At 45.8% G+C, this 65942-nt stretch overlaps 2 protein-coding genes and 1 long non-coding RNA gene across 6 annotated transcripts in view; 1 reads left to right on the forward strand and 2 right to left on the reverse strand.

Annotated features, from left to right (window-relative positions):
• Positions 1–6799, forward strand: part of LOC147621077 (uncharacterized) — an 80143-nt gene extending 73344 nt beyond the window's left edge. For 2 of the 3 annotated variants that reach the window (XR_015269762.1, XM_086823775.1), the window contains one exon: positions 6081–6799. Coding sequence is in view for 2 of the 3 variants with exons in the window: in XM_086823775.1 (XP_086679901.1) it covers positions 6081–6179 (99 nt within the window). In the remaining variant the exon portion in view is untranslated. The remainder of the gene's footprint in view (positions 1–6080) is intronic. The other variant, XM_086823778.1, reaches the window with a different exon arrangement.
• Positions 6800–11319: 4520 nt separating this feature from the next.
• Positions 11320–13038, reverse strand: LOC147621078 (uncharacterized). 2 transcript variants are annotated; one of them, XR_015269876.1, is made up of 3 exons: positions 12718–13038; positions 12455–12671; positions 11320–12230 (listed from the first exon to the last, which is right to left on the reverse strand). It is a non-coding gene; the product is annotated as an uncharacterized LOC147621078 (long non-coding RNA). The 2 variants fall into 2 exon arrangements; XR_015269875.1 differs by having other exon boundaries at positions 12455–13038.
• A 2658-nt stretch (positions 13039–15696) lies between these two features.
• LOC147621079 (BTB/POZ domain-containing protein At1g21780-like) lies at positions 15697–60662 on the reverse strand. The gene is made up of 5 exons (XM_086823779.1): positions 60526–60662; positions 60306–60449; positions 43172–43317; positions 27674–27792; positions 15697–16402 (listed from the first exon to the last, which is right to left on the reverse strand). The coding sequence occupies exons 2-5, from the start codon at positions 60422–60424 to the stop codon at positions 15797–15799; spliced, it is 990 nt and encodes a 329-aa protein (XP_086679905.1). The 5' UTR covers positions 60425–60449; positions 60526–60662; the 3' UTR covers positions 15697–15796.
• Positions 60663–65942: the final 5280 nt, after the last annotated feature.

Consider the following 65942-nt stretch of genomic DNA (forward strand, 5'->3'; position numbering starts at 1 on the left):
GTGAGCAAACCATAGCCCTCATCCGCACCATGGAGTGCCAAGAGAATATCATGCCTAGTAAACACGCCTAGCCCTTGTGGGGGGGTCGGGTCTAGGATGGGTGTTAGCCACTCCTGGGAAGAGCAGAGTCAATGTCAAGCTTGACTCTATCTCTACCCTTGATCCCTACCAGGCCTCTCACTTGAGCCTTCGGGGGTAGCTGCCTGTGTGCAAGTCAATCTCCAAGGGACCTGGTAGGCTATGCTCAATGCTTCCTGTAACTATTTGGCCCTCCTAGCTCTATTTCACATAATGAAATCCATGCTCAGACACCAGATAGGTGGAAGAAGGCATTGGGACGGGGTCCATAAGGATTGATTAAGAAAAAGCATCATTCTCGGTCAAAAAGCAAGAAAAAGCAAAAAGTCAAACATGGTTGACCACGAGCCAAGGGCACCATTGGAAAGAGAAGACTAAATTGGACCAAAAAGCTAAAACCCGCTTTCTCAAAAGTAGCTCTAGGGCCAAAAAGCAAGGCCTTGAAGTTGTAAAAGTACAAATCAAGAACTTTGGCTATTATTAATAATATTTAATAAAAAGACAAAAGCAAAGCAAAAGCATTACTTTTTGGCAAAGAGCAAGGCTTGCCCAAGTATAAAAGAAGCATGAACCTCTCTTGAGCATCAAGTTGAAGAAGAATCTTTTCATCACGTTGCCATCTTCATTCAAGCGTGGAGATTATCTTCTTCATTATCATCTATGAACCAAATCATGGAGTTTTTTCATCGCTACCCGCTGATTTCAGAGCGCCTCTTGCAACTGTAGTGCCACGTCACCATCTTTCCGTGCAACTGTACGGATCCATACAGCTGATGGACAGAAAATTCCAGAAACCCTAAAATAGTAAAACTGCTCAGAAAACCCTAAAAATTGTTTTTTGGAGATTTTTATTGTCCGAAAACCATTAAAGCAGGTTTAATATCAATTTTCTTGCCAGAAAGAGCTTCTCTAGGGGCAGGAATTCTCCACATGCCATCATCCGCGATCGATGTGAGGAATGCCATGACATGAGCTTTGCTATGGATTTGCACTTGAACATGATGAAGCTTGGACATGAACATGGAACACAGAGCTTAGACATGGAGCCTGGATTTTCGACTGGGATTTGGACTTGGACTTGAATTTGGATTCATTGGACTTGGTATCCATTGGATTTGGTATTGGCCCGGTGAGAGATACTTGTGGGTCATCCCCGTGGTGTGCTCGACATCAGAGATCTTGTGCGTCAACATCGACATCGACATGGATATCCTACATCGGCATATTTGTTTGTTTTGTATTCATTGATTGTATTGATCCTGGCCAGCTCTGAAGAGCTTCTCTAGGGTTTTCATCATCGACAAGGCTATAGGAATTGTAGAGATTATTCATGGGATGAGCGAGTGGATTTAGAGCTTGGACATGGAAGCTTGAACTTAAGCATAGACATGAAGAACTTGGACATAAAGCTTGGGCATGAAGCTTGGACATGAACATGGAACACAGAGCTTAGACATGGAGCTTGGATTTTGGACTGGGATTTGGACTTGGACTTAGATTTGGACTTGAATTTGGATTCATTGGACTTGGGATCCATTGGATTTGGATATTGGATCTGGTATTGGCCCGGTGAGAGATACTTGTGGGTCATCCCCGTGGTGTGCTCAACATCAGAGATCTTGTGCGTCGACATCGACTTGGATATCCTACATCGGCATATTTGTTTGTTTTGTATTCATCGATTGTATTGATCCTGGCCAGCGTGACGGTGGATTGTTCCTGAATAAATTCCTGAAAGGGGGCGAGGCTTGTTCCCGGCTCAATGTGGTGTACTATGTAAGATCCCCATTCCCTTTTCTCTCTCCCCTCTCTCTCTTTATATTTTTATCTCTTGGACACATGGTTGAGTCTGTCACTGCACGCCTCGCTAGGCTTACACTTCCCATGATACATGAGGTTGGGCCCCCAATATATGGCCACTGGGCAAATGGATTAGGGGCTGTCGAAGACGCTCCTCTGAGGCTACCAGAGCTAACTGGGCTAAGGGCCGGCTTGAGGTGATCCCAAGCTCAGAGTAGGATGACTACAAATATGTCCTCAAAAGCTGGGCTATATCCGTGGACCCACATCACAGTGAAATCCATCAAGTGCTCTGTGGCTAGAAGCCACCCAAGCTTGGGGTACGGGCTGAAATCCGGACCAAATTGGCACTGAGGGCAAGCTCTAGCAAGGTGGCCCATCTGCCTGCAAATGATGCATTGGCCTGGAAGGCGTGAGTACTCCACTCCGCTGAATGATGGGGTCCCCTCGAAGGCATGGGATAGATATGACATGAGGCACTAACTCTGGCGAGGCAATACAAATGCAAAGGGTGGAATCCCGGCGTCCCGTGTGAAGACAAGGTAGGAGTTTTGGGGGGGGGATTCCATCACTCTCCCAATGGCTCCATCGATCATTGGGAGAAGAGGAAGGTATTCCTTCCTGAGGGCTGGGAAGGAAACTATTACACTAGGAAGTTCGACATGCTAGCCAAAGGGTGGAAGCGGTGCTGCCACCGTGCAAAGGTGGTCTAGGCCGTATGCAGTGCAACGAGGCTCAAGTGCATGACTCGATCTGATGCCGCTGGGGGCGACTCAAAATCAACTTGGTAGTAGCCACGTCCCAGAGGATGAATGTCTTTGATCTTTGCAAACCCACCGATGAGGCTTTCCTGTAAAAGATCTCTGAGTTGTCCACGCACAGGACAGCTACCGACAATCTTGCATACCAGGGTGGAGGCCTCTAGTGCTGCAACAATTGTAGCAAAGATCTGAAGGTCTTCTCCAAAAAAAGATAAGCAAGTAATAGCGGCCTCGGTCGGGGTTGACGGAGGCCATGGAGTCCTCCCGAGGGTGAAGACCAGAAAAAGCCAAGACTTGCCAAAAGGAGAATGCCCTAACAATGGGGAAAACTACGTGCAAGAGATTGAGGGGAAAAGAAAACGGGGGAGAGGAGGGAAGGAAGAGACTCGGGAGGGGGGGTGAAGGCGGGAGAAGAAGAGAGAGAAAAAAGAGGGGGAGGAGGCAGAGTTAGGAAACCAGGCGAAGAGAGGGAGCAAGCTGAAGGGCGAGAGGGGGGGCGCAGGTTGAAAGGGGGAGAGGGGCGGCACAAGCAGGAAGGGGCGGAAGGCAACCCAAAGGGGGAGGGAGGGCAATGCCGGGGGGGGTGAGGTGCATAGGGAGGGAAGGAAAGCGACGAAGGCGGAAAGGGGCATGGGGTAGCGGCGCAAAGGGGGAAAAAAGGGCAAGCCGGGGGGCAAGAGGACGAAGCAAGAGGGGATGCACACAGGTGGCAAAGGAAAAGAAAGAGAGGGGGGGCAAGCAAACGCGAAGGGGAGGCGCAGGCAGCTGGAATGCAGGTGGGGGGAAGAGCTCTCAGATTCTCAATCACTATTCAAAATAGTGGAATCAGAGTTTGGCAAGGTTTTCCGTGAAATGGTTGCCAGGAAGGAAGGATGACAAGTTTGGGAGTCCACAAGGAGACAAAGGGATGATGACAGTCATCCAAGATCAAAGGTTGGAATCCCATCATCAAGTTTATCGGGAGGGGATATCACGTGCACAACCGTGGATATGGCTAACCAAAGGCTAGTCCCTAATTGGTAGTAGATAAACATAGGTGTAGGGCACTAGCGGGGCCTAGTTGATACCCAGGTTGTCGCTAGCTTGGACATTTCCCAATATGAAAGGGGTCTGGTGGAATCCAAGACGTCTAAATGGGGGATTATCCTAGAATACAAAGGACCACACTCCTAAAATCTGGGAAGGTTACTATTTTTTGCCCAACTTCGATGGAAATTCTGTTCGCGTCATTACATCTGGAATTGAGCAAATGGGAGGATATGCCAAAGCACATTTGGTAGACAGTCTACCAGTTGGGATATTTTTAAAGGTAAAGGTTATGGCTCACTCTTCAAACAAGATTGGTTCAGGGTTTCCCCACATAGATAGAGTGAGAGAGTGTACCGCGTATGGCTGCAGATGGACATGTGAGAGGCGGGAGACTTGCTCCAGACTTGCTCCTGTTGATGGGAAGCCCCGTCGACGGGTACAGCACAAGGCTGGACTGTCGGTGATTGTGCAGACGGCATAGTGCTGCACGGCGGAAGTTGCAGGCGGCATAGACAGCAGCGAGCAGATAGCGCAGCATAGATAGACGATGCCAGAGAGCGTGAAGCTGATGGTCGGGTGCAGGATGGCGACAGGCTGAAAGTTGACGACAAGCGACGACGCTGGGTTGGAACCTGTCAGACGGATTTGGGACGTCAAAATCACCGGACGGAATGGCTCCCAAGTTTGGGTGATTTCCGTCGTGTCCCACATAAGCCCAAAGCGGGGTTGAGCTCCGCCTGTGGCCACCTCTAGGGTGAGTGCCGCTCAGGGGTGGGGCAGTGGTGGAGCCCTCCTCGCTAGTGCCGCCCGAGTCAGTGGTGCAAACGGGCGGGAAGTGGCCAAAGTGGGTGGCTGAGTGACGGAGCTCGCAGTGGATGGAAATGACAGGCGCTGGACAGAATGCACATGCAAGCGAAATTGTGTGGCAGTTGACAGAAATCTCCGGCGGACAGAACTGCGCGTGAAGAAGGGGGGGCAGCCCAGCTCTGATACCACTGTTGGATTAGGGTTGCACAGAAAACAAAGACACAAGAGATGCACATAGCAGGCTCTCTCAATAGAGTGAGAGAGATGTTGATTGATGCTCAAAGAAAGATAGGATACAATGTGTGGAGCAAAGAGGGTTGACTCCACAATATCAAAAGACAATACATGTGGTGTCTTTTCACACCTAATATCCAAGGGAAAAAACCCTAAGGGAGAAAAGTGCCCTTGGTTAGCCCATGTTCACATGTGGCACTACTCATAGCATAAATGCCAATAAAACCGGCATCTCCCATGGGGAGAGTAAGGCCCTCAAAGCTTGTACATGTTATATTTGTACATGGGTAATCAAATACTCCAGGGGGGGGGGGGGGGGGGGGGGGGGGGCGTGGGCCCATTTTGGCCTGTATGCGGTGTCGGATGTGCACCTCTCTCTTTTACGGTTCTATGGATTAAGTGGCGTATGTGTTAAGGCTGTGGCCGATTTCAGTGTTCTGCGAAACCCCGGGCCTTCGGGAAGCTACACAGGGGACATCCACAAAGGCAAGGACCAGGTCGGCCAGCATTCTGTGAGCATACAGGTGTGGTCAGCCAGAATATTTATTTGGATTTGTCCTAGAAGCTGGCCACAGCAGGTTGGCCATTTGAAATTTTGATGGGCTGGTTTAGGGCCTATATAAGGTAGGCCAACGCATTGTTTTATTCATCTCCCCCGACATGGAGTAGGGCAAATGTCATAGATAGATAGGATCTTTTATGTTTCCTCTTTTGCAAGGCCAAAGGCCACAGACTTGCACAATCTTTACGTAGCATATAATATACTGAAAATACAGTCTCAGTTGGTGACTTGCATCAAGGTTCCCATCTTAGATACCTAGAGATGAAAGGAGACACACAGTTTCGGTGCCTGTGACACTGGCCTTGTTAGTACCTCTCTCTACTTTTTATAACTTCGTAGTGCTGGAAGTTGGGATGGTTTCCAAAACACATCCTAAATCCAATTCTAATTTTGCTCTTTTTCTCTATCACTCTGTTCCTGCTTCACCTTTATCTACTTTGATGCACTCTGTCGATGAAGTTTCCATTGCTCTGTTGGTAGAACTCTTTCCACTCTGGTGTACTACATTCTGTATGGTGGGCTGTATCACATGTCTGCTAGCCCTTTTCTCTGATATAATTTATGATCATGATTCCTGCAGTTAGTGTTGACCCAAACTAAATCTTGTCTATGCATGAAGAAATTTTAGATCTTTCATCCCTCCAGCCATTCCTACTTGTCCTCTGAGAAGTTTTTGGGAGTGCATGCAAAAGGGGCTTTAAAAATCCATGTTGAGACATAGGTTGTAAATGTCAGTGGAGAAGTTCGTTTACAGTTCTTCAAATTTGCAGCTTGATTCATAAACTGATGAGGCTGGTCAACATGTGCAGATTCATTCATATGCAAAGCTTATCATTAACGGAAAAAACGTGAGGCTTGCAGACAAGGGTACTGAAATGTACCATTTCAAACATGGTTGTCATCATTGATGAATGCAAGCTGCAATGCTGAAGCCATTGCTTGTTTTTTTTAAAGGCGGTTTCGTAAAACAATGGGTCTGATTCTTGGTTCAGCTCCCTCTTCTTCCTTGTTTCTGATGCAAGGTCAGACAGATACATGAAAGTGAGTTCAGTGAATTTTTCCCAAATCAAACAATGAAGTTCAATACTGGGATTTATGAGGGATTTCTTTGCTGCGTACTAGGACATTTGAAGCACTTGGATTACCATAAGAACTATCAGGTTAAGTAGGCTGGCTTGAGCCTGTTGAGTTAGAGGAATGCTGCCTCTGCTTTACTGGAGGTAGTAGTTGAGTTCGATTTAACATTGCCAAAAGGCCAACTGCTGAAAAGCACAGGGGATATAGCTCAGTTGGTAGAGCCTTGGGTTCGGTCAAGCTTTGGGCTACCCTAGCCCATTGAGTGCTCTACCTCAAGCCATGAACACTATACGCTCTACTTCAATAGATTTTGAAAATGTGAAAGGAAAGGCTGTATTTGGTCAGCAGTTGGTGAGACGGTCATTTGAATTAGTTCGCACTCCAAAAGGATGTGGTGTGCACTATTTAATATTGTAAGACTCTTAATCGTTTATATTTTCATTCCTTCCTTGCCCTTTCTTAAATTAAGAAATAATGGTGGGGTGTCCGGTGTTTTTAAAGGGCGTCTCATTTGTGATTTCTGTTAGTAGGCTTTCGAAACTGGTTTGTAATCTTCTTGTATCGTTTATGTGAGAAAAATTGCGATCAGAACCTACCTGCTTGAACTAAAGTGAAATTTGATTAAAAAGAAGTATCGGTACATCCAATATTACAGTGTCAGAGCAGGGAGCAGTGCTGTAGACAATAGAGTTCCTTAACTGCTCATGTAAGGGCCTACATTGTTTATACCACAAAAGCTCAAAGATCAAAACAAAAGTACCTTGGCGGAAAGCCATTTTTGGCTAGAAGGTTCATTAAAATAGGGTATGCCAAAGAATGTGCCTAGCCTTATTTCCTAAATTAGGAGCTTAGAGAAGCTAGAGACTGGACTAGAGAACAAGGGAGTTGTTATGAGCGTTGGACAAGTGTGAACATGCCCATAACATAGTCTGTATAGAAGCGAAAATCTCCAACTCAATGCACTTTTACATGTTCATTTAACTTTGGGAGCTCTCTTGCCCTCTTTCCCTCTTGTGGGTGCTTATCCATACTCTCAATGTGGTGCTCTCTTCAAGTTTCCATCTCTATGTGGTGCTTTCTTATGGGTGCTTGCTTCTATATCCTCTATGCACGGTGCTCTCTTTCCCTCTTGTGGTGCTTCTCTATACTGTCCATGTGCTGCTGTCTTGGAATTTCTATATTCCATGAACCTTGTGAGTGTTCTAGCTCTCATGTGAGCTTTTATCTTCTTGTGTTTTTGCTTAAGTATGTGGATTTAGGTAAGATTTGAGGTGAGTGAGTAGGAGAATCTTGCATTTACTTCTCTGCAATGGAGGAGCTAACCTTGGGTTTAAATCTTAAGATTGGAGTGAAGCACGACAAAGCAGTGGAGCTAGGGACATGAAAGGGAGATGTGCATAGAAGAAGAGAGAATATCAAAAGGAGGTGTGGGGTTAGAGGGTGGGTTTGTGGAAGGGTTTGTAAGAGTTCAATGGTAGAGAAATGTCGATTATTTTTTCCCTTGTGTTGCTTGGGGAAGGAGTGGGCACAAGGATGCATATAGCCTTAGAAGGAGAAGGACGAGAATGGAGTAGAGATTCTTAAGCTTGGATGAGCAAACACAACATTCACTACATCCACCATTTCAGCACGCACTAGCATTGGCTTTGGCACTCTTAGTGGCACTTGCGCTTTACACTCACGCTACTTGCATGCATGCTTGTGTTGCTTGTAGTTCCCATTGCACTTGTGCTTGCAAGCGCATTCACACTACTCATGCTTGTGCTACTTGCGTTGCTCTTGTTGATTTCTTAGTTTATAAAGTATAGGTAAGTTAGTCTCTACGGAGCTTGGACTTGAGGAGTGAACACATGAAAGACTTCAAGTGGACAGATTAGCTCTCAGTAGGACATATCCATGGATGAAGTCATTGTAGCATGGGCTATGCTCAATTGAGTGGCAACAATGACAACAGATGATGGTGGAGAATGAAATAATGAAATAATCTCCAATGCCAATTCTTGGCAAGGACATAAAAGCTATGGGCATAGCATGAGTGAGACATGGGTATAAAGGTTATCTTCTCTTTGTTTTACATATTTTTCTAAAAATGTATACTTATGTGGGTACCTTAGATTTCATTGTGATGATTTTGTAGAAATAACTAGTCATAGTTGAGTGTCCTCAGTGCCTACGAGTGGTATCAGAGCAAGGTCGTGGGAGAGTTGGTGGTGTTGGTGTGAAAGAGCAAGCTGAAGAGGAGAGGAAGCCATCAGCAGTCCGTTATTGCCTCCTCCATTCCTGAAGTGCACCGCACTTTTGCTCCCACATACCCATTGCCCAAGAGCCCACTACCCCAAAATTCACTCTCGTCAGTGCTTTGCCACCAACTAGGTGGCGCTACTATTGCGAGCGCCACCAAGGCCCCGCTCGGTGGCAGCGTAGCAAGCCCGAGTGGCGGTTCCACCTCTACTCTGGGTAGTGTGAGTGTGAGTGCTCGTCTCCCTCATCAATTTTAGAGCTTTTTTTATTTTGCCAAGAAAAAAGTTTTTCTTTTGTAAAAATTTGGGACTTTATGGTTTGGGCACATCATTGGAACATTCAAGAGCTTTTAAGCTCATCTCTAGGCACTCTTAGTGCATTCGGTGTGCATATCATCCAAGTACTCCTATTCCTTTGCAACATTTTCAAAGTCTTGTGTTAGCTCACTTAAGTATACGCCCTATTTTTGGTACTTTGGTGATCACACTTTTCATTCCATCATATCCCGATGCCTTGTGTGCACACTCCCATACCTCTCTCCTTCTCTTACTTTCTTGAGAGCTCACAACCAGGGGGGGTTTTCTTGTTGCTTGTACCCTATCCAGCTTTAGGAAATCTCTTACTATGAGAATACCACAACAAAGAGCTGTTGCCACGATTGATCTTTTTGAGTTTGGTGAGTTCATGAGAAGTGAAGATTGGCTTGATGGTCCCAACTACTCAAAACTATGGCACAAGTGGTGTCAGGCATTTCAGCATTGTCGTCGTTGGACCCTTGAAGATCAAAGACGGTGGGATGCTCATGATTGTCAAGCAATAGATATGATTAATCAACGATCTTGCAACTCTACAAGGGCTACCTCGGTAGTCCTCAAGACCATGTTTTAGTCCCATAATGAAGAACCAAACGATCCATTGTTCCCACATCCAATCGTGTAACTCTTCAAGGACTACCTGGGTGGTCCTCGAGACCATGTTTTAGTCCCGTCATGTACTTGATGCAAGAGCTAGACAATTTGACCGTGAGCGTGGGTGATTCCATTGTAGATCACCTTACCAAGGTAACAGACCTAGAAGAATAGCTTCTGAATACATCTGAGGCAATTGAGTCACCGCCCTTCTTAATTCTTGACTTGCGTCCCATTAGGGTTCCAATAATTCTATGACTTTCTCTATGAGATAAGGAGCCAATCTTACATCCTTTGAATGGCAATGTTACACTTGAGGACATGTTTCATAGTAGTGAAAGTGACTTGGATTACATTGTTATAATAATTTTGAAGGTGCTTGGTGATTTGATGTTGAGGTTGCTATAGGAAAATATACCATAGCTTGTGCTAAAGGTGTACTAGTGAGTCCACTTACGAAAGAATTTGTAAAGCTTGAGTTTGATTTTAAGATTATGGGTTGACCAAAAGATTTTCAAAAAATAAGTTTTACATAGAAAAAAGAGTGATATACATCCTTGAGGGACCACCGTAGAAGATCAAACTCGAAGAAGTCTTTGATTGTTTACTTCCATTTTCAAAGTTTGAAGTAGTTTGCCTAGCATTTTCAAGGGTTGAACTTTCTTTTTTAATACACACAACAGAAACGAGAAATCAATACAGGGGATGGAGATATACTAACCATTTGTGCTTTCACCAGTCGAAGGAAGAAAATTTGATGCAAGGTATCTTGTGGCCAACCCTATTGGCAACAATATGAGATAGCATATACAACTTTTCCAAATTTACTCCGAAAATTTTCTTGTGTGGGCGTATATGTGAGAAAAACATTGTCCTTACTTCATTAAAACTAGTGAGATAAACTAAACTTAATGGGTAGAGAGATCTATTAATGGAAGCACATTAATCATGGCAACACAAAGAGCAACTTATGCCACTATCTAATATTGCATTCCTAGAATAAGAGAATCATAGCCATCCATTGGTTGTTACAAAGTTGGTAGATAACATTGAGAAGATACCAAAAAAGTTGTAGGATGATTTCCAGTTTCAATATATTCATGTAGAATCTCAATCTTTGGGAGACAAGTTCTAGTTTTATGGCCTGTCACATAAGATTGGATGATGGGTGGAAAAGGATCAAGAAATGCATAGTTTTAATGACTAATTTAAGATTGCAAAATTGAAAAACAAGGATCTTTTGAATATATGTAAATCCATATTTTCAAGGATTCTTAACAATAGCAATTTGTGACTTTAAGCAAGAATATATAAACACTCAAGTTTTATTTTGAAACATGTAGAATATCATGATGGAGAAACATGGGTTGGGAAGGCCAAGTTTCAAAGGCTTCATGGTGGATGAAACATCTTTAAACCCATGAAGATGTATGGGTTTTAAAGAACAAACTTCAATGGGATCATTACGGATGAGGCATTTTTAAATTGGAATGCAAGAAGAATTGTTCAATTTCTAGAGCTACCCAAGATATGCATTTTCATTGGGAACAAAGTATGCTCTACCATACATGCAACTGTATCAAGATGTCATTTCTAGAAGAACACGAAACAAAATGCAGACTGTGGAAAAATGCATTGTCAAAAGAAATAGCTATGATACAATACCAAGTTATTCAAAAAAGGCCAAGAAATAGCTATGATATAGTACGAAGTTTTTCAAAAATGGCCAAGAGGATCATGGCTCAAAAAGAGGAGGAAGATGATGAGCCGAATGTAACACTAATTCTGGACCATATCAAGTCATACACGGTTGATGAAAGAGTTGTAGTTCATCTTTTGAGCACAATGCTCCAAAGAGGGACATGCAAGCATATCATAGGATAGGCTTGATAAGGAGATCGATATAGCAGAACATGGTGAGGATCCCAAATTGGGTTATAAAAGAATGTGCCTTCATGCACACCAATGACAAGTCTTTGCACACCTGCTTGATTGTTCAAGTCAGTTCTTATGCTGGAATTACTTGTGGCTGGCTTATGCGAGATCTCTCTTGATCTTTGTCAGGTGCCCCTAGCGGTCTCTCGTAAGACGGTCCCCTAGGGACTGTGATTAGTAAAGCGTCCGCAACCGCTTGGCGAGTGAGGATCGGCCCCTAGAGGGAGCGAAGCCTATCAATATTAGGGCCACTGACCATCACATACGAGATTGGGCGACAGAGGCCTGGTGATCTTGTAGAAGCGATCGATGCCAGACGTTCCATTTGTATGAATTGTGAACACACCATGATTGGACGTAATGTGTTTCCATGCAATGGTTGCTCCAATTTGACCTGGCCGACAAGCAATCGCAGCCGACAGAAAACAAGTCAACGTACTAAAGGAGGACTCTTTTTCCCACCTGTAGGTTCTTTCAATCCAATTTTTGGCCCATAATTATCAAAAAAATAACATTCAATACGATTCGTGGTGCTCTGTGGTTTGACCGGTCCTAGTTCATGCTCGTGATACCGCTAGGAGTCACCGCAGTAGCTGGGGTATCGGTTCTTTCTTCCTTTTCTTTTCCCGGTCGGTGCTCCCACCCCCGAAGAAACATCGATCGGACGATCGCAACATGATCGCTTTTACGTGACAAAGGGGACCACCCTTGCGGCCTTCCCTGCCATCTTTGTAGCCGTCACCTATAATCCGTGCAGGTGTGTCCTCAAACATACCTCTCCACTTCTTGATGGTTATCCTTCACAAGTCAATACATTAAGTTAAAATAATGTCTTTGTTTGCAAAAAGGCACTGTTGGTTTTACAAAGTTGTTGTTTGCATTTTGGGGAATTTTGTTCCCACAATAGAAAACATGGACTTCGAGAGTATTTTTGTTTAAAGAGATCACTACCATGCTATGGTGTAACCAAACCCCACCTCTAAGCAACCAGAAAAGAGAGAGAGAGAGAGAGAGAGATTCACCATTGTCCTGTCGTCGTAAAAGCCATCATGAGGACCGCTTCGCCACACCCGCAATGCATCACCCCAAAACACTCTGACACGGCGTCCCTGTTTAGTGATCACTTGAGCCTCAGTACCTACTAATTTGAGTCTACTACACGCCATGGCCGGTAGCTGCTGCCAACTCACGCGTGCCCCGTACAAGCCCTTGCAGCTGCGGCAGCCAATCCACTCCAGCCTCGATGCCATGGCTTCAAGTGGCAAAATGTTTTATCCACTCCAGCCTCGATGCCATGGCTTCAAGTGACAAACCAAAACATTTTGCATGGGTACTACGACCTCAAATGTACCCAGGCCCTCCAATATTTACCATCCACCTGCCATCGTCACAAGCTTGCACTTTTGCATGTGTAGCTCTCCTATCCTTGTAAATGCCAATTTCCATCATCTTCCCCTACAGTTCTTGTTGTTGTATGCACCATCCATGCTTCCACACCACATTCATTGCCTTGGCCAATCATGTAGACACAAGCATATGTGGCACCTGTGTCAATGGCTGCTCAATTCGAAGCAATGATTAGTTCTTACGTTGACCAACAGCAGAGGTTAGTATAATGCTTGCAAGCGGAACATAATGCAAGCAAATATGCATGGGAATCTCAGCACCAAATCCATTCAAAAGCCCTTGACAAGCTTTGCGTACATGTGGAATACTTGGAGACCATAACTATCCAAGGGAGGTATGCCAAAAGCAGATGGTTGCCACGGTCGTAGATGCACCCACCACACCGGAGGCATACTTGAAAAGCCCTCTCTTCTCTCAAACACTTGACCATCTTCATGCACATGAGTTAGTCATGGAGCCAACAGAGCTTGGCAAGTTATTTTCGGAGGATTCCTTTCAAGTAACAAATGTGGTGCAGGCATACAAAAAGCGTCAGCATAAGTGCAAATATTTCAAGTTGGCCCAAGCTATTTTCTTATGGCCGAATACCAATTTTTTTGGGGACACTAAATTCTTTCACAGACTTCAAGTTTGCTCGATGATGTTCTGATCTCACGAAGTGAAAGATAGATTTAACTAACTAATTGTCGAAACCTTGTTCTCCTTCATCATTCACCATCACATCCGCTTTCTTCTTTATGTTGATCTCTTCATATGTCTCCAACAACATTATTTTCTCTGCTTTCTTTAACCTTGCTTTTTTTCTTTTTTAATGTGCTTTTGTTTTTTGTTTAAGCACTCCCTGATATACAACCGTTTTACACTTGGGTTTTGAATACTATGGTAAATATGTATACTTGAAGGTGATTAGTACATAGGAGTCACCAAGTTACTATGGTAAATATGTATACTTGAAGGTGATTAGTACATAGGAGTCACCAAGTTAGCTTTAAAGAACGTGGTTGAAGACACGTTGTGGAGATCTCTGCAACTACATTAGAGCATGTTGAGTTGGGGACGCCTTGGTCATCCAGCTGGCAAGTTGGCGTTTTGGCATTGCACTGCTACTCTTTCCAGAGATGGGATATTTTGTCATATAGTCCCACCCTTGCAAGGTGAAGAGTCTAGTTATGGTGCTTTTGGGACTTTGTACAGTGGCTCCTTGTAGAGGAAGTCTAATGGTTTACCGTTTGAGAACAGGGAATTTTGCATGTTTGAGATTTCTTCATTCACCAAGGATACGGTATCAACCCTCGTGGAAATCTCTGAAGTGGTTATTATTTTCTTCCAACAACTGATAGAACAATCAGTGGCCACAATCCATCCCTTCCAAGTAGAATGTGTTCTTTCATTGTACTTGCAAGGGTTACATGAAATCTATAAACCTCGAGTTTAGGTCCAACATAGAATTCTACTTCAAAACTTTCCACGATCATGGTTTGATGGTTGTTGACTGCACTAATGCAAGCAATCGTAAGCTTAAGAGCGGGGTGACCAAGGGTGGTCTATCTTCCCAAGTGGTTATTGACTGCACTGATGCAAGCAATCGTAAGCGTGAGAGTGGGGTGAGCAAGGGTGGTCTACCTTCCCAAGACATGACTCGTACTAATGTCAACTGCAGATGAGCTTTGTTGAGATCTTTGTACTTTGGCATTTGACATTCTCCCACTCCTCAAAGTCTTTGATCTGTGTTACAATTGGCTTACCTTTAACCATATCTGTTTAGTTTGTTCAGATTAATGAGTAGAAGTGATGGTAGTCATATCATCGTGTGAACCGTGGCAATAAATCTACTTACATCTACTCCTACTGTCTCCTTCTCACTTGATATCCTACATATACTAAATAACGGCTAGTCCATCAGCTTAGAGTCTTTCAAAGCAAAAACTCACACTACCCAAGACGAATCAAGCATTCAATCTCCTTAGACCTACTTTTCATTACTTACAACTTAGGTAAATAAGTGTGTGGGTGCGAGTGCGAGTGCGACTACCTACACCTACTCTCTCCTCACTAGAAATTTTACATACACTAAATAATGGCCAATCAATCAGCAAGGAGTCTTTCAAAGAAACTGCAACTACCTACACCTACTACAATCCATCAGCTTGGAGTCTCTCAAAGCAAGTGCGACTACCTACACCTACTCTCTTCACTTTAAATTCTACATACACCTACACCTACTCCTAATGGCTGATCCATCAACTCGGAGACTTTCAAAGCAAATGCTTACTACCCAAGGATAAATCTAGGATCTGATCTTCATAGGCCTGCTTGACATTGCTTTTTGCAAGTTAGGTGGATAAGTGTGCGAGCATAAATGCAAGTTCGAGGTGGTTGCAAGTGCAAGTGCAAGTGCGAGGTGATAGCAAGTATTGAAATGAGATGTTTGTTCATCCAAGCTTGGGAGCTAAACCTGAGGCTACTCTGCTCTCCTCTCAAGGGCTAAAACCCATATTTGAAAAACAGTTCTGGAAAGGGGATTCACATTCAAAAAGTCTAGAAGCAGAAAACAAGGGAGTTGATCTTATAACTCACCCTTACAAAGGATTGAGTGAGTCTTCTAAACCTACCTAGGCTTATTGTATGATCATCAACATATTCAAGAAAACAGATTGTGTGGATAAAAATCTAGTAATTATTGAAAGGCAAAAGACAACTGGAGTTTTCTAAAGATTTGGGCGCATGCGGCAAGGTAACCTTTCAAGGTAAGGAGTAATATTGTATCACGTGTAGTCGGCCCTTGCCCAAGTTACCCAGAAAGGGGCACAGTTAAAACCCAGACACCTAATATATAACTTATTACAGAAAAAGGAACTGATGTAGATTAGACAAAGATGATCCGACATACCTCATTAGACACAATGCTTTGATATCAAAGAGATACAAACTGTTTTGAGTATAGAGAAACAACATCATCATCCCCCTCGCCAGAGATTGAGGAGCTCCTGAAACATCTCCATTATAAGATCTCTGTCTGCATTTTGTAAAAACTGATTCAAATCTTCACGTACATCAAAAACTTTGCCAAAGTCCAAGAGGTACTTTAAGCATCCCCTTTTCAAACAAGGTAGGTGATAGATCCATGCATCTTGAAGCCTTTCAAGAACATTCTTGGTGTCTATATCCTCTAAAAGGCTTTCCTCACAAGCCTCCTTCAGATCACAGATGTCATATTTGTCCGAAGCTCGAAGAAGGGCTGCCCTGTGTTTCTGGAATTCGTCATAATCAATCCGTCCATAAATGTAGCTCAAAAGAGCTTTGCAAGCCTCAAGAGACATGTCATCAATGTTCACCACTGATGACTCCTTCTCTCTCAGATCGTGACTGAACATACTCTCAAAAACTGGGGATCTAGCTGAGAGAATAGCTCTGTGAGCCCCTATGCTACCATTGCTAGTGTTTATTGTGACGTCACAGTGTAACCTATCATCAAACATGCGGTTGAGACATTTCAACACCCCTTGATAAGCTTGATTCTTGATACCCCCTTCACTTGACCAGATAGAACAGGGTTCACCCCCCTGCAATAGACACACTTTTGTAAGTAGACGGCCTTTCGTAACCCCAAAGTTTCCAAACCACACACACGCATGCACACACAAAAAAACATCTCTCTGTTCATTTAGTGCACAAAGAAAATTGTTGTTTAACTGCTTATTATGTAAAGCAGCCTGGGATGTTTACCTTCCTGAATAACAGTAAAAGCATGTGCAGGTTCATAATACACATTGACATCATTTTCTAAGAACTGCCTTTCTTAATGTAAGACTTTAAGTATATACCATTCAAACCAGAAGCTTGATGTTGTTCTAAAATATCATGATGTAACCCATCATGTAAATTTCAAATATCTTCAGACATAGGCCACATAATAGGAAGTAACAAGTGTGTGCCTAAGACTCGAGACAGGAGCAATCAAAAAGACTCACAGCTCTCAGAGAATTTTATGTGCTTTGTTGATGAGAGCTTTCGCAACCAACAATCAACTTTGGCCGTAAGGCATTTGGTTCTGATTTTCAAATTTGAAATGATTTCCATAGTTACGTTCCAACGGCACCCACAGGTGTTAGGGTTTCTTCTACAGCAGTATCAATGGAAGCACAGCCATTCAAACAGAATTGGAGTCCTGTCCCTGTGCCTTCATCAATCCATCCAATGCACAACAGGGTGCAGCAGGTCCATGCAAGCTCACAAATCTGTGCACTGATTTTCACTCAGTAAATGGATGAGGGGAATATGCACAAATAAGCTGGGTGGGTCATTACAAGGCAAGCAGAATATGGAATGTAAAAGGGAAAATAAGAAGTTGAGGGTGTGGTCAGCTCTTCTATCTGGCAAGAATAGCCCTGAGTACCCTAATATAGGATGGCCATTGTCACCAGACACTGCTTTCTGTTTGATTTAACCAGTAGGAGACACTACTGTGATGCATGATAGTGGGTCATGTATAAGAATGTGAATTGATTTCTATGCATGGACATTTGGTGAATTTAAGTACAAATGCATTATTTATGAGCCAGAACATAAGGACTCGCCATCTCAGGTGCCCGGGAATATAAACAACATGCTAAAAAGCTAATAATCTTCAGGACAAGGTAAGTATCATTTATTATTAAAGCTGGGCTTGGGATTGCATGAGGAGGTTCTTGATTCACATACCCCCCAAGAGGCTAAGAAACAGCCCATTATGTGGAATGACTTGATCTTGGATGAGTATGGTAGACCTCTTGGGGCAGCTATGCATACTCAGTGGGCTGGATTCAGAGAGTCCCTACTCTTAGACCTCATTGGGAGGCTTATGGTATCACACCTCACATTCAAAGGACTCTTTTTGGAGGAGGAGGTGGCACTCTTACAGAAGGACACAGATATGTTGCTTTATTTGGCTTTCCCTACTTGGTGGTCTCACCACCAACCTCAGTATGTGTGTGATTTCTATGGGTCAAAAGATAAGCCTTCAAGCCTAAAAAAACATGTACTTGGTGAAGGTACAACACATCTATCAAACCATCATTGAGTTGTGCAATCTAGCTCTCACTATAGCTTTTCCATCATTGGGCTGTCTATAGAGATGGCAGAGTCATTATCATTGAGCATCCTCTGAAATAGGGATGCGGGGACTATGAGACCAAACACCTGAGGTTAGCAGTATGGAGCTGCAATGGCACCCTTTCATTGATTCCAGGAGGTTTGAGCGAGATTCTCACAGGCAGCGATATATAAAGACTCATCAAAGCCCTGAGAGGGGTTTAGCATAAATAGCCGGGTATGAGTGGGAGTCACCTTCCGGGGCAAAACCCGCACATCAGGAGGAGTATGTGGCTCGGGAGGGGTAGATGTCCTTGTTAGACCCCACCACCGACAGATTCTTAGCATCATCTGGAGGGACGAGAAAGCATGGTATCTTTGGGTGCGGCTACAGCTTACCAAGAACAAAGCCATCCACATTGCTGTGTGTTATTTGCACCGAGCCACTCCCTTTTCGCCGCACAGCATGGCCAATCACACCATACTTACCATTATATGGGGATATTATGGAGCTCTCACAACTGGGAGAAGTCCTACTCGAGGTCAACAGGTCCCATTACTTGGCTGGACATCTCACCGACACGGGGTAACAAAGATCATCGACCGTGAGGAGGTCACGGTGTATGGGAGACATTTTTTATAACTGGGAGCTGCACATGCTCTTGTTATCTATAACGGGATGTCCCAATGGCCCTCCTCCGAGGCCCTCACCTCCTTCCTTCCCTTACTCAAGAGGTACCAACACCGTGGACTACTTGATGGGATCTCCAGCTTTGGCACACCTTCTCCCCGACTTCTCCATCCCGCCACCCCCCTTTGAAGCTGACCATGCCTACCTCTCTTTCAGTCTTACTTGCACACCACCCGTCCCCCCACCACCACCCCCCATCTCACATTACATCCAGGTCCATTTTAATCACGACCTTGACCCTATTTATTCCAATCACGATTCACATCTACATCTATTGCCAACTCCAAGATGTGGATCCTATTGTTCCCCTACCCGCCCTCACATCACAGCTCACCACCATATTCTACGTATCTTCTGCCACCACTTCTTTCATCTGCACACAGCAATCTACCGCCAAGCCACCTTGCGGCTCCATGCCCTAGAACTCTTGGTATGATGACAAATGCCAATCCACACACTCCCATCTTAAGCATGAGATACGGATTGGCAAATCACGAAGCGCCAAATGCAACGGATTTATCTATGCCTCACCCAACGCAAGAAATGGGGGTTCTACACTCGGAAAGAGTTTGAGCTATGCCAACTCTTCATAGGGCCGAGTTGCAAAGAGGCGGAGGAAACTCCGAGAACATTGCCCCCTCACTCCCATCACCTACATGGACACATGGCACTCCTATGCACGCTTTCTCTATCATATCCCCATTAGCCACCTCTACCCCCACCACCAAATCCCCGCTCCACCACCTCCATCTTCTTCACAAAGGACATGGTCCTCAAGCCCATCTGTAAACTACATAATGGGCGGGCCCAGGATCACTAGGGACTCACTACTGAGTACATCTCACATGCCAATGATACCTTGGAGCCACTACTAGCCTGAATGTTCAAGATAGCCCTTTGTGAAGGATTTCCACCCTCTTGGTCTGCTAATACCATCACCCCCATCCTCAAAGACGAAGATTTGGACGATCATGATTGGCCACACATTGGCCAAACTCTATGGATCGGTGCTAGGGGTGGAGCTCAGTTCATTTGCAAAGAGACACAGATGCACAACCTCAGGACAGACAAGCTTTCGGAGGAGAAGCTATTCTACACTTGACCACATCTTCACCCTCTGTGCCATCATCAAGGAGGGTAGAGCACGACATCAGAGGGTTTACTGCTACTTTGTGGATTTCCGCAAAGCTTTTGATATTGTGCCTTGAGCCCACCTCCTATAGTGTCTACAAGAGATAGGAGTCCCATCTGTTATGGTTTGGAGCATCATCGCCCTCTATGAGTAAGTCACCGCACATGTGAGGGCCCCAAGAGGTACATCGTAGGAGATCTCCGGCACTATCAAGGTGAAACACAGCTGCCCTCTATCACCCACTCTTTTTGGCCTCTACATTGATGAGATATGGAGCTTCATTGACATATTAGGTGGGGCTGGTCCCACACTCGCAGGCATATTGATCCCCTTACTAGATGACATTGTCCTCCTTTCAGCTTCAGCCGACGGGCTTCAGAGACATTTGGATGCCTTACACACCTTTTGCACTCTGCGGGACCTCACTGTTAACCTTGGTAAAACCAAGGTAATGGTCTTCAATGCCTCCTGCCCCTTCACATCCAAATTGAGCTTCACATACAAAGGGGATACTATGGAGATTGCCGCATCCTATGTTTACCTTGCCATGCTTCCCACATCACATGTCAGAGTGACACGGGGATATGCAACCTTGAGCTTACTTGAGCTTACTTGAGTCGTAGTGCTTCCATGCACATTTCCAAAAGCCCACGATGAAGGGTTGGCTTTTTGACACCCTCATCACACGATGTATGGAGCAGCCTTCTGGGGGCTAGATTTATCCGATGAGGATTGGCAGCAAGTTGAGAGGCCCAAGGTCATGATGTTCTCCCGTAAGATCTGCAACGAACCATCAGTCCCATACCAAATTATCTAGGCAGAGCAAAGTTTGCTGCAACTTCGATGGTAGTGGATGCACTCTTCCAAACAATCGCATACCTCCATCACATCAATCACATGGATCCCCAAAAGGTACCCGAGGCTTGCCCTGGAGTCCTTGAGACAGCTAGCACTCGAGGGCCACCCTAGAGTATGGTATGCCCAAGTTTCCACTTGGTTCTCAAGACATGGGCTCCGCATGGACCGCCTCCCACCCCTTCAATACAGTTTGGACTCCCCTTTTCTCCAGCTCTCTCATGAGGACACCAACCGGATTATCAAGTTAGATCTTCTCAGCGTCTACACCCACTACACATGGATCACACCTTCGAAGCTCCCACCGAAGATGCACTTCTACAAAGATCACTTGCTCACATTGACTGAGGATGGATTCATCCAGCAACCGAGTTACCTCAGTGTTCATTGTCCCATACCATGTGGATTGCGATTGGCCACATATGGGTTTCATCCAACAGCCTCAAAGGAGAAGAAGAGCTGAGCACGTCTTTAGAGCTGGGGAGTTCATATGGAGACCCAAGGAGAAGAAGATCTGCTGATTATGCCCCACAGAGATTGAGATAGAGGAGCATTACATATGTCACTGCCCAGTATACTATGAGATCCGCGGGAGGTTACACTATTTGTTCCATGAGGAATTTGGCGCAGTCTCTAGGATCATTGACTTCCCGGACCAGTGTTGCCTAGGGCTCTTCCTGCTCAAGCTCCGCAAAGACAGGGACACTTTCTTGAGAGAGCTTCGGCCCCAGCCACCAGAACCCCTCCCTCACCAGCCAACCATCACCAACTTCTTCTAGACCCAAGAGGAGGACACCCATACAATGGATCCTATGGACCCACCTTGGGCTGCTCCAGACCCACCTCGCCCAAGAGGAGTTACCTTGGACCGGGCCTCCGCACTCTAGCGTACTCGGCCCCCCCGGCCCCCCAACGTCAGCCATGATCCCCTCATCAGCTCCAGATCCAAGACATGCTCCATCACCATCAAGCTACCTTTCCATGTGATGTAGCTGAGGGAGACCTCTCTGCCATACTCAATAGCCCCATGCTTGATATTTTGGAGAGTGGTATACAATTATTGGGGGCTGATGCTGCTCTCATGTTTCATGTTCTTGGTATTCTATAATGAGATTTCCATGGACAGCTTTGTATCACTCTAGTGAGAGAGTTTTGTTTTGTTTCTATTTTATTTTCTATTCCGTTGATGAGATATGCCATGGACATTGTTGTATCACTTTGGTCTGATAGGCCCATTGGGTTTTTAGTAGACGTTTGATCTCTCTCTTGCGCACAGGTGATTCTCCACTTTGGATCACATCTTCACCCTCCGAGCCATCATAGAGGAGGCCAAAGCACCACACCGACACGTTTACTGCTGCTTTGTGGATTTCTACAAAGCCTTTGATACGATGCCTCAAGCCAGACTACTGCAAAGACTCCAGGATTTGGGGGTACCATCAAATCTGATTTGGGAGATCATTGCATTATATGAGTCGGTCATAGGATGGACGAGATGCTCACGAGGATTTTTAGAGGAGATCTCTAGTACCATCCGAGTGTGTGATGCAAGGATGACCACTGTCTCCCACACTCTTTGGCCTCTACATCGACGAGAATTCCGCCATCGTTGATAGAGGAGGGGGAGGAGGCATATCACTAGCAGGCATCCTTGTTTCCAGACTACTTTATGCTAATGACATTGTGCTTATTGCACATTCTCTAGAGGCTCTCCAGAGGCATCTTGACACCTTACAAGACTTTCGTGCACAGCAGGATCTCACCGTAAACCTTGACAAAACCAAGGTTATGGTCTTCAACACATCCCCTCTTTTCACATCTCAACTGAGTTTCACCTACATGGTCAGCCCAGTAGAGATTGCACACTCATATGTGTACTTGGGAGTCACTTTTATCGGACCATTCTTCTCGATGAGCCATGCTGCAGTCTCACTATCATGGAGAGAATGCTTCCAAGCCCATTTCCAAGAGCGCACCCTTTCGGGCACCTAATCTTACAACGGCCAAGTGGCCAAAGATAGAGAGGCCTCAAGTCATGATACTCTCCCGTATGATATGCAGCAAACCATCGATCCCACATGATATTATCCTGGTAGAGTTTGCTCCAACACCCATGGTAGTAGAGGCACTCTTCCAAACAATCACATACATTCACAAGATCAGTGCCATGGCCCGTAGAGACTCCCAAGGCATGCCCTATAGTCCTCCCAGCAGCTAGGAGCAGATGGGCACGAGTCATGGTATAGCCGAGTATGCACCTGGTTAACAAGGCAAGGTCTCAAGATGGATCGCCTCCTACCACTCCAATACGACCCGGACTCCCCATTTATCAGGCTGTCTCATCATATGCAGGTGCACCGTATACTTTGAGATTCGAGGGAGGTTCCACTATCTCTTCAGAGAGGGCTTTGGACCCTTATCCAGGATCATGGATTACTCAAATCAACGGTGCCTAGGCCTCTTCCTACTAGAGCTTCATCGCCACTGAGACTCATTGAATAGGGAGTTGAGATCCCATGGGAGACATCCACCCTGGCCTCCCAAGCTACCATCACTCAGTTCTTACGACCACGAGAGGACACCACACCAGAGCCATGGATGACATACCCACAGCCTCATCGAGCCACACATTCTCGAGTGTCCGACCTCCCGCTAGACCCCACTCTAGTGTGACTCTAGATCGGGCCACAACACTACAACGAGCCCGACGTCCTGGACTCCCTGAACCTCGCCAACAACACAGACATCAGCCCCATCTTGAGGAGACCTTGGAGAGGTACAGAGCCACCTTCCCACGCCCAGCGGATCTGTAAAGCCTTCTATAGGCTACCCTCATGCTTGATATCCTTGAAGGCCCCCTCCTCCTACCGGGGGATCAGCTCCATAGGTTGTATGATGATGGTCCCATTTTGTATCATATGGCTCGGATTTGACATTCCCAGCTCATAGCTCTCGTCTTTGTTTTCTTTCGAACCATGATGAGATTACATTATCACTATTGTAACACTTTTGGTCTCATAGACCCATTGGGCCTTTTGAAGACGTTTAATCTCTCTCTCTCTCTCTCTCTCTCTCTCTCTCTCTCTCTCTCCCTTCACTGATGTATACCATTTTATACCCCCAGTATGGTACAGGATGGAGCTAGCTAGGTTGCATATCATGATTGTATACTCCATGCATATAGCTTTGCATTCTCCTAGTAATAGAGCTCCATCCCCTGCACACCCAGATTCAGCTTTTTTATTCAGTACTTTTTCATTTTGTTGGGATGACAGAGGCAGGTACTCCGATTTGTCTCATAGGCCGAGTTCGGTCTTTTGGAAGACGTTAATAAAATCTATCTTTCTTTCTTTCTTTCTTTCTTTCTCTCTCTCTCACGTTTGGCACTAGTGGCCCTTGCTGCGCTGTTGTGCTGCACCCTTGCTGTGCTTGTGCGCACCTACCCACCCGTGCTGCTGCGCCCCCGCCCTTGCTGCGCTGCACCCACCCACCCACGCTCATGTGCTGCGACTGTACACCCCCACCGCCTTGCTTTTCCCACCCATCCTTGCTCAGGCCTCCAAAGCAACAACTAGGGAGAGCTGGGGCATACGTGGGGGACAACACCAAGAAGGCACTGGGCGAACAGAAGAAGGTGCTGAACAGGGTCCTGAACCAACATGAAAAACAGTTGGGAGGCCTCCGCAATGAGATACAAGGCAAGAATAACAAGATTGAAAATTGGTAGCAAAGGTGAACCACCGAAGGAGATTCGGATGTTGAAAGAGACCCAGATGCAACAGCAGGAAATGCCAGAGGCTGCCCCAGTGATAGGGAAACTCCAGGCAGAAATGGAAGCCCTAAAGGCTATGGTCAAGGACCATATAATAAGGGAAGGGGAACTGAATCTTCAGGCAGGTCTAAGGTTGGACTCATCACATCCCTGAGAGGGGCTTACTATACATAGCCAGGTATGAGTGGGAGTCAGCTTTCCGAGGCGAGACCTGCACATCAGGAGGAGTATGTGGCTCTGGAGGGGTAGCTGTCCTTTTTAGATCCCATCTCTGACAGATTCTCAGCATCGTCCGGAAGGACGAGGATGCCCGGTATCTTTGGGTGCAGCTACAACTTTAGCAGTGGCAGAGTCATCCACATTGCTGTGTGTTATTTTGCACCTTGCCACTCCCCTTATGCTGCACAGCATGGCCAGTCACCATACTTACCATTATATGGGGATATTATGGAGTTCTCACAGCTGGGGGAAGTCCTCCTGCTTGGGGACTTCAACGCCAGGACGCGGAGTCATCAGGCTCCACTACTCGATCTCGACAACCCTATCAGACTACAGAAGCTGGACATCACTGACACGGGGCTGCAGAGATCATCACAAGACCGTGAGGAGGTCACGGTGTATGGGAGATATTTCTTAGAGCTGGGAGCTACACATGGTCTCATTATCTATAACGGGATGTCCCGATGGCCCTCCAACGCCCTCACCTCCTTCCCTCACTCAGGAGGTACTAGCACCTTGGACTACCTTAAGGGATCTCTGGCTTTGGCACACCTTCTCCCCTACTTCTCCATCCTCCCACCCCCCTTTGAAGCTCACCGTGCCTACCTCTCTTTCACTCTTACCTGCACACCACCGGTCCCTCCGCCACCACACCCCATCTCAAATTACACCCTAGGTCCAGTTTGATCACGAGCTTGACCTTGTTTACTCCAACCACATCTACCGCCAACTCCAGGATGTGGAACCTACTGTCCCCCTACCCGCCCTCATGTCACAGCTCACCACCATACTCCACACATCCGCCACCACTCCTTTCATCTGCATGCGGTGGTCTACCGCCGAGCCACCTTGCGGTTCCATGCCCCAAAACTATTGGTATGATGATGAATGCCAAGCCACACGCTCCCGTCTTAGGCATGAGGTATGGATTGGGCAAATCACGAAGCGCCAAGTGCAACAAATTTCTTAACGGCTCACCCAACACAAGAAACGGGAGTTCTACGCTCAGAAAGAGGATGAGTTATACCAACCTTTCTTAGGGCCGAACTACAAAGAGGCCTAGAGGAAACTCCGAGAACATCGCCCCCCCTACACCTATCACCTACCCGGACACATGGCACTCCTATGCACGCTCCCTCTATACCCCCACCACCTCCACCTTCTTCACAAAGGACATGGTCCTCAAGGCCATTCGTAGGCTACATAATGGGCGAGCCTAGGACCATGAGGGACTCACTGCCAAGTACATCTCAAATGCCAATAATACCCTGACGCCCCTACTAGCCTACATGTTCAATAGAGCCCTTTGTGAAGGATTTCCACCCTCTTGGTCCACCAACACCATCACCCCCATCCTCAAAGCTGGAGATCCACTTGATCCTAATAATTACAGGATGATAGTGATTGGCCACACATTGGCCAAGCTCTACTGATCGATGCTAGAGGTGGAGCTCAGTTCATTTGCAGAGAGACAAGGATGCAGAGCCTCAGGACAGCCAGGCTTTCGGAGGAGCTACTCTACCCTTAACCACATCTTCACCCTCCGTGCCATCATCGAGGAGGGTAGAGCACGACATCAAAGGATTTACTACTGCTTTCTGGATTTCCGCAAAGCTTTTGATACTGTACCTCGAGCCTTCCTCCTACACCATCTACAGGAGATAGGAGTCCCATCTGACATGGCTTGGAGCATCATCGCCCTCTATGAGTCTGTCATTGGATGAGTGAGAGCCCCAAGAGGTACATCGTAGGAGATTTCCAACACTATTGCTATCACCCACTCTTTTTGGCCTCTACATTCATGAGATCTCGAGCTTCATTGACGGATTAGGCGGGGCTGGTCCCACACTGGCAAGCATATTGATCCCCATACTACTTTATGTAGATGACATCGTCCTCCACTCCGATTCAGCCAAGGAGCTTCAAAGATAATTGGGTGCCTTACAAGACTTCTGCACTCGGTGGGACCTCTCTGTTAACCTTGGTAAAACCAAGGTAATGGTCTTCAAGACTTCCCGCCCTTCACATACAGACGGGATCCTATGGAGATTGTCTCATCCTATGTCTACCTTGGTGTCACTTTCTGGCCCACGCTTCACCATGCTTCCCACAGCACATGCCAGAGTGACACGGGGATGGGGATATGCAGCCTTGAGCTTACTTGAGCGGCGATGCTTCTAGGCACATTTCCAAGAGCCCAAGACAAAGGGTTGGCTTCCTATCTCACACCCAACGCACATGCTAAATCTGATATAAACATCTCTGCTGCTTCTTCCAGCCTTTAACCTTTTACAGGTTTGCAAATTGAGAGAAACAAAAGAAAATGGAAAAGTGAAGAAGAAGAAGAATGAGGAAAAAGCTAGTGATGTCATAAGTGATTGAACACATTGCAGTCCCCAGACAGCTTAAATTTATAAAAAAACAATTGTCATTAGTGAACACTTTTGGATGCAAGTGAAAACCAATGCAAGACCATCGAAGGCTATTTGCGAGGCCTCAACTTTATCAGCGAAAAGATTGCACATGTTTCTGTTGATTTTGGGAACACCATGGATGCCCTAGGTTTAGCAATGATGTGTGCAAAAATAACATGATGGCATGTTCTGCTTTAAGCAAGGAATGTTTGGCAGGTCAACTAAACATCATGTCCTTGGGCTGCTCCTGCCAATTTCAGTTTGAAAAATGTAAGCTTTTTGTTTTAAAAGCAGAATGTTTTGGTGGGTGGACCATTCATCATGTTATTCCAATGCTCTTCCCAAGCAATCAGTCCAAAAGATGTAAGCTTTTTATTTGAGAGAGAAACAAAAAACAGGAGATATAGCTGAACATGGCAGGTGAAACCAATCCCTGCATTTCAAATTGAAGCGTGCCTATCAGAAACAATTGCCCTGGTCTACTTGTTGAGGCTAGTAAACACCATTTGAAGGCAATAAAATAGATAAGAAATTCCAAGCACCTTCTTCACTCACACTATTTAGATGAATATCAACTAGAGATGAAGAAGATCAAACGATACCGTACAAACAAAACTCTATGCACATACTGGTGGAAAGTAAAATCATTTTGTGAGGGATTTTTAGGTGAAACAAACTCACATTTGCCAACACGGTTTTTAAGTCAAGAAACTCCACGTCTATGATAAACTTTGAGTAAAACTGCATCTCTACTGGCCACACAAAATCATCGCTTGTGCGTAGGACTTTGTCAGTAACTTCTGCAAAAAAAGAGCATTGGTTTGCATTAAAGCAAGTTAAGAACGAAATCATATGGTTCATATTCAAAAAAGTCCCACTTGTCTTTTTGACACAAGCTTGCCACCCACTTAGACCAAGTAGCAGATTCTTAATAAACCAAATCAACCATTTTCTCGCTCTCAACTTTTACAAAAGAAAAAGGGAGATTTTCACTTCATGAAAGTCTACTCAAAAAACTTCCAACTCCATCATGTAAATAGCATAGACTAGGTGCTATGACATCTTCACTCACATCATTAGCACCTAGGAGAAGGTGCAGGTTTTCGGTATAATGAGACGTTCACCTTAGTGAACAATTCTTCATAGTTGAACCACCTTACTTATAATCTATTACTTTTGAAGAAAGTGCAGGGCACACATACACCCCAAAAAAAAAAAAAGAGGGTAGCTAGTTGGGCAAAAGCACCACTCTAGATAGAAGAATCAGCATCAACCAACTTGGACATAAAAGTATCCAACTTCAACGTTTTAGTTTAGTGAAAGTTGAAACTAGATTCTCTCAGTACAAAACATCTTTCTGTCCATACACTTCCAAAAACCCAAGCAATCAGGCTGATTCTAACACAAATCCTTTTTGATTTAAAGCTATCGACTAAGAAATTCAAATTATTCTTGTCAACTGTAGAAAATAGGAGTGCCCAGCTCTATGGAGGTTGGAACAGATTCATGTTGAAGATGTGTGCGAGTAAAAGATGAGGCTTGAGGGGAAGAGGAGATGGACCTCAAGCCGGGGTAATGAAATACAAGGGTTAGAGGTGTTGAGATTTTAGTGATCTAGCATCCATTTTCATTAGTGCTTAGTGGATAAATGCTATGTGCACCTTAGGGATAGAAGTTCTAAGGTCATAAGGTCTCCAATTACCATGGTTAACTATAGTAGGCATGGTAGGTAGCACCCTTGATTGTGGAGTCACTTTATGGTGAATCTGGTGAGACAATCAAGGAAAGGTGGAGGAATCCTAGGAAGCTTAAGCGCTTACCTCTAGGAAATCTATATAAAGAGGTCTCTACGCTTATTGTGTGTGATGAGAGGAGTCTTTGTATTTGATTAGTGCAACTTACCATTTGTTGGCAATATACTTGGTGGATCCTTTGTGGGCAAAAGGCCTTCTTCTCTTGCATTAAAGTAATCATGGTATTCATTGGTTATCACTTCTATTCATGATGTTTATTGTTTAGTCTCTCATATGCTTGGTGCATCTATTCACTTATCACAATAGCATTGTGTATGCTTGTGGGTGAGTTTGTTTATGCTTCTCAATCTAAGTGATTAACCATCATTAGCATTGCAATCTCATCTCCTATTTTCTAACAAGAGAGAGAGAGAGAGAGAGAGAGAGAGAGAGAGAGAGAGAGAAAATATATTAACGTCTACGGAAGGCCAGATTGGCCTATGAGACAAATCTGTATACAACAAGTCCATGTCCTGAGTATCATGGAAAAAAAAACTGAAATGAAAAGCTAATCCTAGTCATATGCAGCTCACTATGCAATCACTGTCTAGCATGCTATAGATGTACAATCATGATAAGTGGCATACTACTAATTCCACCCAGTGGAGATGGTGGGGTGTAGTACATCATACATGGGGCATGGGGCGAGGAGGACTCTCACATCTGCTGTGCCTTGGTGTAGCCGCTCGACTCTCTCCTCCATAGCTCTACGGTATCGTGCCTGGATATGGGCAGACTGGACCCGATGGAGTAGTGGTGGTCTGCGTCCGGGTAGTCGCGATCTCTTGGAAGCTCTGATCTTCGAGGCTCTCTATAGTGTGAGTCCTCGTCAGGAGATAGATGATATAGGGGGAAGGGGATGTGGCTCGTTGATAGGCCTGAAGAAGCTGGTGATCTGTGGTTGGGATCTTTGACTCTGCACCTATAGAAGCCTCTCTCTATGTCGGTGTAGCTCAAGGAGGCCTAGGCATCTCTGATCAAGATACTCCATCACCTAGCTAAGTGGGCCAAAACCCCCTTTGAACAAGCAGTGGTATCTCCCTTTGATCTCATAATATACATGGCATCTGCATATGTAATGCTCCTCTGACTCTACCTCTCTGTGGCATAATTTGCATACTTTGTCCTCTCTAGGGGTCCGTGTTGCTCTCCCTGCCTCAATCTCCAGAGTGTGAGAGGAAACTCTAATCTCGCCAATAGTCACCCTCATAGCATGAGACATGTGTACATCCATGTAGCTTGATCGTCTGACAAATCCATCCTCTGTGAATCTAAGGAAATGATCTCTGTAGTACTACATCTTGGTGGGAAGGGGACCCGACCAAGTCTCCCTGGTGTGCATCTAGATCAAATCCTTTCTTAGAACTCTATTCCTCTCCTCTCGAGGAACAGTGTAAAGTATGGGGAGTCATCATCATACTGGAAGGGCGGTAATCTATCCATGTCAAGCCCATGTGCTGAGAACCACTCATCTACTGCAACATACCATGATGGGTGATGGCCCTCTATGGCAATACTCTGTGAGGACTAAATGGCTAAGCGGGGTAGTCTCTTTGGACCCATGGCTCTGATGCATCTGATATAGGCTACGGTCTGAAATAGAGCCTCTACCATCATGGGGGGAACTGGGGCACTGCAAGCTCTACTCTGACGATCTCATGTGGTACTGATGGTTTGTTGCGAATCATCCTTGAGATCATGAAGATCTACGGTCTCTCCATCTAACGCCAATCATATGTGGAGAGGTTAGGGGCCCATACCGGTGCTGCATACATCATCGCTGGGATAACTAAGGTGTGAAATAGCCATCCTTTGGTGCAAGGCTCCTGGAAGTGAGCTTGATGACACTGTCGCTCCAACCTCGGTGAGCCTGTCCTGTGGTGCCTGTCTCATGGAGAAATGGCTCCCATTACTAGTGAAGGTAATACCCAAGTATACATACGATTCTATCACCTCCGTATGTGATCATTGTATCTTTCATAACCCGTCTAGAAGTGTGAAAGATCATGACCTTGGATTTCTCAAGGTTCACTAAAAGGCCTCTCATGTCCAAAAATCATCTAAGGCGTCCATGTGGCGCTGCAGTCCCTCCTGTGAGTCGGATATCAGAATGATGTCATTTGCATAGAGTAGTAGAGTGACCAAAACCCCTGAGAGTGATGCACCACTCCCTCCTCCTTTGTCTATGAAGTCCGTGACCTCATCTATGTACAGCCCAAAGAGTGTCGGGGAGAGTGGGCAGCCCTGCTTCACCCCCATAGTACTATGTATCTCCTCTAACAGACAACCTGGGCATCTGGTTCGTCCCGTCACCCTCTCATATAAAGCAATGATCCCCCAGATCATATCTGAAAGCACCCCAAGAGTCTGCAACCTCTGAACAAGCCGGTCCCGTGGCACTGTGTCGAATGCTTTGCAGGAATCCACAAAGCAACAATAGTCTCTGCTCCCGTGACTTGGCCTGCTCAATCAATCTCCTCAAGGTGAAGATATGATCCACTCTGCAGAAGTTACTACGGAACCCAACCTGTCCCAAAGCACGAAGACCCTCCCTCTTGGCTAGAGAGCTGAGCTCTGTCTCAAGTACTAATCCATATATCTTGGCCATAATATGGCCAACCATGAGAGTCATGTCGTTCCCGGGGTCCATCGGGTCACCTGATATGTGAATGGGGGTAATGATATTCATGCTCCATGTGTGTGGGAAGCCCTCTACAAGTGCCCTATTGAAGAGTTGTGCAAGGAAAGGAGCTATGCTATAGGAGAAGTGCTCACATCGTATCCTTGTATGATCTACGGACCTCCCATGATGTAGCCTCTTAAGAGCTTTCTCTACCATACCCGAAGTGAAAAAAGTAGAGGTGGTGGGTTGAGGATCGGGTGGAGAGGGTAACGGAGGCTGATCTAGTACATGGTAAGAGGGACTTTGTATAATTATGCCACGTGGTCGGATCGGTGATGGGTGTGGGTGGTCGTGGCTCACAAAACCGCCTCCAAGCCTCTTTGGAGTTAATGCTCAAGAATAGTTGGTACAACTCCCAGTATTGTTCGATTTCATGTTTCCTCCTCTTCCAACGAGTCAGAGCTCGGTTTAATCTTTGAGCTTCATGCTCACAGATCTCCCCTAGTTCTTTCTATCGTTTGAGGCAAGCACAAGTCTCACGACACTCGTCGTCGTCCCAACCATTCTGGGGCATCATCCCTACTTTAGCTTTAGAGGGAGTATGGGCGGTATGAGGGAAGCTGGCAATGGCAGAGGAGTGGAGTAGATCGGTCAACTGTGATGTGAGTATCTCTAGAGGTGCCATGGGATCCATGTCAAGTAGACCATGGTAAAGGGTATCCTGATACATGTGATCAGTCATGAGTGAAGTGGACAGTGGTGTGATGGGTGGAGGTGGGTGCTGAGGCAAAGGGAGGGGGGTGGCTATCATGGTGAAAGATAAATATGCGTGATCAGCTCCAATGGGTATGGGGGGTACTGAGAAATCATGTATGAGCTGAGCTGTCTCCCGGGAACCTAGGATGTAATCCACTGTGCTACTTCCAGAAAGCATGTAAGTCCTCCTGACTATGGCCATCTATCCATCCCGTTATAGATGAGGAGACGGTGGCGTGATCCTAGCTCCAGAAGCTCCCGCTCATAGTATTTGACTGGCTTAGTATCTACAGACACCCTCCATGATCCAGAGTCCTCATCCTCTAGAGTAGGTAGTTGTATGGGATCTCCCTCAAAATCATATGCAGTGCAATCCTGAAGCTCTGTTCTGAATAGAATGGCCACTCCTCTCGATCCTCTAGCTCTACCTGCTCTTCATGTACTCTCTCTGAAAGCTGATTCCCACTGGAATCCTGTTACACGTGGCAGACCTCCATGAGGGCTCTGGTGTGTCTCTGTAAAGAAAATAATGTCCCTTTTCCTGATCACATCATCCATCCGGCCGTAGTGCTCCATTACAGTTCCAGACTGCAAGCTATATCTGTGTCTCACAGGCCGCGTATCCCTATGCGATCACCTTGCTATCAATGATAACATGGCCATCTCTGTCGACTGCTTTCTTCCCTTCCGCTCGAGCTGCCCGTATTTTTGGCATGAGCTATTTCCGGTGCTCCACCTGAGCCTGTGTGAGGTCCTCATCTAGGTAGATGGAGATGCCCTCCAAACCTCAGAGAATGACCCTCTTCTTGAAGAAATCAATCCTCTTCACTTCGTTCTCAAACTGGAGGATAAGCACCCGTGGGCGTGAAAGGTCCTTCCTGCCCTCCATGCTTTGAGGAAGGGAGTTGGATCTTCATCTTATATCCCAATTTGTGGCATAGTTGTTTCCCGTCCTCTTGGGGTGTGGTACCCTCTTTCTCCACTATGCCAATCACTATCACATTAAGTCTTCTTGCCTGTCTCATCTTCTCTTCTTGGATGGTTGCATTTACAATCTCCATCCCGTAGTAGAGCTCAAGTATAAGAGAAAGATTGCACAACTTGGGCACGAGACTTATCTTTTGACCCTAAATAAGAGGGTGTTCACACCTAGTGTAACATGTCGAAGCTCTAGGTAGTCTTCTTCTAGCCCTAAGTAGTGCATAGGAGCTCTTGATGCAAGAACAATCAACATAGACAGAGAAGAGAGAGAGAGAGAGAGAGAGAGAGAGAGAGAGAGAGATGGTTGTGTAATCAGTATATTCATATAGTAGTACAAAAGGTACCTGTTCTGTGGCCTTTGGCCTACCCAAAAAGGATAACAAAAAGCCCAATCTATGACCCTACTCCATAAGGGAGTGAGATAACTAACAATGAACAATGCAGTGCCTTTTATAGGCCTTGGAAGGAGTAAAACAACTGGCCGACGTGCTGTCAGCCAGTTCCATGGCCATGAATAAATATATAGACTGCCGACCACCTCAGATACATGCTAAACTGCTGGCCGACAGGGTCTTGGTCCACACAACATGCCTCCTCATGCCTCAGACAGCTACAACTCCGCAAATCCTGGTGTTTTTATCTGTTGTAAATCAGCGATTTTCCTGGGATTAAGCATGTCCATGTGCATGCACATGACACCTAGTGTGTTCACACCACTAAGGACACTTGACTAGACTCCAGACTAACTCCGAAATACCTAACAAACCCCCCTTCGGAGCAAGGGTGGAGTTGCATGCACAACCTTCAATAATCTCGTATACCAACACAAGCAAAGACAAGACATGGACCCCGCAACTGGCTCAATGGCTCATGAACATGGCTCACAGGTTCATAAAGCATGGCCTGTGCAAAGGACTCAGAGGTCAAGTCCTGCCCAGGAGACAAACACTACTTACATCGGCATACCAAAACAACACCCACCCACCCCCGCACACGCGGCCGCCTAAAGCACGCAGCAAAAAGGGAATGATAGAGAGGAGCCTTTTATAGAAACAAGGTGTTACAAAATCCAAAAGGATCCGCCAATGAAGTGACAGCTCAAGTGGTGAAGGTGTTTGCCTAGGACAAAGAGGTCTTGGGTTCAAAACCCCCCTTGGTGCTTGCTTGGCGGCATCGCCTACGAGTGGATAAATAAGCCCCTACGGGTGGCCGTCTACAAACAGTGAAAAAAATGGTAACTATGGGAGGATCTTGGGCCAAAGGCCAATTGAAAAAAAAAAAATCCAAAAGGATCCAAAATATATAACTCAGATTTGGGGGACAACCTGGGCGGAGAACCCTAGACTCAAACATAAAACACTAAAGATTGAGGAAAAATCCTCCCTCCATGCCGATGAAGATTCTTTTTCGATGTCGTTTCCAAGATTATGGGCAAGCGTGGCATGAGTGCAAAGAGTACAAGCTTCATGATGATGCTTGCAGTACAGATGGTTGAAAACCTTTTTGGCATGATGGCGGCAGAACAGAGGACCCGAGGAAAAGGATAATGTAACTCACGGCGGGTGCCCGGGGGACTAGGGCCTTTGACACACTTGTTGATACCATCAATGCATATTAAAACATTTAAACATGGCCACAACCTTAACACATATCATCCATCATCACTTTGCATAAGACATAAAAGCTAGACAAAACATCCACAAATGCTGAAAATGGAGTTTGCACACGTGACACCACATAGAGGCCGGAATGGACCGACCCCTCCCCTTGGAGTATTTTATTACCCAAGGAGAATAATATCATGTACAAGCTTTGAGGGCCTTACTCTCCCCACGGGAGATGCCGGATTATCCATATACAAACGCCATAACACAGCCCAACACGAGGCTACCAAGCCGGAACACAGGCTGTAGAAATGCCGAGCCAACAATATAATCCATATACCTCCGTGTGGGTACTGATTCTTCCCCAAAAAACCACGGGTCTTCATGCAATAGAGCTGGTACAGCAAGTACAATGGCTAGAAATCATAATAAATGATTAAATACCCTTGCCTTCAGTATTTCTTCGCAATGGAAGCCTCCAAAACAGTCCCCAACAGCCGGTATTCTTCATGGGCAGCCTTCGAGAGAGAGAGAGAAAGAGAGTAGCCATCATTAGGGAAGCCTGTAACGGTGGTAGAGGCTAGTGTGTAGCAAGAGAGCCTCCATTAATGAAGAGAGAGGACTCCAATTTATAGATTTGGGCCTCCCACGAGCTAAAATGGCAAGAGAAGGCTACAATGACAAGTGGAGAGCCACACAATAGCTGAAGTGACAAGTGTGAGGCTACTTGTCTCACTTTGATCCACTTTCTAATAAGTGTGAGGCTACTTGTCTCACTTTGATCCACTTTCTAATAAGTGTCAGGCCACTTGTCTCACTTTGGTCCACTTTCTTGCCACATGTCCCAATCTAAGAGATGGGTCCTTCCATAAACTTTGTCTCTAAAAATATCCCAAACATTCTGTCATAGGCACTTTGCCAACTCTTGGTATCTGCTCAATTCCAGATGTAATGACGTGAACAGAATTTCCATCGGAGTCGGGCCAAAAATAGCAACTCTCCTAAATTTTAGGAGTGTGGTCCTTTGTTGTGGAGAACTCCCTTGGGAAAAGCAAGAACATCATCACTTCGCAATCAGGCGGTCATTGCAACTAGATCGCCCAGATAACTGTATTGGACTTCGCAGTCAGACGATCATTGCAACCAGATGGCCCAGATGACTGTATTGGACTTCGCAATCGAGCGGTCATTGGGACCAGATGGCCCAGATGACTGTAGTAGATTTCATAGTCGGGCGGTCAATGTGACCAGATGGCCCAAATGACTATTGATGAACTCTCGGGCGGTCATAGTGACCAGATGGCCTTGAGGGAAGACTGAGCGGTCCTAGTGACCAGATGGCTCAGCACGGTTTCGATGAAACCAAACAAGACAATCCATGAACAGGAGGATCGTTACTTGTGCACTGCATCCTGATGTATGTTTGAATTTCTTTGACTTTGTGTTGTTTTTGATACGTGGACTATGCTTGGATTTATGGCATGTGATAGTTCACTGGGCTCCAAACTACCTGGCCAATACCTGGAATACCCAGTAGGACGCAAATGATGCATACTTGTTTGATGACTAGCTTGTGTCTAGTTTTTGCAGAAGGTGAGTATGCATTTATTATCTAATCCCTGCTACAGGCTATGAAGAACATGTACTATCAAGAACAAGCACATCGATCAAAGAAAGGCATAAAGATGTTGCCAGAGAAGCACAAGGTACCACATATATGAGGAAAGACCAGATTCACAAGAGCACCAGATGGGGCTAGTACCACGATCATATGCATGCCACAGTTGATGCCACAATTGAGGACAATTGTGATGGAAGAGGGAGGGAATGTAACTATTTGGTCCTCCATGCTCTTTTCACATGGAATTGGTCATTATTATGCTTATAATGGTTATTTGGACATGCTCTAGTTTGGGTGGCAACGATGCCAGAAAGCCTAAGGAGCAAGATTTGTGTATGGACGGCAACAATGCCAGATATATTGGACTTCGCAATCACGCGGTCATTGCAACCAGATCACCCAGATGACTGTATTGGACTTCGCAGTCGGACGATCATTGCAACCAGATGGCCCAGATGACTAAATTGGACTTCGCAATCGAGCGGTCATTGGGACCAGATGGCCCATATGACTGTATTAGATTTCATAGTCGGGCTGTCAATGTGACCAGATGGCCCAAATGACTATTGATGAACTCTCGGGCGGTCATAGTGACCAGATGGCCTTGAGGGAAGACTGAGCGGTCCTAGTGACCAAATGGCTTAGCACGGTTTCGATGAAACCAGACAAGACAATCCATGAACACGAGGATCATTACTTGTGCCTACATCCTGATGTATGTTTGAATTTCTTTGACTTTGTGTGTTGTTTTTGATACGTGGACTATGCTTGGATTTATGACATGTGATAGTTCACTGGGCTCCAGACTACCTGGCCAATACCTGGAATACCCAGTAGACGCGAATGATGCATACTTGTTTGTTGACTAGCTTGTGTCTAGTTTTACAGAACGTGAGTATGCATTTATTATCTAATCCCTGCAACAACAGGCTATGAAGAACATGTACTATCAAGAACAAGCACATCGATCAAAAAAAGGCATAAAGATGTTGCCAGAGAAGCACAAGGCACCACATATATGAGGAAAGACCAGATCCACAAGAGCACCGGATGGGGCTAGTACCACGATCATATGCATGCCACAGTTGAGGACAACTGTGATGTAAGAGGGAGGGAATGTAGCTATTTGGTCCTCCATGCTCTTTTCACATGATAAAACTCATGCCCGGACACATGGACAAGATGATGGACACATGGAAACAGGGTTCCTAAAGTTGGAATTGGAAAAAGCACTCGTCTGGGTCAAAAAGTAAGAAAAAGTAAAAAGTCAAACTTTGTTGACCAAAAAGCTGAGGGCACCGTTGGAAAGAGCATGTCAAACTGAGTCAAAAAGCTATAAGCCGCTTTTTCAAAAAGCAGCTCCAAGGCCAAAAAGTAAGGCCCTGAAGTTGTGAAAGCATAAATCAAGAACTTTGACTATTATTAAAGCAAAAGCAAGGAGGCAAAGCAAAAGGACGGGAATAAAACAGGAGCTAGGAAAATAAAGCATGGATAAAAGCAGGCATCCCCTCAAGTATTTAAAGACCATGTACCCTCTTGGTGGACCATAGAAGAACTCTTGGAGGTTCATAAAGGAAGTACATGTGGAGAACTCCCTTGGGAAAAGCAAGAACATCATCAACCTCCTTGTGCACCACTCCTACAGCCATACATCGCCACCACCTTGGGAAACTACCACCGGCGCTTCGCCCAACAGCATCCTCCTCAGCCGGCTGCGCCTCTTCACCTGTGTACTCTGCTGTAGCCGCCTTCCTCAGCTCTGTGCGCTACCAGCAAGCAAAAGCCAGCGCCTCTGTCTTCACCTGCTCAGCGCGCCGCCAGCGCTTTTGTCTGATTGCGCCGCCATTGCTCTGTGCGCAGCCAGCGGCTTATCTGCCTATGCCACCTCCACTCTCTGTGCTGCCACTGTCCAGGAAGCTACCTGAGCTGTCCTTGCTTTGTAACCAGCGCCTGCACCTACAGCACTTTACCTTGTATACGGTCTGCAGCCACCCCTCACATTTGTGTGCTGCCTGTGCTCTACTCTCTGCCCTAAAAAGCATCACAGCTGCTGCCTCTATCTACAGCATCTATCCCTCGTAGTATTCCGTTTGAGCAACATCAACTACTCTGAGCCCCCAAGAAGGAGGAAAGTTACCTTGTGAAGATACTATCTAGTTGTGGACATTTCTGAGATTGTCCTTGTCCGGATTGGATTGAGAACAAAGAGCTTTTGTGGATACTTGGATACAGTTGGATTCATTGGATTTTGGTACTAGCCTGGTGTAAACCTCTTGTGGGTCATCCTCGTGGTGAGCTCGGCATTAGCTATCTTGTGCCTTGACATCGACCTCGGCCAAATCTCGACATCGACACTTTGTTTGATATTGTATTCATTTGTTGTATTGGTCCTGGCTTGGAAAAGCCCGTGGATTGTTCCTGAAATAAATTCCTAAAGAGGGGGCGGGGCCTGTTCCCCGCTCAGCGTGCTATACTATGTGAAACCTCCCCTATTCCCATCTCTCTCCCCCTTCTCTCTCTCTCTCTCTATCTTTATCTCTCGTACACGTGGTTGCATCAATCTGTCACTGCACGCTCCATTGGGCTTACACACTTCCCCTCCGGCTGGCCGCTCTATGAGGAGAAGGCTATCTCATATAGGGGGAGGGGGGGGGCGGGGGGGAATAACCACACACGTGGTCTGTAATGCCAAGTGGGATCACCACCTCTATCGGTGAGAAAAGGGCTAGGCTGCCAGAGCCTCGAGAAAGCTTCCCGCTACTTCCGCATGCGGTCAGAGCCACCCTGTAACTTCCCCCCCTGACTGCAGAGGGTATGGATGATGCCAAGCCAAATGCTCTTGATGGACTCCACAGGCGGAGTGTGGGTACCCTCGATGGCTTTGCTGCATCTAGCTCGCCATATGTGCCACGCTGCAATGCTACTGCAAATCTCCCATCTCTAGCATGAGCTCGGTCTCCAATGGTCAGTAGATGGAGATGTGATTAGTATTGCTAAAATGCGGAGGTGAGAAACCTGAAGGGTTAGCCCCCCACCATCCTCCTCATAAGCCCTGATAACCTTAACCTCTGTGGCCCAAGCGACGGTGCCCCATGTAATGATCCGGGTCGAGGCCCTGTCCAATGTGAAGATGCGCCAAACCTGTTGAGCCTTCATGCAATCCCAAAGACAATGTCGCTGAGACTCCTAAGGGTGGCCACACCTCATGCAAGCTACTGGTCCACCTCCAATGGCCAACCACATGCCAACCGCCAAGCTCCTGTGTGCCATCGGCCAAAGAAAGAGGGTGATCTTTCGAGGCCAAAAACTATCCCAAAGCCTCTTCCAAAAATCTGAGAGGAAACGCTGGGAGAGCCCCTGTGACTACCTATGTACTACTGCTGCCGAGGTGCCATCAAACTCTGGCATATGAATCATGCGACCTAGCCGCGCTGTATATGCAAAAAAGGGGACATCCAGAGTCTCCTCCCAATCAACAGTATCAAGCCAAGTCCACTCTCCCGGGTCCCACTGGAGGCACATGAGAGGTCGGCTCTCCCATATCCATAGTTGCCAGAATCTCTCCATGGCCACCTTGGCCAGCGGGGGGTCTATGTGCCACTCACGTGACTGAAATCCAATCACCCTCACCCACTGTAAGGTACAGCCACCACTGAAATCCTCCAAGGGGGGCTCAAACCTCTCTAATTTGCCATGGGGACCAATAAAAAAAGTGAGCAAACCATTGCCCTCATCCGCTCCGTTAGGTCTGGGACAAGTGTCACCCACTCCTGAGGAATAGCAGAGTCGATGTTGATGCTAAGCCTGTCTCTACCCCAGATCCCTACCAGGCCTCTCTCTTGAACCTCTGGGGGTAATCAAGCCCCTCTCCAAGGGACCTGACACGTCTGATGCTCAACGCACCCCATGATACATGAGGTCAGGACCCCAACATATGGCCACTGGGTAAAGGGATCAAGGGGTTCCAGCTCAATGGCTGCCAAAGACGCTCCTTTGAGGCAACCAGAGCTAGCTGCCTAAGGGCCCACCTGAGGTGATCCCAAGCTCGGAGTAAACTAGCTGCAAATCTATCATCAAAAGCTGGGCTAAATCCGCGGGCCCGCATCTCTGTGAAGATCCATCTTGTACTCTGCCGCCAAGGGCACCCTAGACTCAGGGTGCAGGCTGAAATCCGAGCCAAGAGGAAGTCCTTCCAAAGCTCACCACCAGGAAGGAGTCCTCTAGCAATCAGCTTGCCCAGCAGGGCACAGCTCTGAATAGCAAGGTCAATGATGCCTAGGCCCCCTCTACGTGGTGGTTGAATGATCACTCTCCATGCCACCTTGGCCCTGGCAAGCCTCTCGTCACTGCCGGCCCATAAGAAGTTCCGGACCAACCATTGTACCTAACCAATACATGCTCGGGAGAAGGCCCAGCAAGAAGTAATGTACCACATGGTGGCGAAGGACCTGGTTCGCCACCACCACTCTACCAGCTAGGGAAAGCCTCATAGAACTCCAGTACAAAAGCTTCTTCTGAATGCTCAGAAGAAGAGGGGCGAGCTGCTGCTCCGCAGAGATATCGATGCACACCTGACATCCAAGATAGCAAACTAGAATGCCCCTCAAGGTTCACTGGAAAGCCTCAACTAGGCACCAAATCGGGGCAAGTGCAAAGCCTACCCAGAAACCACACGACTTGTGCCAGTTGATCTACGCTCTTGATGCGCGACAAAAGATCCCGATCGCCTCAGCGAATCTCTGGAGATTCCCCACATCTCCTGATAGGTAAGGAGCTGTGTCATCTGCAAACTCTGAGTCCAGCAGCTCCTCCTGAGTACGGAGGGGGAGATGCAATCCCTGGAAACCCGTCTCCTTAGCTGAGAGAAAACTGCTCATGGCCTCGGCGACGAATTGGGAAAGGTAAGGCGCCAGGGGACAGCCCTACTGGACCAAATGGCAGAGGGGGAATCTGTCGCCACAGGCTCCTGAATGAGAACCTGACTCTGAGAGGCTGAGTAAAGTCCTGAAACACCATGGATCCACTCTATGGGGAACCCCATCCGGCTCATCGTGCCCTCGATGGAAAGCCCAAGATTGTTCAACCCCAGGCACCCAAGGCATTGAAAGCGGGTGCAATGTGTGAAACCCACACCTAATCCCAGACAAGGCATCCCTAGACCAAGCTTCCGAAGCCTTGGGCTCCAAGCCAGCCATAAACACTCCAAAGCTCACCCTTGACTAGAAACCCCAAGGACACAACGGGTGGACAATTGGACCAGACCGAAAAGGCCCAATATCAGCGCGAGGGTTGTTTTTGGTGCCACACAGTGGGGCATACCTTACGGACTTGCCCCAAGGTAACCCAAGTAGTGGCTGTGGAACCCGAACCAATACAGCCTCCCCCACCCAACCTAATGGTTAGTACCATTATGGTGGGGAGGATATGGTCAGACCAGTAGGAGGAAACCCCTCAAGATCTAGAAGATCAGCAAGAAGGAACCCCTCGAGTGATCGAAACCCCACAAGAGAAAACCTCCAAGAACCATAATGGTCAGTAGGAGGGGACTCCATGTATCGAAGGACAGCTCATAAAGTGTCGTGGCACTTCGAGCGGCCTCCCAATGGTGGTCTTGTTTGACTGCAACAACACCGAGGACCATTTCTGAGTGGCCTGCTCAACAAGCTCACTTGGATTTGACACCAGAAGACAAGACAGCCACCAGATTTAGTGACGGAATGAGTCTACAGGTCAAGTTTGTTGCCCAAAGTGCAACATGGGTATTCCCACGGGTGGAGTTTACATGAGATTTCATAGTCACACCCTTGGTTGGTGCCGACATGATTTTGAGTGTAAGGTGGTTTCAACTTTTGACAACCCATATAGAATGGAATGATGACTATTTGTGCATCACAAAGATGCTTCCTAAATCATCCAAGGCAAACCTGACAATGCTCTGAAATCTATTGTCTCTAGTGTGCAGGTTTTTAATCCAAACATTGAGGATTTCAGAGGTTTTCACTACTGTGGATGACATTGTTGGGACCAACCATGTGAATGAGCCCTTAAGAAGCTGACGCAAAATTCTATCATGAAGAACCTGCATTGTTAAAAGATTCTCCAACAACATTGCCGAGCATGTCGTCAAGCTTAGCAAGAGGGGATGTCACGTGCATCGCTGCACTTGGATGCCTGTAGCTGTCCACTTGGTCCCCTGTGAGCCCTTGTCCGAGGACGGATCAACCAGTGGGCCACCACAGGAAGGTCAAGGTCACCTCTGGCAAACCGCAAATCCACTCTCGAAAGCTATGAGTTGGTGTCTCACATAAATCCATGTCACCACAAAGCAAAGCAAGATGAGATGAGCAGTGGACCATGCAAGGGGATTGAGCTACATCGTAGTAACACTTTGGGCAGTCTCAAAGAAGTCAGATTCCATGGAAGGGGAGGTGACAGTCTCAAAGTCAGATCCCAAGGGGAGGTGACAGGTCATCAAGGTGTCACCTCTTGTCGAGTTCTTTTTTCAAAATAGAAGAATGCTGTCAAGTGCCAATGTTAAAAAGCGCACTTAGCTCTTGTCCTTCACGGTCTCTGATTCCTTGATATAAAGTCCAGCACTTGGAAAAATTTCCAAAAGTCGACTGAACCCCATTTCCACACAATAAACTCGCCACAGAGGGGGGAAAAGATCATAGATAGTAGTTCTTGGCCTAACAGAATTCTAGGCTTACAAAGAGTGCAAGTGGGTGCTTCACTTGAAATGTGGAACAGCAATGTGTGCATGCGCGTGCAAAATTTTATGAAAGAGATTTGTTCTAGAACCTGGATGGGCTATGGGTCGACGATTTCCATTCATATTTAGTACCCGCATGACAAATGTAGCAACTGGTGGCTGCTCTCGGGAGATACGTGTGGCCTCTGGAAAAAGACGTATGTGAAGATGCCTGTTCTTTTCAATTGATAAATGCCTGAAACACAATTCACAGTGAGAAAACTCACTCTTGCCTTGACAAGGTGTATCATTTTAAGGCATTCAAAACTTCAAATGAAGACAAAGAGCAGTCAATGATCTCTTTATAGTAACAACATTCATCTCTGCTTACAAAGCTAAATTTGCAAAGTGATAGCTTGGCATTTCTATGAAAACAATAGCAAATAACCATCAGGCTGTTGGGAGTGCAAGCATTGCCCATCACTAGGAGTCATCATTTAGCCAAATGTGTATTGGCCCAAATAGTCATTCAAGCCCAAATAGTCATTCAAGCTTTGTAAAAGACAATAAGCAAGTAAAAGCCATAAATTCTCCCTAGGAATCTCTGCAAAATCAAGTGGGAGTAGAAACAAATGAGCCCACCATGAATCTAGCGAAAGGCCTACATTTTGGGAAGAGAAAAGTGGGTTAAATGGAGAGAATAGTGGAGGATTTTGGGGGAATCAAGCTTGGCTGCATATGCTTGTAATGTGCCTATAAAAGAGGCTTCAGCCTACATTTTGGGGAGAGAAAAGTGGGTTAAATGGAGAGAATAGTGGAGGATTTTGGGGGGAATCAAGCTTGGCTGCATATGCTTGTAATGTGCCTATTAAAGAGGCTTCATTTTATGAATAAATTGCTCTAATCCAACACATGTCATTAGTGGTCTATTAACCCTTAATCATCATCATTAGTCTTTAATCATGTTGCTAATCAAGCTCTCCTCATGTTATGATCCACCATAGCTACTCAATGTGTGCTATCCCCATTTTATGGAGTCCTGGGCACCTTTTATCCTAGTCATGGAGGTTTTTTCCCTAGTCGTGAGCTGATCGGCTGCCTACTTCTGGGCATATATATAGCTGGCATACCCTCGCTCCTTTTTTCATTGCTTAGCATTGTTTGCTGCAGCCCCTCACATACGAGGCTTTCTCCCCTCTTGCTCAGGACATGTATTCTTGGTTGATGATATTGAGAGCAAGTCTATACCTGTGTTTCCTCTCCATCTTTCTCTCTCACTCTCTCTCCTATGTTTCCACTTTCCCTTCTTCCGCTGTGCATTATATCACCTCCAACAACAACAAAAACAAAGGCAAGGATAAACACGATTCAAAGGAGTCCAAGGACAAAAGCAATGAATGTGATTATTGTGGCACGACAGGTCATGCTGAGGCTCGATGCTTTGCTCGTCATGATGACTCTCGAGCAGGCAACGCCAAGTATAAAGCCCAGGATGCTTCTAAAGCATCTGACAAGGACAACACCAAAGATAAGGGCAAGGACAAAGTTTCAGAGGAGGATCTATCAAAGTTGCATACATGGCAGTCTCACAGATTCCTCTACTTCTTCACAGGATTCACTCCTCGTGATCACAGCAATGACTTCTCAGAAGGGGTATGGGTCAGTGACACATCTGAAGCGGTGGAATGGGTTGGTGATAGTGGTGCTTCTGCCCACATGACCAATCAAGCCCATATCTTGGAGGACTACCAAACTCTCTCTTCTTCAATTCGTATCGGCAGCAACTCTTCGCTTCTTGTCACCGGTGTTGGTAATGTTTCTTTGGGTTCCTCTACCACCTTACATGATGTTTTATATGTACCACGGATTTCCAAAAATCTATTTTCATTGTACAAAGCTTCTCAGAAGGGACTTGGTGTGTACTTTGATGATGAGGTCATTGAAGTGATCGACAAGATGACTCTCTCGGTTGTTGCCAATGGAGTCCATGAAGGGGGTCTCTACAAGATCACCAACTTTTCTCCCCGGATCCCTCGCACCGACTCACATATTCATCAACTTTTCTCCCCCTTGATGGCTTTGGTTTCTGAGGCAAATACTTCTCTGTGGCATTCTCGCTTCGGTCATGTACCCATTGCTGCCTTACAAAAGTTCCATTCTACGCAGGTTGTCAGCGGACTACCTCAGCTCAGGTCTCTTTCACACATTTGCTCATCCTGCATGATGGGCAAGCATCATCGAGATGCGTTCCCCACTCATCGAGCAATCCGAAGACTCAAGCTTATACATGTAGATCTTGCTAGACCCATGGAAGTTGAGTCTCTTGGACGAGCTCGATATTTTCTTCTTCTTGTGGATGATTTCACTCGCAAAGTCTAGGTATGTTTTCTGGCTCACAAGTCAGCTACTTTTGCCAGTTTCAGGACTTGGTAACATCATCATTTCCCGTGATGCTCGGTTTGATGAGCGTTTGTTTGGTATCGAATCCTCTCCACCTGATACTTCTACAAATTTTCTGGATGATCCATTCCCAACAGATGTTAGTGATCTTATACCTCTTCCACATCCAACTCCTCCTCCTGCTGCAACTCCGGTGCTAGCTGCTACTTTACAGCCACCAACTCCTGTTGCACCAGCTTCTACAACTCCCAGTCCCTCTACGAGTCTTGCTTTGACTCCGCGATTACCCCCACCAGTGCTTACTTCATCACCTCTCCCAGCAGCATCAGATGAGTCCTCTCCTGCAGATGGATCATGTTCTTCATCACGCTTTAAGAGGAAGGCTGGCCTACCTCGGTGGGTTCAGCAACTCTTTAGAGATTCTGGTCTCACTGATGCACAGCTCCATAACCAAATCTATGCCACCACCCCTGGACCTCACCGTTCATCTCAAGCTTCCACATCTCATCACAACGAATTATGCTCTCATGAGTTCTCTCCAGGAGATCGATGAGCCTGAGAGTCCAGAGGAGGCTCTTTCACAACCACAGTGGTGGCAAGCCATGGAAGCAGAGATGTCCTCTATTGAGAGGAATCACACTTAGTCTTTGGTGCCACGGCCTTTACATCGTCGTGTGATTGGTGTGAAATGGATTTTCACAATCAAGTTTCATGCGGATGGTACTAAGTACAAAGCCCACCTTGTTGCTCGAGGATATGCTCAGAAGGCAAGTGAAGACTTTGATGAGACATTTGCTCCTATAGCTAGGTATACCACCATCAGGATTGTTTTAGCTTTGGCTGCAAATGGCCCGTGTTCCAAATGGATGTCAAATCCACTTTTTTGAATGAAGATTTAGAGGAGGAAGTTTATGTTTGAACAACCTCCTGGTTTTGTCATTCAAGGACACGACACCCATGTGTATCTTTTGTAGAAGGCTCTTTATGGTCTCAAACAGGCACCCCGTGCTTGGTATCAAAAGATTGATGCCTTCTTGTTATCTCTTGGCTTTGAGAGGACATATGCTAACAGCACTTATGGGGATATTTGTGTCATTGTTTTGTATGTTGATGACCTCATCCTTTTTGGCTCAAATACTGAGTTGGTCACACAGGTTCAATCCAAGCTTTCAGAGACATTTGAGATGACTGATCTTGGCCTTCTTCATTATTTTCTTGTGCTAGAGGTTTGGCAGAAAGATGACTGTATCTTCATTTCTCAACAAAAGTATGTGAAGAAGCTTCTCTCACTTTATGGGTTGTCAGATTGTACACCTCTCTCTTGTCCCATGGATCCCAATGCCAAGTTATCCAAGCAGGACGATACACCCTTGGTGGATTCCACAGAGTACCAACAAATTGTTGGCTCATTACTTTACCTTGCGAACACCCGTCCAGATATCTCCTATGCTATGAGTGTTCTAAGCTAGTTCTCATCAGCTGCTCGAAGGTCTCACTGGCAAGCAGCTCAAAATCCTATGATACGGGGACGATCCAAGCATATTGAAGTGCATTATCATTTTGTACGGACTGGATCGAGTTGGGAATTCTTCCGCTGGCCTATTGTTCTACCATGGACAATGTGGTTGATCTCTTCACCTCCGAGAGCTACTTTGAAGGTGTTACTGCAGCGTGCTAGTATTGGACCGCGCCTCTGGCGCTCAAGAGGAGGTGTTGGAATATATCATCTCTAGAGGGTCTACATAACCTTTTTTCATGCTTGTGCTGGTCATTTTATGAGACCGTGCATTGGCATATTTAGCAGATATTATTTAGGCATTTTCTACCATTTTTTAGGCATTTTATAGCATTTTATGCTACTGGACAGCTGTCAGCCTACTACAGCTGGCCGACCAACTCTCTAGAGGGATATATAAGGGTTCTCACCCTTCCCCTCGTTTTTCATCTCATTCTTGCATATCTGCCGGAGGTATTGGCTGTAGCAACAGTCTCTTATGCTTGTAAGCACCTACGGGCTTCCCTCAAGCTCATCAGCAATAATCAACTGTTTCCAGCTTTCTACAGTTTGTGTGCTTTTGGGCCTACAACCTATGATGCTCTTTCTTTCATTCCCAACATGCAGAGGACCAGTCTATGCTACACAAAGCTCATCATCAACAACCAAAATCTCCAGTAAATCACTCTGTAGGCGAAGGCGGGCACAGCGCTGCAACTCTGCACAGAAGGGTAATTCATTTATACACATATTCATTGCCAAAGCTCACTATGCACCCTTCTTAACAATGCTCTAAGGAAGATCTTCACAAATTCACAAAGTTTTGTGCACAATGGTTGGATAATTCAGCTACATTAATCATCTCTTCCTCTGTTTTGGTCTCAGAAACTGCCTACTGAGACAGAGTGATTAAGTGGCATTTATGGATATCTAAGGTTCTAATCATTGGTTTAGCCGATGCCATACATGCCTATTTCATCAAAATCAATTTACCCTATTATTAAAGCCTCCAGTTGCTCACTCCAAAGTGATCAAATTTCTGCATCAAAACAAAGAGTTATTAGTGCTAATTTCATTAATTGGCATACCCTAATCCAATTAATCCTTGGCATTTTGAGCTTCAAGATAACATCAAGGATCATAAACATCATTGTATGAGGTTGTTTTCATTTTGCTTCATCAGTATAACCCTCATCATGCCTCTCCAAATCAGTGATTTGTTCACTACATAATGTCTCAATCTCCAAAGCCCAAAAAGAAAATTGTTAAAACCAGATCCAAACCTACTATTATCATTATGCAAAATCATTTCTGAATTTTTGAGCACAAATATGCATTTGTATGGTGAAGGGATCTAGAGCATTTTTGTATTAAGCACTAGACCCTGCCCTTAGGATCATTCACCAAGATGTAAGACCGGAACCCTCTTTATCATCATGGCATCTCATTCCATGCATCTAGATAAGTTTGATGGGCATGGATTCCATACACGGCTGATGAAAATAAAATAATGAGAGAGCATATGGAATGTAGCCAATGGAGGAAAAGAAGCAAATACTAGAGAGGGAGAAATTGCATGGGCTACTAGAGATAAGGCATTCTCCATGAGTGCATTAGCTTTAAGTGATATTACACAAGTCACATTTATGATCTTCAATCATCATTTGATGCATGGGAGAAGCTTGAGAGCTATTTGGGGCAAAAGGAAAGAATTCAAAAATTGAACTTAAATTTGAATTCTTTTAAGTTAAAGATGAAAACACGTGATTCTTTTGCCACCCATCGATCACATGAAAAGTCTCATAAACCAGTAATCAGCCATTGGCGCACCAATGTCTGATGATGATGCCATAGCCGTGCTACTCGAGAGCATGCCCGATGATGTCTATGGCCACATTGTCACTACTTTGAAGAACATTCCAGAGCCAACATTGGAAGGGGTGATTACATCACTCCAAGAAGAGGAGAGAAAGCTCCAAAGCAAGCAAGAAGGGGGAGAGATTTCAACGCAGCACACTTCTCCAACAAGAACTCCAACGAAGGGCCTACCAAACGTCCAAACACAGCAAAGGGGAAACTCAAATGCAACTACTGCGGGAGGACCAATCACGTAGAGAAGACTCTGCGGAAGAAGTGCCAAGCCAACTTTGCAAACAGTGAAGAAGAAGGGAAACCTGCCTCAAGCTTGGAAGAAGGAGCAAACCTTGCTAAAGATGACTGGAATTTGGACATTCTAAAAGCACAAATGGTCTTTAAGCCACCTCCAACTTCTACTTGTGTAAAACATCACCCATTATTAAAATGGTGAAAATCAATGTATCAAATAGGTTAAATCCATATGTAGGGATGAATAACACTTGAGGGCGAGAATGTTGGGAGTGCAAGCATTACCCATCACTAGGAGTCATCATTTAGCCAAATGTCAATGCTTAGAGTCTTGAAGCTTTGTAAAAGGCAGAAAGCCATAAATAAATCAAGTGGGAGTAGAAACAAATGAACCCACCATAAATCTAGCAAAAGGCCTACATTCTGGGGAGAGAAAAGTGGGTCAAATGGAGAGAATAGTGGTGGAGGATTTTGGGGGAATCAAGCTTGGCTCCATATGCTTGTAATGTGCCTATAAAAGAGGCTTCATTTTATAAATAAAGTAATCTTGTTTTGCTTTAATCCAACTCATGTGTCATTAGTGTTAGCACATTCATCCCCAGATTCTGCTCTTTTATGGTGCCCATTTGGTCCCTTTTGCATGGCCCTTGCTTGTGGGCTGGCCACCCCTTTCCTAGTATTTTTTTGGGATTTTTCCCAGCCTTTCTGGCATTTTCTAGTCAGCCATGTCCGGTAGCTCCAGTCGGCCTGTTTTGCAGCTCCAGTCGGCCAGCCTTCCCCTACTATAAATAGTGGGTGCTGGCCTCTCTTTTCTCATTCAGTCTTGTACATATTTTGCTCCCTCACTTATGAGACTTGTAGTGTCTCTTGCTTGGGACTGTTTTGCTTCAGTATATCCAGCATAGTTCTCTCCATATCTCTCTCTCTCTTGCATTCTCTGTTCAATACATCCTGGTGCCACTCTGCTTCCGCTCTCTGCACTCTTTCATGGTATCATCGCTCCTGGTTTAGCAACCTCCTTGCTGCCCCAGTTTCAGCACTGTTTTCAGCACCCTCTCCTCTACGTTTTCTCTCAGATTTGCAGCCCTTTGCTGCTGCGTTTTCTGGACAGCACCTGCTGGTCACTTCTCTTCCAGATTGGCTTCACCAATTGCAGCCATCAGGTATATTCTGATCAGCGTTTTCTTTCCACGTGGAGATTGGACATAGGCGGCCTGTTTTTCTTCAGGACAGCAGCCTTCTATGCTGCGTTTTCCTCTCCAGTGGACTTGCTCCTTTGCAGAGGGGGTCTGTGGTGTTGCACGCTTTGGTGGCACTCTTGGTACCTGTGGAGGACACTTCTTCTTCAAAGTGTGCGTTTTTTTGAGATTGAGCCCAAGCTTTTGTGATGGCTGCACTGACTTCTCTTCATATGTTTGCTAAGTCTGCCAAGTTGGATGGTTCCAACTACACCCTATGGAAGGTGAAGGTGAAATCGGCCTTGCGTGGCATGGATCTTTGGGATTGGCTTGTTACACCGGCCAATGCCACCCCGCCCACCCTTGCTTTCGGTGGTGCGACTCAGGCACAGATTGATATTTGGTGGCAGTCGAATGATCGACGCGTTTTCTCCTTTCTGATGTTGAACTATCAGGATTCTGTTCTCTCTCATGTGCGTACAGCATATGCTGCATATGAAGTTTGGAAGGCTTTTGCAGATCTCTATGAGATTAAGTCTCCGGGTCGGATTTTGGCGTTGGAAAAGCAACTTATGAACTTATCAGTTTCTGCCTTTCCATCTTTATCTGCTTTCATCTCGAAGATGAAAGATCTCCGGGACGAGCTTGCTATTTGTGGCAAGGACATCTCCACAGAGGACATGGCTATTCGGCTGCTCTCCAAACTTCCAGAGAGGTTTGATGCATACTTTCAGTCTCTTGTTTCTTCTTCTCATCCTGTTTCAGTTACTTGGGAGGAAGTTCTCCCCTCTGTTATGCAGATTGAGTCTCGCTTTGAGGAGTGGACTGACACCACTGGTGGCCCTGATGGAGCTTTAGCAGCACGAGATAAAGGGAAGAATCAACAAAAGAAAGGAAAAGGGGGTTCTGACAAGAACTCCAAGGATTCTGACAAGGATAAAGACAACAAATCTTCAAAGAATAAGGACATTGAATGTCATTATTGTGGCAAAAAGGGTCACAAGTCACCCCAATGTCACAAGAAGAAGCGTGATGAAGCAGCAAAGAACTGTTCCTCAACGGCGGTGTCTCAACCCAAGAAGGATGGTGGCATTCTTCTCTTAGCAGCTACTCGGCGTATACTTGCTCTTGTGACTTCTCAGTCACGGTCTTGGATTGTTGATAGCGGTGCTACTGCTCATATGACACCCCATCGAGATTGGTTCGAGGACTTCACTGCCAGATCAGGCGAGATCACTCTGGGTGATTCTTCTTCTGTGCCAGTGCATGGACATGGCACTATCCCCATCTTCCGTTCTGAGGACAAGAGGTACTTCTCTGACGTACTGTATATTCCAGATTTGGCTTTTAACCTTTTGTCAGTGAGTGCTCTTATAGCTCAGGGTGCGGAGGTGATCTTTTCTCGTTATGAGATTACCATTCGTGATAAGACGACTGGTAGCATCTTGGCTCAGGGAGTCCAAGATAGTGGTCTCTACAAGTTGACCGCTCTGCTTTCTTCTAGTGCTTCTTCTGCTCTTTGGCATGCTCGATTTGGCCATTTGAGCTATCAGCTTCTGCAGCAGCGAGCGTCCAAGGACGGGTTGGTTGAGGGATTACCGACGTTGAGGGATTACCGACCATCAAGGCTCCGTCTACTGCTTGTTCCTCTTGTTTACAGGGGAAGCAACACCGAGCCGCCTTTCCGAAGGAGGTGACACACAAATCTTCGACATCACTTGCTCTCATTCATGCAGACTTATGTGGTTCTATGAGTACTACGTCTTTGAGTAAGGCGTTGTACATGCTCGTGATGGTGGATGATTTTTCCAAATATACCTGGGTTTTCTTTCTGAAGACCAAGGATGAGACTTTTCAGCACTTGTGTGATTGGAAAGCTGAGGTGGAAAAAGAGACCAGTCACTCGGTCAAGGCTCTCAGGACCGATGGAGGGGGTGAGTTCACATCCCAGGAGTTTCACCAATATTGCAAGGTACATGGCATTCGGAGACCGCTTACTACATCATATACTCCATCACAGAATGGAGTTGCCGAGACGAAGAATAGGACCATTATGGAGATGGCCCATGCTATGCTTGAGCATTCTTCATTACCTCGATGTTTCTGGGTTGAGGCAGCTTCCACTGCTGTCTACATTCAGAACAGGTCTCCTACTGCTGCTCTTCCCGATAAAACTCCATATGAGGCTTTCCATGGTGAGAAGCCCTCCGTTGTTCATTTCCGGATATTTGGGTGTACAGTGTATGTTCATGTGCCTAAGGAGCATCGCTCCAAGTTGGACTCAAAGTCTCAGCGCATGACTTTTCTCGAATACAGCACTGTGCCCAAGGCATATCGTCTTTATGATCCTCACGCTAGTAAAGTTGTTGTGAGCCGTGATGTGGTGTTCGATGAGACTCCTACATCTTCAGAGAGGGGTGGTGAGCTTCTTCTTCCTTCACCTCCGTCTCCGCCTCCTTCTCCTCCTCCTTCTGCTCCCACTGCTTCTATTACACCTCCAGCTGAGGATACTCAGTCAGATGATGATGACCCTACTCCTCCTCTAGCGAGTTCGAGCAGATCTGTACCTGGTTGGTATTATCAGACAGTTCGTGATTCTGGGTTACGTGAGCTTCCTTCTACTCCTCCACCTGGTTCTCTTCGGCGTTCTTCCACAGTTACAAGGAAACAAATTCATGAGGGCAACATGTTTTTTAATTATGCTCTTATGTCTACTATCATTAATGGTCCTTCTGATCCCACTTCTGTAGACGAGGCTCTTTCACATAAGCCTTGGCGTCGTGCTATGCAAGCACAGCTGGATGCTATCGAACGGAATGGCACTTGGATTTTGGTGCCTCGGCCTCTGCAGCGTAAGGTGATTGGTGCCTCTGCAGCGTAAGGTGATTGGTGTGCATTGGATTTTCAAATCAAAGTTCCGAGCTGATGGCATCTTGGACAAGCACAAGGCGAGGTTGGTTGCCAAGGGTTATGCTCAACGCCTTGGTGTCAACTTCGATGAGACCTTCGCTCCGACGGCCCGGATGACTACTATTCGTACCGTTCTTGCACTTGCAGGACATCATAGATGGCCCGTTTTCTAGATGGACGTCAAGTCGGCTTTCCTGAATGGAGAGCTTACACAGGAGGTTTATATTGATCAGCCGCCAGGATTTGTTGTTCCGAGCAAACAAGAGCATGTGTACCGGCTGAAGAAGGCTTTATATGGTCTAAAGCATGCTCCACGGGCTTGGTACCAGCAGATTGATGAGTTCTTTCAGAAGCTCGACCTGCGCCGTTCTCACGTAGATTCGAACCTTTATATCCTCCTTGCGAGGGGGTTGATTGTTATCATTGTGGTCTATGTTGATGACATCATATTTACATATTCTTATTCTGTGCGGATCCGTTCTGTTATGGATGCTTTGGAGACAGAGTTTGAGACGACGGATCTTGGCCTCTTGCATTATTTTCTTGGCTTTGAGATTTGGCAGACCTCGATGGGCATTTTCTTCTCTCAGCAGAAGTACACTCCGGAGATTCTCGACAGATTTCAGATGACTGGGTGCAAACCAGTATCTTCTCCTATGGATATTGGTGAGAAGCTTTCTTCACTTGATGCTTCTCCAGGGACTGATCAGGGACAGTATCGGATTCTCGTCGGTTGTTTGGTATGGTTGACCTACTCCCGATTGGACATATGCTTCGCAGTCAGTTTATTGAGTTTCTTCTCATCCAAACCCCGCCAGCCGCATTGGCGGTGTGCTCTCAGAGTTCTTCGGTACTTGCGTGGCACTCTGGATTTTGGCATCTTTTATGGCCAAGGACGCACTCTTGTTGGATGGTCTGACTCAGACTGGGCTAGAGATCCAGATACACGGCGTTCGACCACTGGTTGTGTTTTTTCACTTGGGTCTGGAGCCATTTCTTGGAGCAGTAAAAAGCAACCTACTATGGCGCTTTCCTCTACCAAGGCGGAGTATCGTGCAGTTTGTTATGCTTCATGTGAGGTGATATGGCTGCGGAGATTATTGGAGGAACTCGGCTGTCCTCCTACCGGATCTTTTTTTTTTTTTCCGAGAAAAGATCCTTTAGCCCGGGAGACTCTCCCTAGGTGCTGCAAAATACAAGCATCAGTACAAAGGACTGAGGGGCTAAATCATACAATAGGCAGGGGAAAAAGCCAAACAGGTGGCTTGTAATGCCAACGGGGGGATCCCGTGTGTAGGGTATAGAAGGGGCCGCTGCGCCAGGTGGTGTGAAAGGCCTGGCGCCGCAAGATCGCCTCATCCGAGTCGCCCCGGATGCGGTCATACTGTCCTGGCAGGGTGTGGATCAACTCTTGCCAAATCCCCCGTACAATCTCTGCTGGTGGCTCCAGTCTCCTCTCAAAGGCCCTGAAACACCGGGCCCTCCAGGTGAACCAGATGGTGAGGCTGCTGAGGAGCTCCCATCGTAAATCCCTCCCCTGTGTCCAGCTGGCAGACGAGAAATCCGGTGACGGAACCAGGCGAGGCTGGCCCCTAATGAATCTGATGGCCTAACAGTCTTGCTCCATCTCATAGCCCATAGCAGGCCCTGACGAAGTCGACCAAGTAGCGGCACCCCACGTAAACATACCCTCTGGAGAGAGGGGGGCCAGAATACGCAGCATCCGTAGCTAAATCTGCTGCGCGTGAGGGCAATCCCATAGGCAATGTCTCTGTGTCTCCATAGGGTGACCGCATCGGACGCAGGCCGCCGGAAGACCGCTGTAAACAAGCCAAGTGCCAACTGCTGAGCCCCTGTGGGCGACCAGCCACTGGAAAGTCGAGATCCTGCAGGCCTGTCGACTAGCCCAGAGCCGGGCCCAAAAATCCTCCAGGAACTCCTGTGAGAGTCCCTGTAGAGCCGCCAGTGCCCCGCTGCAGCTGGAGAGACCATCCTCCTTGCCGTCAAAATATGCCGCAGGGTCCCACTGTAGCCGGGCCAAGGGGCGCGCTGCATATGCCTATATGCGCCAATCCGGGAGCACATCTGCAGGGTCGGGGTCAATATGCCACTTCCAAGAAGCGGCGGCCACTACCCGTATCCTCTGAAAGGTGCACTCTGCAACCAAAGGCGACTCCACCTCCACTCTCTGAAGTCTGCCCTCATCCTGAATCTCATAGTATAGGCATCTGCCATCCTCAGTGCAAGCTCTGACAGCAATCAGGATCTCCAACTGTGTAAAGGCTCCCATCCACCGTGGAGCCACTAGCTCGAAAGGCGTGAACCACTCCTCTTTTTTTTTTTTCCGGGGAGAGAGATCCTACTAATAGTTAACATTACAACTCGCTCAACGTCCCAGCCACGCTGGTGTCGTGAGCTACAAGACCATCTACGCGGCCCTCTGAAGAGGGCGACGAGCACACTCGACCACAGAGAGCGGAGGGGCTGGGAAAGGCGGCCAGAACACGATCGACGCCGAAAGGGAAGCTTATGGAGAGCGCGGATGAGAGGTGCCGCCAAGGGGTCCAAGCAGGGTTTGAACCCAAGACCTTTCGGTCCTAGGCAAACACTTTACCACTTGGACTATCACCTCTTTGGCCGTGAACCACTCCTCTGTGAGTGCCTCCTGAATATCATCCCTCATAATCAACCCCCCTCTGAAGTGACTCAGCCTCTCCACCTGGATCTCCTCTGGGAGACTGCAGAAGGCCTACCAGTCTCCAAAACTACGTGCTGGGCCTGCCGCTAAGGTCCCCAGGCTAGACGAGGCCGAGAACCCAGCATATGACCCTGCTCTGTGCGAACCGCTGGGCTCCAGATGAGCGGCTGTCTGGCCCGCTCCTCAACACAAGAAGGAGGTCGCTAAGAGAGCCCTGGTCTCAGCAGCTCCCAAGCTCTCAGGATGCTCAAAGCAAATCTGTCCTCCCATCCTCTACTGAAACCTGTCCTCCTCATCTCTATGAAGATCCATCGAATCTCTGGTGCCCAAGTGCCCCCTGCTGGGGAAGCCCGAGCCTGCAGCCGCTGCAAGAGAAGCTCTTTCCACGGCTCTGCACCTGGAAGCAGCCCCCGAACAATAAGCTTCCCCAATAAGGCTCTACTCTGATCGACTGGATCTATAATGCCCAAGCCTCCCTGAGCCAGCAAAAGTGTAATAACTGCCCATGCAACCTTTGCCCGGGCTGGCTGACCGTCCCGCCCAGACCAAAGAAAGTTCCTGATCAGCCTCTGTACCTGGCTGATACAAGAGCTCGAGAAGATCCAGCAAGACGTAATGTACCACATGGTCGCTAACAGCACCTGATTTGCCACCACCACCCTCCCAGCCAAGGATAGTCAAGCTGTACTCCAATACAAAAGCTTCTTCCGAATGCTCAGAAGAAGCGGGGCAATCTGCTGCTCAGGTGACAAATCTAGTCCAATCTGGCATCCCAAATACCGCACTGTTGTGCCAGGAGGAATCCATCTAAAACCGGGGTCCGGGCTCCATGCCGGAGTGGGAGCGCTGCTGATCCAAAAGGCCACTGTCTTGCGCCAATTGATCAATGCTCCCGAAGCTGCACTAAAAACCTAGAGCGATTGCTCTGCCCGAAGAAGATTGGCCTCTTGGCCATGCAAAAATAAGCCCGTGTCGTTAGCAAACTCAGCATCGAGCAGGTCCTCCCCCCGGACTGGGAGCTGGAGTCCTCTCTCAAACCAACCTCCTCTACTGTCAAATACATGCTCATAGCCTCCGCAAAGAAGAGAAAAAGAAAAGGGGCGAGGAGACACCCTTGACAGATTGATCTGGTCAGCTCAAAACTCAGCCCCTGTCCTCCTGCAATCAACACCTGGCTACGAGCTGTGGAATACAAAGCCGCCACCCCTCTAATCCAGCCTGGCTCAAAGCCCAGGCAAAGCATAGTGCCCTCTAAGAAACCCCAATCAACTCTATCGTATGCCTTCTCAAAATCGAGAAGCATCACGACTAAGTCCTCACCAAGAAATCTAGCTCGGGCCGTCGCCTCCCAGAAAGTAAAGATGTTGTCAAGGATACTGCGCTCCTTGACGAATCCTGTCTGGGTAGCATGAATCAACTCCCCCAGGAAGGGCTGGATCCTCAAACTCAAGGCCTTTGCTAAGACCTTGTAGACAGTATTGAGGATCGTAATAGGTCTCCAATGCCGAATATCATCTGATACTCCCTCCCCCTTGGGGATAAGAAAGATCAAGCCCTCTGAAAAGCTCTGTGGCATCACCCCAGTGTCCAAAACATACTGAAAGCCCCTGCGGAGGCCTGGCCCCAAAAGGTCCCAATAGCGCATAAAAAAGACCGGCGTCACTCCGTCCTCCCCCGGGCAACTATGTTGCGGCAGGACCCTCAAGGCCTCGGCAAGCTCAATCTCTGAAAGAGGCGCACCAAGAACTGTACGCATACAATCTGTGTCCCTCCTCTGCACATGGACCCACACAGTCTGTCTGCAAGCATCCCGATCCTCAGTGGCTGGCTCCGCTGAAAGCAGGTCTCTATAGAATGCAGTGGCAATGGCTCTGATCTCCCCGGACTCAGTAGCTATCGATCCATCCGGCCTACCAAGCTGACGTACTCCTGCTCGAGCATGGCGGGGTCCAGTAATCTCAAAAAACTCCCCAGTCACTCTATCACCAAGCTGCGTCCACTGAGAGACCTGACGACGATAGTAAAACTCATATCTCTGCTCCTCTACCTCTCTAACCTCCTGGCGTGCTTGGCTCAGCTGGGACGCCACCCACTCACATGTAGGCTGCTGCTCCTGAAGGCGCTGAAGTGAAGCAAGGCTGCGTCTCAACTGATGCTCCCGCTCGCGAATCTCTCCCAGCCGTGTCAAAGCTGCAGCATGCAGAAAAGAGCTAAGCTCAATGAGTCCTTGGGCACACTGGCCTGCTGCATCCTGGTCAGAGCACTGACTATCATGCCAGATCCTCTCAATGTCCTCAGCGAGACTGGGATCTGTAAGTACCCTCTCTGGGATCCTCAACTGCAAGCTGGGCTCCCGTATCCTCTCCTCCAATGTCAAGATAACTGGTGCATGATCTGAAAATGAGGTGCCAGCGAGAATGCCGACGGAGCCCCCTCGCTCCCCTAACCAGTCGCCCACATAAAAGCGAGCAATCCGTGATAGATTAGTCCCTCCCTGCCGCCGGCGATCCGACCGAGAGAAACTAAGACTGTCCTGAGAGCGGGAGAAGGCCCCATGCTGCCATGCATCAGTGATCCTCAGTGACATGCAAAACCGGTCCCAAGCTGCAAGCTCCGTGTTGTGCACTGTAACATGACTGCCTCCCACCCTATCGGCCGGGTCCTCAAGCATGTTGAAGTCTCCCCCGACACACCAATGTGCGGCCTCTGGCAATGCATCCGTAACCTGAGTCCAGAACTCTGCTCTGGCACTAGCATGGTTGGGCGCATAGACGTTGAGCACGCCCAATAGCTCATCATGCATCCTCAGAATGACATACTGTGCTCTACCAGGCACAGTGCTTCATTGATAAGATATTCCTCTTGAATCCCTTTCATCCATTCACTATACACTTCCATAATTGAAGTCATAGTACAAGCCCACATTCATGACAATGCATCTGTAACTACATTGTCCTTCTCGGGTTTCAACACCCTATGATCACTTCTCACCTTGAAATGTGCACCATAAAGATAGTGATGCCATTTCTTGATTGCATGAAGTATGGCCAACATTTCTTGCTCATATACATGTAACCCCATCTCCTTCTCAAAAAGCTTTCTACTCTCGAATGCAATGACACCATGCTCTTAGTATAAAACTGCCCCAAGCCCTTCCACTTGCATCCGCTCTCACATAAAATGTCTTTGAGAAATCGGGCAAACGAGAATAGAAGCCAATGTGAGAAAGGTTTTGAGTTCATTGAAACTCTTGTCGGCAATAGCATTCCAAAAGAAAGCTTCCCTCTTTAGTAGATCGGTAAGAGGTGTTACAATAGATGCATAGTGCTCCATAAATCTTCTATAGAAAGAAGACAATCCCAAAAATCTTCTCAATTGCGTTGTATTGCTAGAGGTTGGCCATTCTTTGACACATGCTACTTTCTTTGGATCAGCCCTAATGCCCTTCTCTCCCACCAAGTGTCCAAGATACTCCACTTCATTGACCATGAATACACATTTTCTCTCCTTTGCATAAAGCTTGTGCTCCCTCATTATCTCAAACACTTGTTGCACATGATATAAGTGCTCTTCCTTGCTCTTGCTATAAATCAAGATATCGTCAAAGGACACTAGCACAAACTTGAATAGAAAGGAAGCCAATATCCTATTCATCAATGCTTGGAAAGTGACCGAGACATATGTAAAGCCAAAGGGCATAACCATAAAGTGAAACAATCCCCTTTCGGTCCTAAATGCCGCTCATGCTTTTTTTTTTTAACTGTATGCTTTTCCCTATTTTGATAATCATGCTTCTTTTAGCCTTCTTCATCCCACATTCAAATCTGTACGGCCCTCTCCTCTGCTCGCCATAAACCTGTGCAACCACCCAACTTCTTCGCGCTGCCCAGTCCACCTGTGCGCTATCCAGACCATCTCCTGCTGCTTGTGCTTGTTCAAAACACTACCCCAAACCTTGAGCACTGGGGAGGATTCACACTGCTACCAGTTATTGCTTTCCTGTGTGAGACTTTTTACAACCTAGAGAGCATTGGTATGCCCCTGCAGGATGGCCATCTTATCGAATCCCTTCATTACAGTAGCTCTCCCTTTCAAGACTCTTTCTAGGTTACTCTCTCGTTGTCAAAGTAGTCCCTTTTTCTTTTGAATGATTGTCCCCTTCGACTTTCGGGTTTGTTCTTCACATAACTCTCCATCTGCAAGCTAGCCATAGAGCAGTGGCGAAACTTGATGCCTACAACTACAGATTTGATGTACACGAAAACGCTTTCTCTAAATTTGGACAGTACAATACAAGCACAATACCCCAAAACCCGGCTGGCTTGGACAAACTAGATGTCACATTCAGCAAGAAGTGATGATCTCGAGGGGAAGCATTACTTTGCCTCGCTCGTAATTCAAATAGCACCCACCCTCACTCAAATTCAAACAGCAGAATGCAACCAAAGGAGACGTACCAATTCCAGAGGCCGATTCTGAAAGGGTCCGATCGTCGGTAGGACCAGGTGGTCATGTTCTCGATCTTCCACTGGGCCAGGCGGGCTGTCGTCTCCACTTTGGTGTTGGGTTCCGCCATCCTCGCTGCGCCGGACGGGGAAATGCTGCACAGTACACGCGGAGACGAGACGAGAGTGAGAGCAGTTTTGGGCAGAGAAAAAAGGAAGGGAGGGGACTCGCCTCAAGGTCGATTCTGCCAGCTTAGCCGTGTTGCTCGACGATGATGAAGATCTACCGAGCAGTATTTTATTTGTTCATTCTGAGCATTGTCGACTATCTACTATCTATCTATCTTCTCTCTTCTTCTCTTCTCAAAGAAGATTTAATTGAAACTGGTCCTGCGCTAGAGTTTTGCAAAGTTTTTTTTTTTTTTCACAAATCAGCTCATAAAATTTGTGCCTAGTGAGGTGGGGAGCTCATAAAATTTGTGCCTAGTGATGTGGGGGATCAGCCTTAGGTTGGGAGCCACATCACACTCATTCAGGAGCTCCAACCAATATGAATTGGCACATGTTGTCCTTTCTTGATTCTAGTGGGTGGGTTGACTCGTGCTTCGTATGTATATATGGGCAAAGTGATAAGGAAGACAAAGCTGTTGTTAAAGGTTTGAAAGTAGGATTCCCAGTTTGATAATTTTTCGAATCCTAGGGTAATAAGAGCCTCTCTCTCTCTCTCTCTCTCTCTCTCTCTCTATATGAAAAATAAGCATCAACACATATATGTATTACTAATATCATCAAATAAATAAAGATATCCAAATAAACATGCAAAGAACATTCTCATTGTATAGCAATAAAAAAGATTAATACAAAAACACAAAAATAGAAAAAGCAATGAGAATTGATCGATCGATCTAGTGATCAATAGAAAAGCAAAGCTCCCACTTCTTATAGCCATCACAAATACCACAGCGTCACCCAACATAGTATCCAACCGACACATCTCCACTACACTGACCATCAAGTGTGGATGTCTTCCTGTGTCGTGGACCTAAAAAAAAAAGAATTATTGATAAAACATCAATTTAACAAATTACAAAAAATCTATTAGTTATAGTTAATCTTACCAAACACAAACAAAGATTGACATAAAGCTATGTCACGTGCCACAAAGAACTTGTATCGAAAAGAGAAGCTCCTATATGTAGTGAATAAGATCCAAGCCTCTGGTATAGAGTATCCCTCAAAAGAAGCAACACATCTCTCTGTGTCATAAATAGTGTCCGAAACACACTCTATCATAAACAAATACACCCCCAGCTCCTCATCAGGAACACTAATCTCATATCTCTCAATGCCCTCATCCACAACTCTAACTATTAAAAAGTCCACCATAGGTAGAATCTTAAAACAAAGAATAAATTAAGAAGTTACATAATGAAACATAATCCCAGCAACATGTTGATAAGGGTGGTGGCTTTGTAAATAAAGTAAGTTATATAATGTCATATGCATTAAAAAAACCATGAATAATTTGAAAAAAAAATGAATAAATACCAAAAAATGGATATAAAGTTGCTAACCTTCAACCCTCTACTCCAACATATGTAAAGTAAATAAGATATCATACATGCTTGTCCCTTTTTTTAAAAAAAATTTACAATATATACATAAAAGAAAGCATAAAGAGCCATGGAGACTCCTTTTGGCATACATCCTCCTCTTGTCACATGGCAAGGAAAAGGAGTGTACTTAATAGGGAAGATACATATACATACACAAAAAGACACATACAAAAAATTGGAACACATAACCTCAATACGATACCTGAAATTATTACCTAGAAACGTCTTATGAATAATGTTACTTGTTGTAAGCCAAGCAATAAGGTGAATATCTTCCCTCCAAATTGACACCATAACCAAGTGGTTTTGGTTAAAAAACTGTAGCTATCAAATCAGGTCGATCACTTGCACTCTATCCCAAAAGTAAAGCATCTAAAACCTCTTGGTAGTTTGGATTGCAAGTAAAAGTAATAAACAAACGAGGCTTGCCCTTGGAATGGATAATTGTCATTACATCTTATATATTTATCCTGGCCCACTAGTAAAACTTGTTGGGAAATGGCAATAACGTTATAGGTAACAAATTACTTCTAGGTTATTCTTGTTGCTAGATGCAAAACTTTCTTTTATACAACATTAGTAGTACAAACCATCTCTGGACTACACATTGATCTCACAGGTAGTTCTTGAAGAAATACCTTGAGAGCATTTAATGATCACACATGTGAGAAAGCAACATATAATTACCCATGACTAAACATTGGAGTTGCCAAGTATAATCCTAAAAGAGATATTGTTTGGCCTTGTGATTTGTTTATTATTATGCTAAACGCACGTCGAATAGGGAAGTGCCTCTATCTTATATCGAATGGAAATGTACTTGGAATAAAAGCTATCATCAGAATGAAGACCTATCTACAATGTTAGTGCTAGTAATAATTTCTATCTCTAACACCTTTTGTGTGGAATTCCTTGCATATTAATTGAGTACCATTGCACAATCTCTTTCGAGGATTTAGATTATGTAATAAAATTATTGGAGCAGTCTTTTTCAAAATCAACTGATGAGGTGGATAGACACCACCAAGATTAAGACTTTTTAGGTCCTCTATTATATACAAAAAAGAACCTTCATCAGTGTTATGGAGACTGAATCTGTACTCAAGTACTCCTTGCTCTCTCCATGCATGGCATTCAATGCACTATTGAATGCCATGCATGGAGACTGAATCTGTACTCAAGTACTCCTTGCTCTCTCCATGCATGGCATTCAATGCACTATTGCTACTATTGACTGCATCAACCTCAAGGTTTCGAGGTGAAAGAATAGTACACTCTCTAAAATATGATGCATAATCTACAACACTTAAAAGATCCATATGCACCCATTCAATCAAGTCTGTCTCATAGACCCTCTCTCCAAAAGCATTTTTGGTGGAATTGACACGATACCTTCTTTTATTCCCTCCTATCTGTTCCATTGCCAATGTCTAGAACCCATTGTATAAATTCGTGCTCTGTTAAGTTATTGCCATCTTGAAGCACTCGCATGTTTTGTGTAAGCTTGAATACTTTAGTGTCTCTCCATATGTGAGTGACATAATGTGGCATTAGCAATGTCCTCTCATACTCCCTTTGGAACAACCGACAAGACCTATCTAAAATCTCCACTAAATAATATGACTTTTTCACCAAAAAGCCGATCACTGTCTCTTAATGTCCTGTTTAATACTTCAAAGGCATATCGATGGGTCATGGATGCTTCATTCCATATTATTAACTTAGCTAGCTTTACAACATCTACAAGTTGACTATTAGCCTTTATATTTTACATATGCTAGCTGCATGTAGGTCCAATGGTATTTTAAACTATGAATGAGTTGTGCGGCCATTACTCAGCAAGGCTGTAATGCCAAAAGATGCACACGCCAAAGCCACGTGCCCCTCCCCATGCAACTGAGAAAGCAAACAATTATAGAGAAAGATCTTGTCAGACCCTCTTAGACCATCAAGAAAAAACGCTTCACCAACATCTGTATATACTGCCTCCAAAATGTGATTAAAGGAAGGTAGTTGACAATCATTTAGAGTTGTTTTCATCCGATCGGCAATTTGTGCCTGCTACTCAGCATCAAACATCCATTTGTAACTATGGACATAGTTGATTGGCAATTTGTCCCTACTGCTCAATATCAAACATTCTCTCTTCTTGCAATAGTCCATTTGTAATTACAAACACGGTTGATGTATCCACAAGAGGTATTCCCTCAAACTCAGCCAACCTTCGACCAAGTTGTTGAAGAATGTGCTCTAAATGCAATAGAGCCTCATTCTTTGCCTACTTGACGATCATTTAAAATCTCTATAGTTAATTCTAATGCATGAAATAAATCATTCGAAAGTTCAAATGAAAATCTTACCCACAAAAGGTCAAGAGAGGCAGGCTCACAAAACACCAAAATTGTGACAAATAGGTGTCTCAATTGCGATCCGATTTGATAAAAAGCAACCTCTTGCATACACACAAACCATTCTTCATAACTTTCTAATAAACCTCTAGCTATGCATGCTCTCTTAAAAGTAGGATAAAGTTGCCCATAAAAATTTTGTAAGTCATCAAAAGACTTACAACCTTTGCAAACAATAAGCAACATATGTAATAAATATTACTCACGAGCACGAGAAACATTGTATATGCGACCAATTCTATTGCCAAACTTCCTTATAGTCCACTTCTTAATACTTGTGTTTCAAACCCATCAGCACAGAAAGTCAGTGTAAAGCAAATATTTTGCATCATCGTGTGACTCATTGCATATGAACCACTCTATAAGGGTAGTCTTTTTGTTACTTTCTCTATCCAGTATACTCTCTAAAAATTCATCATCTCAAAACATGACATTATTGTACAAAGAAAGATGAACTTGTAATCTTTGGACATCGGGCTTTTCATCATGCATATCATATTCATAAATAAAGAGAAGACACACGGATAACGACGACTGCATTTCCCATGAATCATGCAAGAAGCAGTGAGATTTAGTGCATTGCATGGGCCATGAACATTACATTGTCTAATAATCTCATGCAACCCAAAAAACATTTCCCTATTAGGTAGCTCTGCGCATACTAATTGATCGAAATGACTAATCTCAATTGCCTTAAATTCTTGTGCTAAAATCAATAATATGTATGAGTGTAGCAAACCTCTCTTTTGGAACTCAATCACACAAACATAACTAGCTAATTTTTCAAACAAATTATCCTTTGTAATTGACCTCATCATATCCTTATGTTTTTTTACAAAAACATGCAGGTTGTCAGATTCAATCGATCATGCACACTCTGCCCTGGAAGTAATGCTTCGGATATTTCATACCATTTTGTGCAAGTGAATGTAATGAACATATTTGGCTTACCCTTCTTCCTTACAATTGCCATTGCATCCTAGTATAACTGATATATATATCATGGCCCTCCTGTAAAAGAAGATGGTAACACAACTCTACACCCTATAGTGTTGCCCAGTACAGTCCTTGCACCATTAGCTGCATTAACCCTTGATACACTTATACACATAAAGTTGTTTGATTATTGCATATCCACACCAACCTCGATTCCTCCATGCTACTATATGCATCAATAATGTACTATTGCAATAATCTTCCCCCACGTAGAAGATAGCATTGGTATCACGCCTCATTTACAATCGGTAGGCATAATACTGCCTTTGAGTAACATATTTTGTACTCTGAATCTCATGCAATGACACATGGGCAGGAACACTAGCATACATGATGTATATATGTCAGCTATCCTCCCCTCATGGAAATAAAAGAACATATAAGAGTGGCATGTATGATAGATGCAAATTAGATATTCTTCTCACAAACCCATCGCGTGAAAAAATTTGGATGTCTCGATAGCCAACATGGGCATCATCTCCTTGCATGATAGTAGGCAACCTCGCTAGCCTTGGGAACCAAGTATTGTCTAGAGATAGAACAATTATCATCTTGAAATCTACATGTGAATTGCTTCTCAATACTTCCCCACCAACAGCTCGCAATGCATGGGCATAGGGATTGCATGC

The sequence above is a fragment of the Cibotium barometz genome, chromosome 30 (genome assembly GCF_041138505.1).
Source record: "Cibotium barometz isolate CiBa-2024 chromosome 30, ASM4113850v1, whole genome shotgun sequence".
Taxonomy (NCBI): Eukaryota; Viridiplantae; Streptophyta; class Polypodiopsida; order Cyatheales; family Cibotiaceae; genus Cibotium; species Cibotium barometz.

Bases quoted from the DNA above. Each gene is read 5' to 3' on its own strand.
- LOC147621079 (XM_086823779.1), bottom strand. From the start codon at position 60,424: ATGGCGGAACCCAACACCAAAGTGGAGACGACAGCCCGCCTGGCCCAG. The intron at 27,793-43,171 runs GTTCTAGAACAA...CTTTTTTTGCAG, and splicing joins TCGACCCATAGCCCATCCAG to AAGTTACTGACAAAGTCCTA. The intron at 16,403-27,673 runs GTGAGTTTGTTT...TGTCTATTGCAG, and splicing joins TAAAAACCGTGTTGGCAAAT to GGGGGTGAACCCTGTTCTAT.